The 72089-nt window shown below is 36.4% G+C and overlaps 4 protein-coding genes and 1 non-coding gene across 5 annotated transcripts; 1 reads left to right on the forward strand and 4 right to left on the reverse strand.

Moving 5' to 3' along the window:
* Nucleotides 1–447: 447 nt before the first annotated feature.
* On the reverse strand, nt 448–554 carry LOC145561117 (small nucleolar RNA R71). The gene has a single exon (XR_014093697.1). It is a non-coding gene; the product is annotated as a small nucleolar RNA R71 (small nucleolar RNA).
* Nucleotides 555–28854: 28300 nt separating this feature from the next.
* LOC145557437 (uncharacterized) lies at nt 28855–32431 on the reverse strand. Its single transcript, XM_081618621.1, has 3 exons — nt 30194–32431; nt 29756–30107; nt 28855–29678 (listed from the first exon to the last, which is right to left on the reverse strand). Exons 1-3 carry the CDS (start codon nt 32429–32431, stop codon nt 28876–28878), a joined length of 3393 nt encoding a protein of 1130 aa, XP_081474747.1. The 3' UTR covers nt 28855–28875.
* Nucleotides 32432–33998: 1567 nt separating this feature from the next.
* On the forward strand, nt 33999–39125 carry LOC145559551 (uncharacterized). The gene is made up of 4 exons (XM_081620964.1): nt 33999–34677; nt 37104–37188; nt 38518–38559; nt 38720–39125. Exons 1-4 carry the CDS (start codon nt 34165–34167, stop codon nt 38791–38793), a joined length of 714 nt encoding a protein of 237 aa, XP_081477090.1. The 5' UTR covers nt 33999–34164; the 3' UTR covers nt 38794–39125.
* A 6160-nt stretch (nt 39126–45285) lies between these two features.
* Nucleotides 45286–56237, reverse strand: LOC145558393 (putative catabolite repression protein creC). Its single transcript, XM_081619619.1, has 11 exons — nt 55994–56237; nt 51964–52275; nt 51710–51818; nt 51531–51624; nt 49325–49412; nt 49144–49227; nt 48069–48165; nt 47910–47997; nt 47642–47747; nt 47272–47364; nt 45286–45995 (listed from the first exon to the last, which is right to left on the reverse strand). The coding sequence occupies exons 1-11, from the start codon at nt 56168–56170 to the stop codon at nt 45612–45614; spliced, it is 1632 nt and encodes a 543-aa protein (XP_081475745.1). The 5' UTR covers nt 56171–56237; the 3' UTR covers nt 45286–45611.
* A 3183-nt stretch (nt 56238–59420) lies between these two features.
* Nucleotides 59421–69717, reverse strand: LOC145558394 (putative catabolite repression protein creC). The gene is made up of 11 exons (XM_081619620.1): nt 69317–69717; nt 66493–66804; nt 66265–66373; nt 66085–66178; nt 64011–64098; nt 63836–63919; nt 62748–62844; nt 62589–62676; nt 62325–62430; nt 61965–62057; nt 59421–60066 (listed from the first exon to the last, which is right to left on the reverse strand). Exons 1-11 carry the CDS (start codon nt 69491–69493, stop codon nt 59710–59712), a joined length of 1605 nt encoding a protein of 534 aa, XP_081475746.1. The 5' UTR covers nt 69494–69717; the 3' UTR covers nt 59421–59709.
* Nucleotides 69718–72089: the final 2372 nt, after the last annotated feature.

Raw genomic sequence — 72089 nt, forward strand, 5'->3', positions numbered from 1 at the left:
TTCTATAGACAAAAGAATCTTTATTGACAAATCCTGGCGGGTTCTAAGGAAGACAATAATCGAAGAGACCCTCTAACTGATTATAGTGACTCAGAAATTCCTTCAGATCCAGAATCAGAGATGGCGGTACCAAAGAAGCTTAGTGATTACTCGCAGCCAAAGCTCACAGATTTTCCTCACCTTACTTCCACTCTGGCCCTAGATGGAGTGCAATTCGAAATCAAACCCCAATTTATCACCATGATAGAGAGGAAGCAATTCAGTGTAGCTAAGGGTGAAGATCCTAATCTTCAAATTGCAGATTTCTGCCAGTATTGCAACACCATTATGTGGAAAAGATCAATTATGGTTTAATGGTTTGAATAGAACTGAACTTGGTATTACTGACTGGAAAACTCTTGCCTTGAATTTTTATAATAAATATTACCTTGCAGAGAGAGAGCAGTTGTACTAAGCAGTGCTTTTCAGAACTTCGCCCAAGAGGCCGATGAAACTCTATATGAGGCTTGGGAGAGGTTCAAGGATCTACAGAGAGAATGCCCCCACCATAATCTGGCACAATGGCAATTAATCCAAGCCTTTTACAATGAACTTGGAAATTCACCTAGATTAATTCTAGATTCTGCAGCTAGTGGGAGATTCATGAATCTAAATGTGGAAGATGCAGGACAGATTATCGAAGATATGGAAATACACAATTCCCAATATGGGAATCCGAGAAGGTTTGCTAACAAAGGAAAACATAATGTTGATTCCGTATCCTTTTTGCAAGCTCAGTTAACATCCATTTGTCATAAACTAGATAGTCTTACTGTTGCTCCTAACTCTGTTGCTAATGTTTCTGCTGTTGCTAAAAATGAAGCTTTTTGTGAAATTTTGGAATTGTAGGGCATTGGGAGAAAGATTGTAGGAGTTCCATGGAGCAAGTTAATTCCTTTAAAACCTATAGGCAAAATAACCCATACTCCAACTCTTATAATCCTGGTCTCCGGAACCATCCATATCTTTCTTACCGGAGCACCAATGTTCAAAACCCTCCACCTTCACAACAACCACAACAGCAACCTCCACCACAGCAGAAATATTACCATCCTAATTCTGGCCAGAAAAACTAAGCACAACCCTCCTCATCTTCTGACCCTGCTATGACATAAATTAGAGCAATGCTCACAAACATGCAAAAGCATATGGAGAGTAAGGATCCACAAATTGATTCAGTTATAGCTCTTAATAAAATCATGGATAATCAAATTGCGCATCTTTCATCTACCCTACAAACCCGTCAGCAGGGAGCTCTACCATCGCAACCAATCCATCCCACAGATCATGCCAATGAAATCACTTTAAGAAGTGGTTCACATTATGATTGACCTCCTATGCCAAAGGAAGATGGACCTGTTCCTGATCCTGGTTCCTCTATACCAAACGCTAATCCTGCTAACCATGCAGAGCTACAAAAAGATACTAACTGTAGACACCCATTTGTGTCTCCCCAAAACCAAACCCAGTGATGAGTACCTTTTACGTCGAATCATAATCGAATGAAGTGAAAGTGTGGAAAGTCTAGTGTTGCGGCTAGTTTTATTTCTTTTCTTTCTCTATGCTTTTCAAAACCTATTTTAAGAAAACAGCCAATCAAGTTTGGTTATTTCCATTTCAAGGGTCCAATAATAGTGTAGTTGGGCCGGGTTCGAAAAGAGCTTTCCAACGATATATTATAAGCCCAATTCCGATGAATAATGAGGAAGTTATGGCCAAATTACTAAATTGGGCCCGGTTTGATCTTTATATGCGGCCCAATGATCTAGAGGAGGGCCTAATATTGATTTGTCATTCCTAATGCAATTAGAATTGATTTTAGTTTTCTAGATTCTTCTAGAAGGTTCTTTTCATTCCTAATTTAATTAGCATTGATAAATTGACTTTGGTTAACTTTTTAAAGTTTTAATCAGAATAAAAAAAGTGTTTTTAAGGAAAATACGATTTTTCCCTTCTGTACGGCTAAATTTTATCAAAATTAAGAAAACGCGTGAAATTATTTTCTAGCGCCTGACGACAGAATTAGCGCCTAACGCTAAGGCTTGGCACCTTTCGCTAACCTTCAGCGTCTGGCGCTAATGTCCAGCGTCTGGCACTAATCTGTTTTATTCTTTTTAAAACTCTGATTCGTTTTTCTATCCATCCGGCTGATTTTATCTATAAATAGCCTCCTAAAACCTCTGTTTTCAATCATCAAAAATTATCATCAATTCTTTTCATCAACTCTAATCAATAATTTTTTTATTCTCTCCCTCTTTCTAAACCAACCCTTTTACAAACACAATTCCTCATACATTAGCACTAGACACACTGTAGACACCCATTTGTGTCTCCCCAAAACCAAACCCGGTGATGAGTACCTTTCACGTCGAATCATAATCGAATAAAGTGAAAGTGTGGAAAGTCTAGTGTTGCGGATAGTTTTAATTTCTTTTCTCTTCTCTCTGTTTTTGAAAACCTATTTTAAGAAAATAGCCAATCCTGTTTGGTTGGTCCATGATATGGGTCCATTAATAGTGTAGTTGGATAGGGCTTGAAAAGACCTTTCCAACGATATATTATAAGCCCAATTCCGATGAATATTAAGGAAGTTATGGCCGAATTACTAAACTGGGCCCGGTTTGAGCCTTATATGCGGCCCAATGATCTAGAGGAGGGCCTAATATGGATTTATCATTCCTAATGCAACTAGGAATGGTTTTAGTCTTCTAGATTCTTCTAGAAGGTTCTTTTCATTCCTAATTCAATTAGCATTTATAAATTGACTTTTGTTGACTTTTTAGAGTTTTAATCAGAATAAAAGAGTGTTTTGAGGAAAATACGATTTTATCCTCCTGTACGGTTAAATTTTATCTGATTTTAGAAAACGCGTCAAAAACTTGATTAGCGCCTAACGCCATCATTAGCGCCTGGCGCTAGCATTAGCGTCTGGCGCTAATATCAGCGTCTGGCGCTAATTCCGGTTTTTCACGTCAGAACTCTGGTTCGATTTTCTATCATTTTGGCTTATTTTCTCTATAAATAGCCTCTTAAAATTCTGTTTCCAATCATCAATTATCCATCAAATTATCATCAATTCTAATCACCAATTCTCATCTACAATCATCAATTTCTTAGTATTCTAACTCTTCTCTCTTAAAGCTAGAAGCTTTTCTCTCTCTCTCTTCTAAACCACCCTTCATACAAAATTCCGCATTCACAAGACCTAGACACACCTAGCCAAGTTCGAAGTTGCCTTCGCCCTAGACGTGAAAGGTTTTAATTTCTGAGGGTTTGGTACCAAATCTCTATTTTAATTATTTAATTTAATTCTTTGGTTTTATTATTTTCCTTGAAGTTACTTACGTGTGTATTTTGTTATTAGAAAGAGGTACGAGGCATCTAAGTAAGTGCTTTAATTGATTTTATTGATGTTATGATATAGAAATCATGCTTAGATTGTTAGGATGTTTCTAGTATCATGTTAGGATGCTTCCTTTAGTATGATATTTAGGGTGATTTGCTTATATCAATTATGATTTCTATGATGCTTCCTATTTTCTTTCCTAATAACATGTTAGTATCATGTTAGGGTTAAAGCTTTGATTTTTAATGTTTAGTGACATGCTAGGGTTTGTTATTAATCTTGTTAGTATCATGCCTAGGATCTTACTATTATTATTATGCTTTAACATGATTATGATTTATGATTATGATTTTATGATGATAATTATGTTGCTTGATATTAATTGTTATTGCTTGATAACGCCTTTTATGCATGTTTAAAGGGAATTTGTACTTGTAATCACGCTTAATAAGATAATAAATAATCTTGTTTAAGGTTAATTTGATTATAATTCAAGTGATCGCTAATAATAATTTATTTGTGCTTTAATATTCAACCAACATAGATAAATAGGTTTAGGGGTAATCCTATTGATTGCATGTTAGTCAGAAAGCGCACATTAATACGATCAGAATAAAGTAGAGGCCTATTATTAGGGCAGGTTCAATCTCTTTTAGGTTAGATTTGTACCTTCATCCCCGAACTACCAGTCATGGTTCCAGATCTATTGGAGTTAACGATCTCTTGGGTCGTTAAGGGGTGTAACCTTCACCATGTGAACGGTTTACAAGTTCCTAAAATTTGTTGGCGACTCTTTTGCTCTAGCTTTCCTTCCCTTTGGACGCCACCATGCTTAAGTGTATGATCATAGTGGGGTTCAAGTTTGGGGTAATGCTTGAAATATTCCCTACAGTTTTTTGGCGACTTCACTGGGGAGGATTTCTATTTTATTTCCTGAAATTTATTTCGGCAATGATTTAGAATGAGTGGATGAGACTCGAAAATTTCTAAGTATTTCATGTGCGTAATTTTGATTAATATTATTGTCATGTGCATAAAAAAGATCTCATTGGAAAGACCATCCGTAATGAGTTAAAACATAGGATTTTTACACGTAGGAAATTTGAGGAATATCTTTCACAACTAGTACCGAAATAATGCTGCACGAAACAGGAAAATTTTATCGAGCATAGAAAGTTGCTGAGGCATGTAGGAACTAGCGTCAGGAAACAAAGTCTAGCGCCACTTATTTGACTTTAGCGCCAGGCGACAGCTTCTGTCGCCAGGCGCTAAATCCAAATTGTGGCGCTGGCCTCTGTTTGCTGGCGCCAAGTTCTTCCAATACCGAGCCAGAAATATGAGTTCTAATTTTGGCTAGTTTTTAGCACTGTTTGCTCGATCCTACTTCATGATTGAGTTTTCTCACTTTTCTGAAACCCATATGTGTTCTTCATATGGACATAACCCTCTAGGAATTCATGCTCCATCTACCTGATTGAACGCTCTGAGCAACAAAGAGTACATCCGAGAATGTTGAATTCACCAAACCACGAAAGCGAGTTTTTCTAAATTCACGGTGTCCCATCCACTCGCGCCAACCCTTCACGGTTAGGCTTCCGCGCAATGCATCCGGACAATTAACCATGGACCCTCTATTGACTAACCCATATCCCGAACTTTAGAGAACTAGAGTCATGGTTAGGTTGCAAACTCATTGCATCATATTGTGCCTACTTGACTAATTGTGCATTATTTGTTGTGCATACTCTATGTGATTTTTCCTAACTGTTTGTTTGACTTCTGCTAAGATTAAATAAATTTATTTATGACTAAAAGAAATTTTCCTAATTAATTACTTAATTAATTTGAGTAAATAAAGTCTAATATTTAATCAGAGTTGACTTAGTACGACTTTAGGTATACCCCTGTAGAGTAATAATACCGAAAATAGTTTCAGATCGACACTCCAAAATAGTTTCAATGGCTTCAAAAGTTGAACTGTAGCGCCACTCTGTGGAGCGTAGCGCCTGGCGACAATCCTGTCGTCTGGCGCTACACTGCAAAGAGAGGCGCCAGTCCTGTCGTTTTGACGACAGTTCAGGATATTGCTCGAGTCATCACTTTGTGTCTAATTGAACAGTTTGCTAGTCAATTCGATTATTTTTATTAATAATAATGCCTCGTTAAGTCCTTAATTGAATCTAGTCCCATGGTCTAGCCACGTGGTCATGACTTGAGTCTTAACATGTCACCTACACTCACTAGTCTTAGTACACACTTTGCACATACTCTTTTCACATCATGACCATGTCTTAGGTTCATGCATGAGTCGGTTTTTTCCGTCATTTGAGCTGGGGGTACATTCCATTCCTAATTCTTCATATCCCTCCATCTACATCGTATTTCTTCATTTTATCCATCAATTGCATGTTGAATAGAGTTTGAGTCAAATAATTAACAATGAATATCCCAAATTCCTTTTCCACAGTACTTGGTCGAGGAGAGAAGGGCGATTAATCAAGGACAACCTCTTTATTCAAGTCTCACTTTTTGATAACCCGATTCGTCAAAAGAGGAAGGCTAAGAAGATAATGGAAAGTCAAGAAGAAGTTGATGAACTTAGGAACCAATTGACTAATGTCACTGAGGCGTTGAAGGCTTTAACCCTCAGAATCAATGACCTTATGAAGCAACAACAAATGGAGCTCATGCAAGAAAGCTTGAGCAAGCTATCTAGTGACTATAAATTTCAGGGCATTAGTTCACAAGGGGTCTCGCTGGACAAGGAACTTCTTCCGCATAAGTTCAATGCCAACGACATCCCAAGATTCAAAGCGACAGATAACCCTTACCTTCATCTAAGAGCTTTTGAAACTATAATGAACATTAAAGGGATTGATAAGAAAGTCTTTCGTTCTTTGTTTTCTTTATCTCTTGAGACCGTTTGTCAACAATGGTTCTTTTCCCTTGACAAAGAGAAAATCTCCTCTTGGGAGTCGATAACAAACGCTTTCATAGATAGATATAAGTGCAACATTCAAGACGAAACAGACCATAGACAACTTGAGATGTTAAAACAAAAAGAAAATGAAGGGTTCACTTCTTTCTTCAACAAATGGAAGGAAACTTCTGCTAATATGGTCAAGGTTCCTACCGAAAAAGAATCTGTGAGGATGTTTATCAAGAATCTCCAAGAGAAGTATTCAAAGCACTTAAAATACCAACACAACTTGAATACTTTCAAGGCTGTGTATAATATAGGCATTGACATTGAAGATGACCTTCTGAAAGATAATAGTGCGAGAGGAAAGAAGAACGACCATCCTTCTTCTTCCTCTCCCATTAATGAAGTATATGCTACGAACGCCTCTAAATCACGAATCCGAAAGTCGAAAAGAGTGTTCACTCCACAACAGCTTTTGAAAAGCTACACCATAAAGGACTAGTCATGCCCATAGGGCCCATCAAAGATCCAGTTCCAGAAGCCAGGCCACCCAAGTGGGACCCTAATAAGCACTGAAAATATCACCAAGGAAAGGGTCACGACACTGAGGAATGTTGGAAACTCAAAGAAGCTATTCAAGATCTGATTGATGACAATAAAACTTCCGAAATTCTAGCCATCGCAGAAGATCAAACATCCTTCGATCCTTCACTCCTTATCACACCTGTAGGTGAGCCCATGATCGAGACAGCTTATATAACCTCTCGTGATGAAGTGGCCATGATTGAGGAGGATGAAAGTATTTTCATTGATAATACCAGGGAAGACTCGTCAAGTCTAAAAGAGGACGTTCGAAAACTGCAAGATGTCGTTGCCATGCTGTAGAAGGACTAGCAAATCGGGTGATGGTTATCGAACAAAATTTTTGCCAAGGATTTAATGAAGAACTCAATGCTCCTAAGCCACGGGCAAAACGGACCATTGAAGAATACACACCAATAGGAATGACTTACAATGAAGCTTTTGACTGTCTTCACGATCAAGGTCTCATTCACCCCATTAGTCCCAGTCAAGACCCTCCGCCTGAAAAACGGTATCCTAATTGGGACCCAAGTTCTTATTGTCAATACCATAGAGGTCGTGGTCACACCACCGAAGCATGTCTCGCCCTCAAAGATCGTGTTCAAGACCTCATTGATTCAAATCTCCTTCATGTTCCCCAGCGCGACAAAAAGGCCAAGATCAGTAACAATAACAACAGTGGCTGTAAAGGAAAGACGAACGACTATCCTTCTTCTTATGAAAACACCTACTCTAGTAACAATATTGGTACTTTCGACCTTAATGAAATCTTAGCCATGGATAATCGAAGATTTAGAAAGCAACTAAGAAAGGATTTCACCCCTATTGGAATTAGCTACGATGATGCTTTCGATCGACTCCATGCAAAGGGACTCATTACTCCTATTGGACCCATTCAAGATCCCCCACTTGAGAAGAGATTGCCTAGTTGGAACCCAAATGTACGCTGCAAGTACCATCAAGGTAGGGGTCATACTACTGAGAGCTGTTGGAAGCTAAAGGAAGCAATCCAATATTTGATCGACAATAATGGGCTTCTAATACCTCCAGTCGGCAAGAACGCCAAGTGATGATAAACACAAGGCAAGAGGCGAGTTGCAACGACAAGATTTCATGACCTATTTTTTCTATTTCTTTTTCATTTTTTCCTCTCCCCAATAAGTCTAGCATAGGCACCTTTCTTTCCCCTTAGATTAATTTTGTAGATTCTTTCTTTTTCCCTTTTAATAACATGAGCATTTATTTTATTTCATATGATCATTTCATTAATAAAAAAAAAAAAAATCCATGTCAAACTAAGCACAAGGTATACCAATGATTTGAGGCACCCCTTGTAGCCACATCATATCACCTTTCACCCTTCAAATATGTTATCCTTTGTTGGCAAACCACTTTGAGCCTCGTCTAACGATAGACCCGTCATTTTTCAACCTATATCTACCTAACCTTGGGATGGGATAGTGTGCAACTTATGCAAGTTTTCAACATCGTAAAAAGCTTGAGTGACTTCAAAAGATTAAAATAGCAAAAATAGAAAAATAAATAAATAAAAGTGTACAAAAGGGTAAGTGATCCAATGTCTGATATGAAAATATCTTTGATAAGAACACGTCTCAGATTGCGTCTCTTATTGAGTGCTCGGTACCGTGCCTGAGAAATATGAATGCCAAGTGAGTGATAGACCGCATGATCGGGATTGCCCACACTTATCAAAATGAAATAAATTCTAAAGCAAAAGAAAGAGCTAAAAAAGAGTAGAAAACCTCAAGCATGAAAATACAAATATTCAATAGCAAAGTTGCACACCTTGGGGGCTTATCAAGGGTCTTGAGCCTTTATCCCCTTCTTCTTCAACCTTTAGCCTAACCACGTTACAACCCTTAAAAAGACCTTTTTGAGGTATACACATACTTGTGCAAGGTTTGGCTAGATCCTAACGGATACGTAGGCAACCTCACATTGAGGTGCGGCCATAATAAACATGCATTCATATTCACATTCACACACCATGATCATATCAAGGGATCTCCGATGCTCATCCCTATTCATGTAGAGCTAGACTTGGGGGCTTGATCCCTACATCATTAGTTTACCTAGCCTAAGAGTCACCACCATCTGACTCTTTTAAAAAATAATATCTTTCTACACACTTAGCCCTTGCAGCCTAACCTTAGTGTCACTTTCACACACTGCACAGACACATTACCAAATAGTCTTCCCCTTAGGAACCCTTTGTCATGAAATCTTAACACAACGTTGAAGCATGTATTGTCATATCAAAATCACTCATCAATCATAATCATCATTGCATCACGAAGTATGAAGTGCTTAGCCTCCGCGCCTAAGTTACCTAAATACTTTCATTATCGAGTCAACTAGGATAGTCTAAGATATTATAATCCTTGTACTGTGAGAAATAACATTTGACTAAGCTCATTCAAAATGCACCTTCAAAAACTTCACTTCGATTCTTTTTCGTGTCTTTCTTTTTCGGGTGAAAGTCAGTACCCTCCACAAAAATGACAGAAAATTTTTGCTTTTTTGCATTTTCGAGTCGCACAATCATAATGCAATGCCCACACTGGTCATGAGTCACACATGTCATTTTACTTCGAGTCGAATCAACCTCGAGTCAATCACAGCGAGTTAGGTTTATACCTTGAGTCCTGTCAAGTCAATGAGTCAAGCGACATTAAATCTTAGGTCAACCCTAAAATAATTAAAGAGATTAGCAAGGTCCTATACTCAAAGATAAATACAGGTGCATCCCAGCGGCAGTAAGAGCAGAATAGGGAAGACCCTACTCCAGCGCCAGACAACAACATCTAGCGTCTGGAAACAAATTTCAGCGCCTGGCGCTAGATCCCAGCGTCTGGCGATAGAGCCAAATCGTGGTGCCAGCAACTTTTCAGCGGCGAAAGAACGCTCAACCACTCAGAGCAGTTATTTCAACCTCTTTCAGCAATTTCGGGTTCCTTGGTACGCCAGCTAGCCCCTATAAGCAATTTGACATGATTAAGTAGTTGGCTTGATTACAATCGCATAAAGTGATCGACTTGATGAATGATCGTCTCACTCAGTTTAAATCGCCTAAGCATTGGCTCATCAAAAAGCACCGACATACTGGTTCACAAACAGCAGAGACACCGACATACTAGTTCATAAACAGCAGAGGCACTGACATAATGGTTCACAAGCATCAAAAGCGCCGACGTACTGGCATAGCGGAAGCAAAGTTCAAGCGAGCTTTAAAGATCGACAAGCGTTGGTCTTCGAAAGTTTTTCTTCGGAATATTATCGCAACAAACATTCAAGCATCAAAGCTCTTTTGTTCAGAGACACGTGGACATTTCTCAGAAGCTCTTTTGTTTAGAGACGCGTGGACATTTCTTTGAAGCTCTTTTGTTCAGAGACGCGTGGACATTTCTTTCAAGATCTTTTGTTCAGAGACGTGTGGACATTTCTTTCAAGCTCTTTTGTTCAGAGACGCATGGGCATATTATTCAAAAGCTCTTTGTTCATAGACGCGTGGACATATCATCAAAGCCCATTGTTCAGAGACGCGTGGACATATCATTCAAAAGCTCTTTGTTCAGAGACGCGTGGACATATTAAAATCAAGCTCTTTTGTTCAGAGACGCGTGAACATATCCAAAGAAGCTCCATTGTTCAGAGAAGAGTGAACATCAAAACAGCAAGATGGCGTTCCATAGATTGTGGAAGGTTGTCACAAACAACAGCAAACAACAACAAATCGGTTACTTCAAAGACGTGTGCTTGACGGTGCAAGATACGCGTTTCTTAAATCTCTTATCTATTTAACTAACGCTAGTTTGCAGGTATCGGAGTTACAAGAATGATTTAGGATCGCAGAACGTTCTGAATCATTCTCCGTCCCTATCGCTACTTTGACTTTTGTTTTCGAAACTTGCGTTTCTCCAAACTCAGTCAAAGTGGGGGCTTCTGTAGACACCCATTTGTGTCTCCCCAAAACCAAACCCGGTGATGAGTACCTTTCACGTCGAATCATAATCAAATGAAGTGATAGTGTGGAAAATCTCTGAACGTGAATGGTTTTAATTTTTACGGGTTTGGTCCCAAATCTCTCTTTCAATTATTTAATTTAATTGTTTGATTATTATTTTCCTTGAAGTTACTAACGTGTGTATTATGTTATTAGAAAGAGCTACGAGGTATCCAAGTAAGTGCTTTAATTTATTTATTGATATTATGTAGAAATCATGTCTAGGTTGTTATTATGATTCCTAGTGTCATGTTAGGGTGTTTTGATCTTCCTAATATCATGTTTAGGGTAACAACTATAATTTCTAATATCAAATATGATAATTGTGTTTCCTGTGATGCTTCCTATTTTTTCTTGCTAATATTCATGTTAGTATCATGTTAGGATAAAAGCTTTGATTTTTAATGTTTAGTGACATGCTAGGGCTTGCTATTAATCTTGTTAGTATCATGCCTAAGATCTTATATATATATATTGTTATTGCTTGATCACGCCTTTTATGCATGTTTAAAAGGAATTTGTACTTGTAATCACGCTTAATAAGATAATTAATAATCTTGTTAGGGTTAATTTGATTGTAATTCAAGTGATCGCCAATAATAGATTTATTTGTGCATTATATTCAACCAACATAGATAAACAGGTTTAGGGTAAACCTATTGATTGCATGTTAGTTAGAACGCGCACATGAATACGATCAGAATAAAGTAGAGGCCTATTATTAGGGCAGGTTCAATCTCTTTTAGGTTGGATTTGTACCTTCATCCTCGAACTACCCGTCATGGTTCTAGACCTATTGGAGTTGACGATCTCTTGGATTGTTAAGGGGTGTAACCTTCACCTCGTGAATGGTTTACAAGTTCCTAAAACTTGTTGGCGTTTCTTTTGCTCTATCTTCTCTCCTTTTGGACGCCACCGTACTTTAGTGTATGATCACAGTGGGGTTCAAGCTAGGGATAATGCTTGGAATATTTCCTACAGTTTTTGGCGACTCTACTGGGGAGGATTTCTATTTTAATTCTTGAAATTTATTTCGGCAATGATTTAGAATGAGTGGATGAGACTCGAAAAGTTCTAAGTATTTCATGTGCGTAATTTTGATTAACATTAATGTCATATGCATAAAAAAAGATCTCATTGGAAAGACCATCCGTAATGAGTTAAAACATAGGATTTTTACACGTAGGAAATTTGAGGAATATCTTTCACAACTAGGATCGAAATAATGTTGCGCGAAACTGGAAAATTTTATCGAGCACAGAAAGCTGCTAAGGCATGTAGGAACTAGCGTCAGAAAACAGAGTCTAGCGCCGATGATTTGACTCTGGCGCTGGCGACAGCTTTTGTCGCCAGGCGCCAAAGCCAAATCACGGCGCCAACCTCTGTTTGCTGGTGCCAAGTTCTTCCAATACCGAGCTAGAAATATGCGTTCTAATTTTGACCAGTTTTTAGCACTGTTTGCTCGATCCTACTTCCTGATTGAGTTTTTCTCACTTTTTTGAAACTCATATGTGTTCTACATATGGACATAACCCTCTGGGAATTCATGCTCCATCTACCTGATTGAACGCTCTGTGCAACAAAGGGTACATCCGAGAATGTTGAATTCACCAAACCATGGAAGCGAGTTTTTAACTCGCGGTGTCCTATCCACTCGCGCCAACCCTTCACGGTTAGCCTTCCGCGCGGTGCATCCGGACAATTAACCATGGACCCTTTTTTACTAACCCATATCCCGAACTTTAGAGAACTAGAGCTATGATTATGTTGCAAACTCATTGCATCATATTGTGCCTACTTGACTAATTGTGCATTATTTGTTGTGCATACTCTATGTGATTTTTCCTAACCGTTTGTTTGACTTGTGTTAAGATTAAATAAACTGCTTAATGGCTAAAAGGACTTTGCTTAATTAATTAATTTTGTGTAATTAAAGCCTAATAATTTAATCAGAATTGACCCAGTACGACTTTAGGCATACCCTGTAGAGTAATAATACCGAAAGCAGTCCCAGATCAACGTTCCAGCAATGGTGCCGAGATTTGGACTGCAGCGCCACTTTGTGGAGTGTAGCGCCTGGCGACAGTTCTGTCGTCTGGCGCTAAACAGCAAAGAGAGGCGCTAGTCCTGTCGTTTTGACGATAGTTCAGGATATTGCTCGAGTCATCACTTTGTGTCTAATTAGACAGTCTGCTAATCAATTCAATTATTTTTATTAATAATAATACCTTGTTAAGCCCTTAAACGAGTCTAGGAACTAAGTCCCATGGTCTTACACAAGAGTCAAAGTATGTCACTTGCACTCACCATATAAAGCACACACTAATATGAATGCACACTTTGACCATGTCTTAGGTTCATGCATGAGTCGGTTTTTTCCGTCATTTGAGTTGGGGGTACATTCTATTCCTAATTTTTCATATCTCTTCACCTACATCACCTTTCCACTTTCTACATGATCCCTTCATATCACAACCTTCATTCTTCTTGCCCTCTTCTATGCATTGCATGTTGAATAGAGTTTGACTCAAATAATTAACAGTGAATATCCCTAATTTCCCTTTCCGCAGTACTTGGTCAAGGAAAGAAGGGCTATTAATCAAGGACAACCTCTTTATTCAAGTCTTACTTTTTGATAAACCGATTCGTCAAAAGAGGAAAGCTAAAAAGATAATGGCAACTCAAGAAGAAGTCAACGAGCTTAGGAATCAATTGACTGAAGTGACTGAGGCTTTGAAGGCTTTAGCCCTCAAAATCAATGACCCTGTGAAGCAACAACAAATGGACCTTATGCAAGAAAGCTTGAGCAAGCTATCTAGTGATTACAAGTTTCAAGCCATTAGTTCACAAGGGGTCTTGGTGGACAAGGAACTTCTTCCGCATAAGTTCAATGCCAACGACATCCCAAAATTCAAGGCAACTAATAATCCTTACCTTCACTTAAGGGCCTTTGAAACTATAATGAACATTAAGGGGATTGATAAGAAAGTCTTTCATTTTTCTTTATCTCTTGAAACCGTTTGCCAACAATGGTTCTTCTCCCTTGACAAAGAGAAAACCTCTACTTGGGATGCTATAGTAAACGCTTTCACTGATAGGTACAAATGCAATATTCAAGTCGAAACCGATTATAGACAACTTGAGATGTTAAGAAAAAAAGAGAATGAAGGCTTTACCTCTTTCTTTAATAAGTGGAGGGAAACTTCTGCTAAAATGATTGAGGTGTCCTTCGAAAAAGAATCTGTGAGGATGTTTATCAAGAATCTCCAAGAAACGTATTCAAATCACTTAAAATATCAATACAACTTGAATACTTTCAAAGCCATCTATGACATAGGTATCGAGATCGAAGATTACCTCGCAAAGCAAAAAGCTACTAACAATAGTAACCACGGTGGCTGGAAAGGAAAGAAGAACGACAATCCTTCTTCTTCCGAAAACGCCCACTCTAGTAACAATGTTAGTACCTTCGATCTCAGTGAAGTTTTTGTCATGGATAACCATGGATTTAAGAAGCAACTAAGGAAAGACTTAACCCCCATTGGGATGAGCTATAATACTGCGTTCGATCGACTCCATGCCAAGGGAATCATTACTCCCATTGGACCTATTCAAGATCCCGCACCTGAAAAGAGATTGCTTAATTGGAATCCAGATGAACACTGCAAGCACCATCAAGGTAGGGGTCATGCTACTGAGATCTGTTGGAAGCTAAAGGAGGTTAACCAACATTTGATCGATAATAACAAGCTTCCCATGCCTCCAGCTAGCAAGAAGAGCGGGTAATGATAAAGCAAACGACACAAGAAAAGAGGCGAGCTTCAGCGACAAGATTTCGTGACCTCTTTTTCTATTCTTTATTGACCCTTTCCCTAATAAGTCTAGCATAGGCACCTTTCTTTTCCCTTAGATTAATTTTGTAGATTCTTTCTTTTTCCCCTTTTAATAAAATGAGCATTTATTTCCTTGCATATGATCATTGCTTTGCATTAAAAAAAAAAAAAAAAAAAAAATTCATGTCGAATTAATCACAAGGTATACCAATAATTTGAGGCACCCCTTTTAGCCACATCATATCACCTTTCACCCTTCAAATATGCAATCTTTTTTTGGGTAAACCACTTTGAGCCTCGTCTAACGATAGACCCTTCATTTTTCAACCCATATCTACCTAACTTTGGGATGGGATTGTGTGTAACTTATGCAATTTTCTAAAAAGGCTTGAGTGACTTCAAAAGATTAAAATAGCAATAAATAAAAAAAATCAATAAAAAAATAAATAAAAGTGTACAAAAGGGCAATTGTTCCAATGTCTTTGACATGAACATGTCTTCGATATGAACACGTCTCAGATTGCGTCTCTTATCGAGTGTTCGGTACCGTGCCTGAGAAACATGAATGCCAAGTGAGTGATAGACCGCATGATCGGGATTACCCACACTTATAAAAATAAGATAAATGCTAAAGCAAAGGAAAAAGCTAAAAAAGAGTAGAAAGTCTCAAGCATAAAAATACAAAGATTCAAAAGCAAGGTTGCACACCTTGGGGGCTTATCTAGGGTCTTGAGCCTTTGTCCCTTTCTTCTTCAACCTTTAGCCTAACCACGTTACAACCCTTAAGAAAAACCTTTTTGAGGTATACACACACTTGTGCGAGGTTCGGCTAGAGCTACGTTCGTCCTGATTCCTAACGTATACGTAGGCAACCTCACAATGAGGTGCGGCCGTAATAAACATGCATTCATATTCACATTCACACACTCACACCATGATCATATCCAGGGATCCCCTGTTCTTATCCCTATTCATTTAGAGCTAGACTTAGGGGCTTGATCCCTACATCATTAGCCTATCTAGCCTAAGAGTCACCGTTATTTGACTCTTCTAAACATAATATCTTTTTCCACACACTTAGCCCTTGCGGCCTAACTTTAGTGTCACTTTCGCACACTACACAGATACATGACCAAATAGTCTTTCCCTTAGGAACCCTTTGTCATGGAATCTTAACACAACGTTGAAGCATGCCTTGTCAACATCACTCATAATCATCATTGCATCACAAAGTATGAAGTGCTTAGCCTCCGTGCCTAAGTTACCCAAATACTTTCATCATGGAGTAAACAATAGAGATAGCCTAAGATGAATTAATCCTTACACCTTGAGAGATATTATCAAATACAAACATTTAACTGACTAAGCTCATTCAACATGCACCTTCAAAAACTTCGATTCTTTTTTCGCGTCTTTCTTTTTCGGGAGAAAGTCGGTACCCTCCACAAAAAATGACAGAAATTTTTTTCTTTTTTTCATTTTCGAGTCGCACGATCACATTACAATGCACACACGAGTCATGTACACATTGAGTCTTGTCGTGTTATCACATTGATTCAACACTATGCACACACGAGTCACATGAGGTGAGTCGTCTTACCTTGAGTCACGACAAGTCAATGAGTCAAGCGACACTAAATCTTAGGTTAACCCTAAAGAGATATTAGCAAATTCCTATAGTCAAAGATATAAATGCAGGTGCATCCCAGCGAGTAAGAACATTCCCGGATCATTTTTTCAAAAAAAAAAATCGCGAATATGACACATGAGATTCTTCCAAGATAAGAGGAGCCACATGGATCGGTAAATTAGAGATGAAGAGCTTTAACTTACAAAAGATTTGAGCGGGTTTAGTTGAAAGGAAACGACCAAGTTCAAAGTTCGAAGCGAAACCGAGCAATGAATAGCGGCAGCAAGAGCAGAATAGGGAAGACCCGACTCCAGCACAAGACAACAACATTTGGCGTCTGGCAATAGATTTCAGCGCCTGGCGCTAGATCCCAGCGTCTGGCGAAAAAGCCAATTATTGGCGCTAAAGATATGTCAGCAGCGACAGAGCTCGAGGCCTCTCAGAATTTCAGGATCCTTGGTACGCCAGTTAGCCCCTATAAGCAATTTGACATGATTAAGTAGTCGATTTGATTACAACCGTAAATAAGTGATCGACCTGACGAAAGACCGTCTCACTTAGCTTAAAGCGCCTAAACGTTAGCTCATCACAAAGGCACCGACATACTGGTTCAGAAGCACCGACGTAATGGTTCACAGCACCGACTTACTGTTTTACAAGCAGCAGAAGTGCCGATGCACTGGCTAAAGAAAAGTTCAAGCGAGCTTTAAAGATCGACAAGCGTTGGTCTTCGGTAGTTTTCTTCGAAATATTATCACAACAACTGAGAATAACTTCAAGAGAGGTAATCTTCGACGACATTTGCTAAGATTGTGGAAGTTGTCACCAAAAGATTTGATAAGATAGCACAAGATGGGCGTTCTTCGACGACATTCGCTGAGATTGTGGACATTGTCATCCAAGATCTGAGAAGATAGCACGAGATGGGCGGTCTTCGACGGCATTCGCTAAGATTGTGATGGTTGTCATCCAATATTTGAGAAGATAGCACGAGATGGGCGGTCTTCGACGGCATTCGCTAAGATTGTGGAGGTTGTCACCAAGATGTGAGAAGAGCGGTTCGTGATGATCTTCGACCACTTTTGCTATGATTAGGAAGGTTGTCACAATAATTCAAGAAAAAGGCTCAAGATGTAGCAGCATTGATCGACGACGTTTCCTAGCTTGCGGGGGGTTGTCACAAACAACTAGAGGTGATTTCAAGAGAAGTTATCTTCGATAGAGTTCCCTAGATTGTGGAAGGTTGTAACCCACGGCAAATACAACAACGGCAACAAATCGGTTACCCTCAGAGACGTGTGCTCGACGGTGCAAGATACGCGTTTCTTAACTCTTTTATCTGTTTAACTAATGCTAGTTTGCAGGTATCGGAGTTACAAGAATGAATTAGGATTGCAGAACGTTTTGAATCATTCTCCGTCCCTATTGATACTCTGACTATCGTTTTCGAAACTTGCGTTTCTCCAAACTCAATCAAAGTGGGGGCTACTGTAGACACCTATTTGTGTCTCCCCAAAACCAAACTCGGTGATGAGTACTTTTCACGTCGAATCATAATCGAATGAAGTGAAAGTGTGGAAAGTCTAATGTTGCATGTAAGTTTTTTATTTCTTTTCTTTCTCTCTGTTTTTGAAAACCTATTTTTAAGAAAACAGCCAATCTAATTTTGTTTGGTCCATGTCAAGGGTCCAATAATAGTGTAGTTGGGTCGGGTTCGAAAAGAGCTTTCCAACGATATATTATAAGCCCAATTCCGATGAATAATGAGGAAATTATGGCCAAATTACCAAACTAGGCCCGATTTTATCCTTATATGCATCCCAATGATCTAGAGGAGGGCCTAATATTGATCTATCATTCCTAATGCAATTAGAATTGATTTTAGTCTTCTAGATTCTTTTACAAGGTTCTTTTCATTCCTAATTTAATTAGCATTGATAAATTAACTTTGGTTGACTTTTTAGAGTTTTAATCAGAATAAAAGAAGTGTTTTTAAGGAAAATACGATTTTTCCCTTCTATACGGCTAAATTTTATCAAAATTAAGAAAACGCGTGAAATTATTTTCTAGCGCCTGACGACAGAATTAGCGCCTAGCGCTAAGGCTTGGCGCCTGGCGCTAATGTCCAGCGTCTGGCGCTAATCTGTTTTATTCTTTTCGAAACTCTGATTCGTTTTTCTATCCATACGGCTGATTTTCTGTATTAATAGCCTCCTAAAACCTCCGTTTTCAATCATCAAAATTTATCATTAATTCTTCTCATCAACTCTCATCAAGAATTTCTTGATTCTCTCCCTCTTTCTAAACCAACCCTTTTACAAACACAATTCCTCATACATTAGCACTAGACATACCTAGCCAAGTTCGAAGTTGCCTTCACCCTAGACGTGAAAGGTTTTAATTTCTGAGGGTTTGGTCCCAAATCTCTCTTTCAATTATTTAATTTAATTGTTTGATTATTATTTTCCTTGAATTTACTAACGTGTGTAATTTGTTATTAGAAAGAGGTACGAGGCATCCAAGTAAGTGCTTTAATTGATTTATTGATATTATGTAGAAATCATGTCTAGGTTGTTATTATGATTCCTAGTGTCATGTTAGGGTGTTTTGATCTTCCTAGTATCATGTTTAGGGTAACAACTATAATTTCTAATATCAAATATGACAATTGTGATTCCTGCGATGCTTCCTATTTTCTCTTCCTAATATTCATGTGGGTATCATGTTAAGATTAAAGCTTTGATTTTTAATGTTTAGTGACATGCTAGGGTTTGTTATTAATCTTGTTAGTATCATGCCTAGGATCTTGCTATTATTATCCTTTAACATAATAATTATAATTATAATTATAATTATGATTGTGATTATTATTGTTATGATTATTATTATGTTGCTTGATATATATATATTGTTATTTCTTGATCACGCCTTTTATGCATGTTTAAAGGGAATATGTACTTGTAATCACGCTTAATAAGATAATTAATAATCTTTGTTAGGGTTAATTTGATTACAATTCAAGTGATCGCCAATAATAGATTTATTTGTGCATAATATTCAACCAACATAGATAAACAGGTTTAGGGTAAACCTATTTATTGCATGTTAGTTAGAAAGCGCACATGAATGCGATCAGAATAAAGTAGAGGCCTATTATTAGGGCAGGTTCAATCTCTTTTAGGTTGGATTTGTACCTTCATCCCCGAACTACCAGTCATGGTTCAAGACCTATTGGAGTTGACGATCTCTTGGATTGTTAAGGGGTGTAACCTTCACCTTGTGAACGGTTTACAAGTTCCTAAAACTTGTTGGCGACTCTTTTGCTCTATCTTCTTTCCCTTTGGACGCCACCGTACTTTAGTGTATGATCGCAGTGGGGTTCAAGCTAGGGATAATGCTTGAAATATTCCCTACAATGTCAAACTAAGCACAATGTATACCAATGATTTGAGGAACCCCTTGTAGCCACATCATATCACCTTTCACACTTTCAAATATACAATCCTTTCTTGATACACAACTTTGAGTCTTCTTTAACGATAGACCTTTCTTTTTTCAACCCATATCTACCTAACCTTGGGATGGGATGGTGTGTAACTTATGGAATTTCAAAATCTTGAGTGATTTCAAAAAATAAATAAAATCGTAAAAAAATAATAAAAGTGTACAAGAGGGCAAGTGTTCCAATGTCTTTGATATGAACATGTCTTTGATACGAACACGTCTCAGATTGCGTCTCTTATCGAGTGTTCGGTACCGTGCCTGAGAAACATGAATGCCAAGTGAGTGATAGACCGCATGATCGGGATTGCCCACACTTATAAAAATAAGATAAATGCTAAAGCAAAGGAAAAAGCAAAAAAAGAGTAGAAAGTCTCAAGCATAAAAATACAAAGATTCAAAAGCAAGGTTGCACACCTTGGGGCTTATCGAGGGTCTTGAGCCTTTTATCCCTTCTTCTATAACCTTTATCCTAACCACTTTACAACCCTTAAAAAGACCTTTTTGAGTTATACACACACTTGTGCGAGGTTCGGCTAGAGCTACGTTCGGCCTGATTCCTAACGGATACGTAGGCAACCTCACATCGAGGTGCGGCCGTAGTAAAATTGCATTCATATTCACATTCACACACTCACACCATGATCATATCAAGGGATCTCCTATGCTCATCCCTATTCATTTAGAGCTAGACTTGGGGGCTTGATCCCTACATCATTAGCCTACCTAACCTAAGAGTCGCCACCATTTGACTCTTTTCATAATGTCTTTCTACACACTTAGCCTTTGCGGCCTAACTTTAGTATCACTATCACACACATCACAGATACATGATCAAATATACTTCCCTTAGGAACCCTTTGTCATGAAATCTTAACACAATGTTGAAGCATGCCTTGTCATATTAACATCACTCATCAATCATAATCATCATTGCATCACAAAGTATGAAGTGCTTAGCCTCTGTGCCTAAGATTACCCAAATACTTTCATTATCATGGAGTCAACAATTGAGATAGTCTAGGATGAATTAATCCTTGCACCTTGAGAGATAGTATCAAACAACATTTGACTAAGTTCATTCAACATGCATCTTCAAAAAAAACTTCACTTTAATTCTTTTTCGCGTCTTTCTTTTTTGGGAGAAAGTCGGTACCCTCCACAAAACTGACGGAAAATTTTTGCTTTTTTGCATTTTCGAGTCGCACGATCACATTACAATACACACAAGAGTCATATACACATTGAGTCATGTCGTGTTATCACATTGAGTCAACACTATGCACACACGAGTCACATGAGGTGAGTCGTCTTACCTTAAATCATGACAAGTCAATGATTCAAGCAACACTAAGTCTTAGGTCAACCCTAAAGAAAGATAAGCAAAGTCCTATAGTCAAAGATATAAATGCAGGTACATCCCAGCGAGTAAGAACAATCCCGGATCTTTTTTTCAAAAAACCGCAAATATGACCGCAGGAGATTCCTCCAAGATAAGAGGAGTTACATTGATTCGTAAATTAGAGATGAAGAGCTTTAATTTACAAAAGATATAATTATGATTGTGATTATTATTGTTATGATTATTATTATGTTGCTTAATATATATTTATTCTTATTGCTTGATCACACCTTTTATGAATGTTTAAAGGGAATTTGTACTTGTAATCACGTTTAATAAGATAATTAATAATCTTGTTTAGGGTTGATTTGATTATAATTCAAGTGATCGCCAATAATAGTTTATTTGTGCATTAATATTCAACCAACATAATAAATAGGTTTAGGGATAATCCTATTGATTGCATGTTAGTCAGAAAGCGCACATGAGTACGATCAGAATAAAGTAGAGGCCTATTATTATGGCAGGTTTAATCTCTTTTAGGTTGGATTTGTACCTTCATCTCTGAACTACCAGTCATGGTTCTAGATCTATTGAAATTAACGATCTCCTGGATCGTTAAGGGGTGTAACCTTCTAATGTTTGATCACAGTGGGGTTCAAGCTAGGGGTAATGCTTGAAATATTCCCTACACTAACCCTTCTAATGTTTCTTTGCAAGGTAAATCTCAGGATAAAGGAGGAGATGTGTAGAGCCCAGTTATCAAACTACCATTCTCCAATAGACAATTGAAGAGTAAGTTTGATAAAAAAAAAAAATCGGTAAGTTTTTGGAGGTTGTGAAAAACTTGCAGGTAACACTTCCTTTCACTGATTTAATCACTCATGTTCCTGCATATGCTAAGTTTATGAAAGATATTCTGATTAGGAAAAGGGCCTTTAATGAGGTAGAAACTGTAGCTTTTACAGAGGAATGTAGTGCTCATAATAATAATTTGGTTCCAATGTGAGATAAGAAGAAAAAAAAGAGCAAAAGAAAAAAAATTGTTTCAAATATTCAAATGTTCTATGTGAAGATTGCTCAAGAAAAAAAAAAGAGAAAATAATTCAAAAAGAAAAAAAAAATAGAAGTTCAAGTTTGAAAAAAAAAAGAAAGGAAAAAAAAAAAAGAATGAGTTCAAAGTTTGTTTTATTTCACTCTAATTCTTTATTATCATATTTTTGTGAGTGAATGTGTAAGTGTTGGGATTGTTGTTATGTATGGGATTGTTTGGTGAACTTTTGTGGAGTTAAGTTATGATTGGAGATGATTTAGTCATTGTTTGTTTTTTACCCTGGGTTTTGTTAGGATATGGCTCCTTTAAGCATGGCTTTTCACCCACATTTTCCTAAATGTTTCCTACCCTTTACCCTATCCTTACATTACAAGCTTTAAAGACCTTCCGACCGTTGTGCATAGAGTTGTATGGATGTGAAAGTGTTATTTATCAATGCAAGTTATGATTTGACATATTTCGAGTCGACTAGTAGGTTGAGTGTATATCTTTTTAAACACACGAGAGTGTGAGTTGGGAGGGCATTGTTCACATAAAAGGGGTTGGGATGGAGAGCGATCAAGTACATCTTTTTCTCGCCACATAAATAAGAGTTCAGTATGTGAGCACTAGTCTTAAATTCTATATGCTCATGTGGTTTGCTCTACTTGACAATTGTTGGGGAGGAAGAGTGATAAGATGAATGAGATTGATTGACATTGAAGCATGTTTATTAGATTTGCCTTGAATTGTTGGTTCTTGATTTTGATTATTTGGGGTGAAGCATGTCTTATGTATTCATTGATGAGCTCTTTGCTTAGGGACAAGCAAAGGTTTGGCGTGGGGGAGTTTGATGTGTCTAATTTATATAATATTTTACCCCCGTCCCTTGATCATAATTAGTAGTGTTTTTGGCTCTTTAGAGCCACTTTTATTACTAATTGGTGTTTTCTAGTGTTTTCGTAGTTTTGGTTGAGTTTTGTAGGGAATAACACTTTTAGAGCATTTTCCCGGGTCTTCATGGAGCAACTACGGACATTGGAGGAGCATGACCGTTTTTGAAGCCCAAGGCCGGTTAGAGTCATTAAGCCGGTGGTTAAGGGCTCGACTTGTGGAATACGAGCGTTGGACCGAGTATTCGAGACCCTAGGTGGATATCCTGATTGGGCTAAAAAGTAAGCCCAATCGAAGTTCCAAGCTTCAAGGAGAAGCCGGTCCCGATCGGGTGAGCATTGGCCCGATCGGGCACTGCTGCTCAGAAGGATGTGTGAAGAAAAAAAGGCGGGCCCGATCGGGCGACCCTTCGCCTTATCGGGCGCGTGTTTCTGGGGAGGCATCTTCAGCGATTTCTTAGTTTCTAATTAGGAATAATTTTAGATTATTGTTTAAGTACGATTTTAATGTTTTTGCTTAGTACCTCTCTTCTTAGACTTTCTCTCTCTACTTAGATTATTTATCTCTCTAGTTTTCTCTCTCTTATAACTCAATCTTGTTCTTGACTCAACTCCTTAATTCCGATTACTTTGGTAACGATTTCTTTTTATTAATTTCAGCAATTTTATTACTTTGTTTCTTCATGACTTGTTTAATTGCTTTGATTAGTTTAGTTTTAATTATGTCCAAGTAGTTTAATTCTAGGGTTTATGGGGATCCATAATTAATATGAAGGGATAATTTGTTATTGTTGATTATTAATATTGCATGATAATTTCTTATTGAATTGTTTTAATTCTTTACAATTGTATTATGAATCGAGCAGATGTGATCTGATTGTAAAGTATAGAAATATTGAATTGATGAATTGAGCATATGTTAATTTGATATTAAAGGCTATTTTCAATAGGAACTTAGATCTAATAAATTGTGAGAGCCTGATAGATCCATGTTGGTTAATAAATTGCGAGAGCCTGTTAAGCATTTTATTTGTGTAATGTTAATTATCGATTGTTATGCTTTAATCCCAGAATATTAATTATTGGTGAACCTGTGACCCTAAGCCTTCTTATTATTGATTTTCTCCCTAAACTTGATCTTCGTAGTTAGTTCCCTTTTTATAACAACAAATTGGTTACTTGATAATCTAGATTATATTAATTAATTGGGAATAGAAAGACTTGTTTCCCTGTGGATTCGATCCTACTTCCCTATCTGCATTAGTTAGAGGACTTAGGTAATACTTTTGATTAGTTGATACGACTTTAGCATGTCACATTCTTTTAACCATACTTGATATTAGGAATTTTTAGTTGTTACCCTAAACATGATTCTAGGAATAAAACATCCTAACATGATACTAGGAATCAAAATAACAATCTAAGCTTGATTTCTATATCATAACATCAATTAAACAATTAAAGCACTTACTTGGATGCCTCGTACCTCTTTCTACTAACAAAATACACAAGGAAAATAATAAAATCAAACAAATAAATTAAATAATTGAAAGAGAGATTAGGGACCAAACCCTCAAAAATATCAAACCTTTCACGTCTAGGGCGAAGGCAACTTCGAATTATGCTAGGTTTGTCTAGATCTTGTGAATGCAGAATTTTGTTTGTGAAAAGTTGGTTTAGAAAGAGAGAGAGAGAGAATATCAAGAATTCCTTGATGAGTTGGTGAGAATTGATTAAAGAATTGATGAAAATTGATGATTAAAGACGGAGGTCTAAGGACACTATTAATAATGAAAACAGTCTGGATTAGATAAAAAAGAATCGGAGTTTGCAAAGGAATAAAACACGTTGTTGTCGTCGAAATAGCCTTTGTCGCTGCGCGACAGGGCTTGTCACTAGGCGACAGCCTGGCGTTCGGCGCTGCAGGCGATTTTCCACACGTTTTCTATTTTTTGATAAAATCAAGCGTAAAAGCCCGTATGAGGGGTAAAATCGTAATTTCATTTAAAACACTTCTTTTATTCCAAATAAAACTCATAAAACTTAATTATCAATCCTAATCACATTAGGATTCAAAAGAACCTTCTAGAAGATTCTAGAAGACTATAATCAATCCTAATTGCATTAGGAATGATAATTCATAATAGGCCCTCTTCTAGATCATTGGGCCGCATATAAAGATCAAACCGAGCCCAGTTTAGTAATTTGGCCATAACTTCCTCATTAATCATCGGAATTGGGCTTATAATATATCGTTGGAAAGCTCTTTTCGAGCCTAATCTAAATACACTATTATTGAACCCATATCATGGACCAAAATAAACTGGATTAGCTATTTTCATAAAATAGGTTTTCGAAAACAGAAAGAAAGAATTTAATAAAAACTAATCGCAACACTAGACTTTCAACACTTTCACTTCATTCGATTATGATTTGACGTGAAAGGTATTCATCACCGGGTTTGGTTTTGGGGAGACACAAATGGGTGTCTACAGAACTCATTGTTTCTAGAAGAGAAGAAGTAATTGAACTTAGGGTTTGACAGAGAAAATGAGAAGGAGAAGAAAGTACGAAGAAGAGAGAGAAAAGGGAAAACGGAAGAAGACCTAGGGTATATGTCGAATTTCTAGAGAATTCCCCAGAACTTATTCAAACTGGGCAGCATATTCAAGGGAAAATGAATGCAATTCATTGAATGAGGTAGTTAAGTAGATGAGTGATTGTTGATGAAATAAGGATGGAGGGGGTTAATTTTTGGTGGGAATGGTTAAAGTTATTGAATTAATTAAGTGTTAAGTAAGTGTAATTATAACATGCTAAACAAACTTTTAAAAAAATAAAGTAAGGGTAAGATCATCATTTCACTCTTTAAAATTTACTAAAAAAAGGAAAGAAAAAACTTTATTGTGAGTATTGTGTACTGGTCATTTAAAGTAATTGTTGGGAGTAATATGTAATGGAGGGAGTAGATAAAATAGCATATGTGTTAATAATTCTAGTATCTTTGTTGAACATTATGAACAAGAAAATTATAACAAACACGAACATTTAAATTGTAGATGATAATCTATTAGTTATCCACTTAATAAATGGCACGTGGGCAGTCCCTTAGCAAATCGAACATATCATTGAAGATTTACATTCCTTCTTTACTTAGCTTCATAGTTGGAGTGTTCACTATATTATTCCATAAACAATTGAAGCAACAAATTAGATCATCTATTAATTGATAGTATGCATAATATAGACTTTTAATTTGTAATAACTCTAGCTTGTTCTCGATTCTTTTCATGACATATTATGAATTCCCTTGGTGTATTTTTAGTGTCACAAATAAATTAGGGTCCTAAATGGCTCTTCTAATCTAATCTTGCTTGAACAAGAAGCTTATAGACATCGATAATGGTTTGTATGAAAACATATAAAATATTGCGGATAATAGAAGTACTTCCATTCTTCCTAATATAATGTAGAAGGCATTTTAGGCTAGAAATGGCAGAAGACGACAAATTAAGATGCTAAATTGTTATTAAAACGCCAATATTTAAGATGATCTTCGGTAGATACTATGATTATGAATTTTCCTTGTGAAGAGGGATTTCTAAAAATGTTTCCTTCTTGCCTTACAAATAAAAATTACCGATACTCCGTACTTCATATCGTATAGATTTAATTATAGGTATATTGATAAAATAAAAAAATAAAAAAAAAAAAAATAAAAATAAAAAACCCTAGCCTCTTTTATATCTTCGAAACTCTAGTCTCCTTTGTTAATTTTGAAGGGGCTTCCATTAGATTTCACTGGTAGAAAGCCTCAATTGTTTTAAGCCTTTTTGTTTCTTAGGTTATGATAATGTCTCTCTCGAAAATTTATCTCCTTCGAAAAAATGTTTTTTCGATCTCTTTCGAAAGACAAGGTTTTTCGAACTCTTTTGAAAGACAAGGTTCTATTTGTGTTTAATTTGTTATCTAGTTGTGCTTGGTTGTTGCTCGTATTCAGGTTACGAAATCAACACAAGAATTTTCTTTCTCACAAAATTACGAAGAGACAATTGATCCACTAGCTTAAAAAGTTGTACTTCTTTCGTTCTTTTATAAGTTAGAGTTTGATTTACACATTTACCGAGACACTTTTGACCATCAATATCTTTATTTACATATTAGTAAAAATTACTCCCTATGAAAAATTACTCCCTCCGTCCCATAATATTTGGGACGTTAGGTGAACACGTACTTTAAGGAAACTATAAGTGGGTTCATTAAAACATTTGTTTATTGTATAAAAAATTATCTTTTGTATTTTTATATTGCAAGATTACAAAAAGTGAGGTGGAAGTGGAGTAGGTGGGAAGAGAGAAATGTGGGAAAATACTATTTTATTAGCGGTCCTATTCTATACTTGGTAACATGTTAAATATTATGGGACAGACGAAAATGAGAACTGTGTCAAGTATTATGGGACGGAGGGAGTAATTCATAAAAGTTGCACTATTACAAATCCAAGAACATATTATATGATCATATTTACTATACTAGCTCCGTTTCATATTAATTGACAATTGTAAATGTCGTATGACTTTAATAATGAAACTAGTTTTGTGTCCCGGCGATGCCCGGGTAGTTTATGGACTTTAAAGATAAAAGGGAAATTCTCTTTGGTAGACTTGTATTATCAAAAATTCTCAGTGGTAAAAAGCCAAAAAACTTATTATCTTTGGTAAACTATGTTTTAAAAAGATTAATCTATGGTAACACTAAGCAAGGTTATTAGGTATATTGGGTGTAACTATGGTTAACTAAAGATGTGATTACTAATTTGACCCTAATGACAGAATTTCCCTCCTAATCGATTTCCCTCCAAATCGATTTCCCTTTCCCCTATTTATGAAATCGATTATTTCCCCAAATCGATTTCATTTCCCCAAATCTTATGAACCCTAAGTTTCACGATTTCCCCAAATCGATTTCCCCAAATCTTATGAACCTTAAGTTTCACGATTTCCCAAAATTTTCGATCTTTAGGCAATGAAGAATAGTCGTTCATCTTCTTCAGTGAAGCCAATAACCATGGATGATAGGATTGCTTGGGTTAAGCATATGCGTTGCGGCTGTGTTCCCCCTCAAGTGGCTACGGTGAAGATTTCAGATACCATGAAGAACCCTAGAAGACTATTTTTCAAGTGCAGACAATGCGATTTTTTTGCTTGGTTGAAGGAGGAGGATATAATAAGGGTTGGTGATGAATTGGAAGTTGAACAGGGTGGTATTGCTGCTGTTACTTCAAGGCTGGATGATTTGGTGAATTTCATCAAAGTAATTGTGAAGATGGCTTTAATTATGTATTTTATTTTACTGTTTGTTGTTTCTAAGTGATGAATTAGATTGATTAGATTGATGAATAATTGCAATGTAGATGTTAGAGATGCCTTAGTTTAATGAATGAAAATTAATGTACTTTAGTTTGTTTAATGACTTATGAATGAATAAAATTGGTACTTCTTTTGTTTGGCAGATCATATAAGTGTTTGCAATTTTTTTTTACTTACTAATAATGTTGATATTTCATTGATTTGCCAAAAGAAAAACATTACATCAACCCATAAGCTCAATGATTTGTCCAAAAAAAAACAGCATTTAACAATTTAAACACATACTATTGAAGTTTGACACATACAGTCAACTAAGAAGCAAAAAATCATGCACTATTCTGAACAACTACTCCTAAGACACTATGATGCAGGCTGTGATGCTGAGATCCCTCCCTTAGATCTCTTTGACCTTGGTGAGACTCTTAGTGGCTGTGATGCTGAGATAGGTCCCTTAGCTCTGTTGTTCCTTGGTGACACTCTTAGTGTCTGTGATGCCACTGTTGCTGGTTCTGGTTGGCTCATAGATGCCCCTTTACCCTTCTTGCTTGGTGGGTTTTTGTTGGTCTGACCTGCAGAGCTTTCACCTAGGGCCATATTTTGTTTATCAGTCAAGCCACCTTGGCAGGTTTGTGCATTGTGCCCCAATTGTTGGCATTTGCTGCACTTGACAGTCCTGGACCTCTTCCCTTTGGCTTGCTCACCCTCTTCCCTCCTCCTATTCCTTGCAGGTCTGCCTATTCCTCTTTTCATAGCTGGTGGGGCAATATCTGGATAAGGACTGTCAGGCCATTGCTCCACATCTGGTATGGACTTGATTGAGTTGCCATAAGCCAGTTTATACCTTGTCACAGAAAACCACTCACTGATGTACAACCTAGGGTCTTCATTTGAGTGCAAAATGGCCCTCATAGCATGTTTGCAAGGCAATCCAGTAAGTTGCCAAGCATTACATACACATGTCTTCTCTCTTAGGTTGACTGGAAGCACAGATCTTCCATCAAGTATTTCAAATTCTCCATCTCCAGACTTCAAAATTTTGCATGTCCTAGATTCTTGGCTAATAACTTGCATCCTTTTCATGATATTAGGACACACATCATCTCTCCAGTTCTCACATGCCTCTCTTCTGGTGGCCATTCTAACCATGGTGACTCTCCTAATACCTGCATTGTCAGCAATGGTAAATAGATAAGTACTCACAGTTAACAACTTAACACTAATGAATAAGTAAAGGGAATACCTTCAAGCAGAGTAAGGACTGGTCTGCATCTATCAATGCCTAAGGTAGAATTAAAGCTTTCTACAAAATTTGATTTGTTTGTGTCACACTTCACATCTGGATTGAAAGCATGCTTTGACCATCTTGATTGTGGTCCAAGTTTTGACAGCCAAACAAGAGCTAGGGGATTGGCTTTCTTCAATGCTTCCATTGCTTTTTTAAAAGTGAAGGGATTGAATGCTCCAGCAGCCTTCCAGAATAATTGGAACATCATTAGACCAGGAAATTCCACTTTGTAGTTTTTCACCAAGTGCTTGCAACAGTATCTTCTGCCTACTTTTGGCCATAATTCACTAATGGCAGGATCAATACCCTTCAGAAATCAACAAATGTATTAGTGCCTAAGTTAAACAAACATACAAAAGCAATAACAAGCATATTAGGGGCATATGAATATACCTTTTGCCTGTCACTTATTATGCACCAATTATCACCCCTGCCACTTGGTTGTAAAGCATTCTTCAAGTGATACAGAAAGAACTTCCAGCTGTTAGCATCTTCAGCTCCTACTATTGCCCATGCTATAGGAAATATCTCATTATTTCCATCAAGAGCTACTGCAGACAATAAGACCCCACCATAGTTGCCCTTGAGATGAGCTCCATCCACTCCAATTAAGCTTCTGCATCCAGCACTCAACCCATCTATGGAAGCCTTAAATGCAATGAATATGCTACTGAACACCATGGGCCTGTCAGGTCCTACATTCTTCCATGCACAGTGTGCTAATGAATTAGGATTCAGCTGCTTGATTACATCACAGTACATAGGTAAATTCTTGTAAGAGACATCATGGCCACCATGAATCTCAACTAATGCCTTAGTCCTGACCCTGTACAATGTGCTTTGTGCCATATTGACACCATACCTTTTCCAAAGTAACTCATTCAATGCCTTGGCAGGAACATCATTGTTTGCCCTTATATCTTCAAGTAAGACTCTCTTAGCCCACTTCACATTAACCATACTATTTCTTGTCTCCAGTCCTGCACATGTATGCTCTGGGCTTTGTATACTTTTTATTGCCCAAGTGCACTGATCTGGAAGAACAGATGCATGTAATCTCCAGCCACAGTTCATATCAGAGCATCTACAACAATACCTCTTGTTGCTAGCCCACTCAACAACTACTGCAAATCCACACTGGATGCAGTAATCCCTCACAACATCCCTGAGATGTTGCTTGTCCATGAACAGTTGCCATGGCTTGAGAACTATTTTCCCAAAGCCCTCATCCTTATACACCTCTCCATTGTTATATAACTTTGTTAAGTAGTTGTCCTGTTCATTGTCACACTCAAAAATTTCATCCTCAAAGGGATCATAACTGTCTTCAATAATTGGCCCATACTCATCCCTAGCCAAGTCATCTTCAGCATCTAAACTCACATTTTCTGACTCATCACTCACATTTTCTGACTCATCACTAGGACTATAGCCATCATCTTCACTTTCCCCCTCATCACCAACTAAAGGCAGAACATCAGTATCATTGTCTTCACTTAAGCTAACAGCAACCTCCCTTCTCCTATTCTGACCCCCATTTTGTTGCTCACTATCCCCCCCACTTGTACTTGTGCTAATCACAATCCCTTTTCTCTTAGCAGTAGTTCTAGGCACTCTCTTTTGAAAAAAGGCAGACACTCTTGATGAATTAGATGACTGCTTCTCACCTGAGTTATCCCTAGGTCCAAACTCACCAATATTTTGCAAAGGAGGTATCAATGACTGTGTAGATGGTTGGGCTTGGGTGTTTTGTGTGATGATATCATGGGGAACTTGGAATTGAGTTTCATTTGGGTCAGCAGTTTGATCCTCTTCATGAGGTTGATTTTGATGGTCAGTTTCCCATGGTGTTGGTGAAATGTTGAACCAATTCTCCAAGGTATTCCCTCTTCCCCTCCCTGAAGATCTACCTCTCCCTCTACTCCTACCCCTGCCTCTCCCTCTCTCAGATGTTCTCCCTCTCCCTCTTTGATTCCCTCTCCCCCTCCCACTACCCTTAGTTTGAGGGTTTGCTTCCCTCTCTGCATCTAACTCAGCTTCTAACTCAACCCATGTTTGATCTGGATCATAATTTAAATGCACAGGACCAGTAACCTTGTTTGACTGTCCTATAGCCTTCACATGTCTATCAAAGTCAGCCTTGCTAACTACTAAAGCTTCCACATTCTTAGGTTGTTTATTCTTCCTAGGTGTGACTTTTTTAGTATTTTTATTTGATGGTTCAACCACTACCTTAGCTACTGGTTCAAGTACTGGGTTAGCTACTGGTTCCACTTCTAACTCACCTACTGGTTCAGCTACTTGTTGCTTTCCCTTTGCACTCATTAATGATCTTGCAGTTGCAACAACCTTAGTGTCTTTTAGACCATCCCCAACCCAAATGTATATCTCAGTTTTTTCAGGCAAATTACCAAACATCTTCATCAAGTCAGCATCACTTAGAAGAGCTACATGTTTCATTTTATACACATACTGAAAAGTGGGGTTTTTTGGTGTTTCAATATTATTCTCCTTAGCTTTTTCCCAGTACTCTACAATCAAATCTATCAAATTAACCTTATCAACATCATCAACCACAACAGTCACATCAACACCCCTATACTGAAATTGTAGCACAACTTTATCAACCATTCTGCATCAATCAAACCAAACAACATCCAACAAATAATTGTATAAGAATGTGCCCTAAATTGCATACCAATCCAACAATAAACAAATTACCACATAATCAGAACCCTAAACAAATTAAAAATTGAACTTTAGCAATTAACATAATCAATTGAAACAAATATAACCAATACCATCAATCACATTTCACTTTCAATCCCATTAACCATAAAACAGAGCATAGCTAAACCATATATGAAAAAAAAACACATACCTGCCTTCAATGTAGTCTAAATCGTGGAATTCCCCCAAAAAGTTCGAACTTTTGATGCAGATCGTCTTACCCAGAATCGATTTCCACAACCCGCGAACTTTCTCGAACACAAAAACCCTCACACCTTCTTCAATTATCACTCAGAATATGTTAATCACCACTACTAACTACAACTAAAAACCCAGATTAATTGTTTACAAGAGCCCTAGTTTTTTTAAAAGAAAAAATCAAATTGCAAATTGAAGAGGAGTTGAGCAATCATCAATGTCGAGTGCAGAACAAAGAAGATGAAGAAGCCTCAACGTTTACAGTCAATGAATGATTTGACATTTGTGGTTGGGTAAAATTAAATGGGGGTATTTTAGGCATGACAGGTTTTTTTTAACTTACAATGCTTAACCATGGTTAAAATATACCTAATAACCTTGCTTAGTGTTACCATAGATTAATCTTTTTAAAACATAGTTTACCAAAGATAATAAGTTTTTTGGCTTTTTACCACTGAGAATTTTTGATAATACAAGTCTACCAAAGAGAATTTCCCAAGATAAAATTATATTACTTCCTCCGTTAACTATTATTTGCAACATATACTATAAATGGATGCTAAGTATTATGTGCAAGAAATGTTTTCTTTCTTTTTTAGGTTATCATCTCTCTCTATCTCTCTCCTCATCACATGCACCAACTTTTCCTCTCTCTATTTTACACTCACAAACAAATTTTGCTTAGGAGTCCGCAAACATCCCCTTTGTTGCAAATAATAGTTAACGGAGGTAGTATTATAATTCAATTTGATTGAAAATAGAATTCTAAATTAACTATTTTTGCTACAAAGTCAATCTATATATATCCAACGTGATACGATACTTGGTGAAAAATTAAAACACTAAATGATGTTGTCTTGTGGCCTAATTATAAATTTATTATTTGATATTTTATAATCGAAGAAATAACTCTAAACTAATAATCTTATTCTAAAATTCTATATAGATTTGATTGAAAATAGAATTCTTACCTAATTTTTTTATCTTATGAAATCTATCCAAGGTGGCGCGAAACTTGACGGTTTTTTATCATATGAAGTCTATTTAAATCTATCCAAAGTGGCGCGACACTTGGCGAAAAGTTGGAACACCAAGTGTCGCTGTCTCGAGGCCTGGCTAAAAGTTTAGCTTTATATATTAGTTATATGATATGATATGATTTAGTTTTTGAAATTTTATTTTATTTTTTTTAATTTTATTTTATTTTTTATTTTTTTTTTTTGAAATTTTGTTTATTATAGCTTCTTTCAACCCAAAAAACAAAGGTGTTCCTGAAAAAAAAAAAAAAAAGAAAAAGAAAATTAAGTTCAATAAACCTATGCGTGGTTTTTAAACCTCATAACATAACTTTGGTAGCTGAGCCTTCCTCCTGATTTGGGGTTCCTTCTGCAATTACAATTTGCACTCCTTTCTTTCTTCACTGCACGAAGACAGAGATGAGCAGCGGAAAGAGATTTGAGAAGACATTCTCAAGGAAGAAGAAGGAAACCAACAACAACAACAATGGTGGAAAGACAGAGGATGAAGAAGAATTGCTAATTTCACAACTCAAATCATCATCTCAGCAACAAAATGGAAAACCCAAAAACAGTAATGGCACCAAATCCGCCATTGTTGTCAACAAGAAGAAAACTTTTCCCACAACAACCCAGAATAATAATAAGAAGAAGAAAGAAGAGAAGAAGGTGAAGATTGAGAATGATGGGAAGGATCAAACCCAGAAGCAGAAAAGGAATGCGGAGAATGGTGTGGAGGATGTGAAGAAGGAGAAGAAGCCGAAGACGGCGACAATGGCGAAAAATCAGAGAAAGGGAAAGGAGGAGGAGAAGGAAGAGAATTCTGAGTGTGTGTTTCCGATGAATCGAATTGTTCGGATTGTTAAGAGTGAGGGTGTTTCCTCTGATTCCAAGATTAGTGGTGAAGCTGTTTTTCTCATCAACAAAGCTGCTGTACTTTCTCTCTCCTCTTTTTGCTATATTCTATTGATTTCTGAATTGAATTTTTGGTTGAATTTGATTGATTTTGAAGTGGGTTTTGCTTAAGTTGTTTTAATTTTTCTGGGTTTTTGTTAATTGAAATTATTATGATTTTTGTGTATGTCTGCTTGCAAATGCTGTAATTTGTTTACTCAATATTCTTAGGGTTTACTCTTTGTTGGACTAATTGATTGATTATTGATTATTTAGTGATATTGTATTAATTGGATTAGGGAAAGTTTTGGGATCATGGTAGGTAATTGGAGAATTGTAGTTTTCACTAAGATTTTGGGGGGTTGGAGAGATTACAGAAAATTCATACTTTTAGGAAGTGGCCTTTGGCATCGGTGAATAAGCGAATGTTATGCATAATGTCGCTGTGTGAGGGAGTGGATGAAGTTATTGGTTTAGATGGAGAAGAAAAGGCAATTGTTGGGCACCAATTTGTGAGTGTATATGCAAGGATTTTAAGTAAAATCATACAGTATGTAATTGGTTGGTTATACTTCAACAATAATGGTTTGTGGAGCCTCAAAATTGCTGTCAAGTGGAGTCTAATTAAAGCTGTAAAGGTTGGTTGAAACTTGGAAGATGTATAATTGTAGCCTTCTCGTATTTTTGGTGATGGTGTATTGGGGCTTTAGGATGCTCAACATGCAGTTGTGGAGGTCTGAAGTTGCATTTACCGTACTGTTGGATAATGAGGTAGACAGAGATAGAGAGGGAAGGAGACAGAAAGGTGAATATTTGTTGGCTGAGAACATCATGCTGCAGTTAAGAAGGGTAGTAGAGCTGATTTGTAAATGTGATAGGTTAGGTTGACTATGATGGGTACATATTGAGGAATGATGATAATTAATTAGTATGGTATCGAACTATCAAATAAGCAGGTTACATGAGTAAACATGAGTATACAAGATTGGATTTCTGAATTTGGGAAAACTCCTTGTGATGCATGATATCATATTAGCTGGATATGTTGTTTCTCTGAGTATTAAAGATTTTAAGTAAAATCATACAGTATGTAATTGGTTGGTTATACTTCAACAATAATGGTTTGTGGAGCCTCAAAATTGCTGTCAAGTGGAGTCTAATTAAAGTTGTAAAGGTTGGTTGAAACTTGGAAGATGTATAATTGTAGCCTTCTCGTATTTTTGGTGATGGTGTATTGGGGCTTTAGGATGCTCAACATGCAGTTGTGGAGGTCTGAAGTTGCATTTACCGTACTGTTAGATAATGAGGTAGACAGAGATGGGGGGGGGGGGCGGGGGGGGAAGGAGACAGAAAGGTGAATATTTGTTGGCTGAGAACATCAGGCTGCAGTTAAGAAGGGTAGTAGAGCTGATTTGTAGATGTGATAGGTTAGGTTTGCTATGATGGGTACATATTGAGGAATGATGATAATTAATTAGTATGGTATCGAACTATCAAATAAGCTGGTTACATGAGTAAACATGAGTATACAAAATTGGATTTCTGAATTTGGGAAAACTCCTTGTGATGCTTGATATCATATTAGCTGGATATGTTGTTTCTCTGAGTATTAAGATTTGAATTTTTTGAAATTTGGATTGTATACCTATCAGTCCTATCTATACAGGGAAAGTGAACTGTCACATTTCAAGTTCAAATATATCGTAATGACTAGTGGGTGGTATGCATCGATTCTATACCTTCTATGTATACAGGGAAAGTGAACTGTCACTTCTAAAGTTCAAATATATCGTTATGACTAGTGGGTGCTGGGTGGTATGCATGTCATAGATGCTGTTTTAGGATGCTTCAGTGTACACTTTCTGTTTTCCTCCTAACACGATTTTCTGTAATTAGAATGAGAGAAATAGAAGGGTGATGACTGATGACTAACTTGAAATTTAATAGCGTTGGCTGATGTTAGACATTTTAACAATAATATACTGATAATTGCCATCCCTTTCATAAACTTTCAGCAATAACTCTTAATTCATGGAACACTCGATTCTACCTTCTAAGATCTCTAACTTCTAAGTCCTCACTTTTATAATCTTTAGTCATATTTTTGTCTAGAAACAGTTCTATTATACCAGTTGCCTTTTCTTGCAAAACAAAGAAGAGAATTCAACAACTTTGGACTGTAGAGTATTGTTCTCTAAAAGGATTTGGAAATGAAGAAATATATTAGTACCAAACAGAAAAAGGAAAAACTGTAAACTGAAATTCTGTAGGATGTGCTAACGCTTTTGATTTATATAAGAATAACATTTTATAATTTTTTGTTCCCAGATGCATGGTTTGGCTAGACAGAATCTGAGAAGTTATCACAAGTATTATTGTTTGGAACAAGCATTTAACAGTTTCATGCGTAAGATTGTTATATTTCTGTTTATAATGCTTATTTTTGTTTCCAATGTTGGTTGCAGGAAAAGTTTATTGAACTATTCTCAAAAGATGCATATGACTTTGCTGTGGAAGATCATAAGAGCTTTGTTGGCTACAAGCACCTTGGTAAGATCTCTTTGCTACAATCAGTTATCACCTTTGTTGATTACTCAATTTTAGCTATTATTAAGAAGCTACATTATAGGTAGTGTAGCAAGATACAAAGTATCTTTTTTCCACTAGCGGTGGAACATAGAAGGTGCTATCGAGATAAGGTTTATTGAAATTCATAAAAGCCTGGACTAAGAAGCAATATCGTTGTTAGTACAGTGTACGCAGAAATTGCGTCACTAGCTGATAATTATGTTATATATGTAGAAAGTTTCTACAATGATGCCTACTGATCCATGAGAGCCAGCAATGATTCAAATCTTTTGAATGCTGAACTAAGGCTGGGTGTGAGCAGCTTTCAGATGTTGATTAATCTTAGGCTTAGGGATGGCAATTTAATCCGAGTTCGATTCGAATCCGATCCGATCCGAAGGAAAAAATCCGATTCGAATCCGTTTAATATTAGTCCGAATCCGAATCCGATAAAATAGATCCGAATCCGAATAGGAGGTGGATCGGACTTGGACCCTACGCAAAGTCCGACGGAGTCCGATCCGAGTCCGAATCCAAAAGTATAAGCATATGCTCTATAACTTAGGATAATTATTTGCTTGTTTTGTAGCAAAATTTTGTTATGTAACTTAGTTTATAATTTAAATATGTTATGTTTATATTTTAGTTGGTATGACAATACAAGCAATTATAGGTATATGACATTACAAAAAAATTTTAAAAAAAATATTCGGATCATTTCGGAGGTCCGAATAAACGGACCGGATTTGGATCCGAAAATTACGAGTCGGATCGGATTCGGACTCGGATTCGGATCCGAGTCCAGGGTCCGTTTACTAAACGGATCGGATTCGGATTTAGCCACATCCGACCCGAATCCGATCCGTTGCCATTCGCTAGATGTCAACAGCAAAAGCTGATCATTGTGTTGTAATTCAGATTTTATTTATTTATTTTCCTAAACAATGTAGGCCCTAAGGTCATACTCAAACTTAGACAATCTTCTTGCAAACTGATTATTGTTAGTATTTAACATCTGCACTAGTCCTCATAAAAGTCACCGCTGTGATTTCACTACATAAATGGACCAGGCATACTAGAAAACAAAAGGAGATAAGAAAGATCATTGAACATGTAAGTAGTCCTAAGCATTTTGCATGACTATGGAAGCATCACTAGTCATTATATTGCTGGCTTTCTGTTTTGGTAGTGGACTCTGGCTTAACGTTTGGATATTGTAGTGACTTGCCTAGCACCTGCCTGTTCCTTTGTGTTAATTTGAGTTTCTCTATTGCATGGAGAAAATCTTATAGTTGTTTCTGTCTTTTTCAGCCTCTGTTGTCTGTAAAGAGAAGAGGCTCGACTTCCTTTCAGGTACTCCTAACCCTTATTCTTCGATTTTGTCAACCTTGATCCTTGAATACAAATATTAGATTGTTCATCTAGCCTTTTGATGATTTTTTTTTTTTTTTTTTTTTGACCACTTGATACATTCTGTGGTACTTAAAAATGTTGCTTTATTGTTATCAACCAGATTTTGTTCCTGAGAAAATAACGGCTGAGAAGGCCCAGGCTGAAAGAAAGCCTGCTGAGACCCTACCTGGCTAGCAAAGATGTATTGCAATTTTTCTTTTTTATTCTACGTTTGTCTATAGTACCTAACCAGGCAGGAGGGAGGGGACGGAATAGGATTCTATGTGTCACATCATCCTGAAGAAATGGATTCAGGTTTGCATCCTGCTCAGCCAAATTTTGAAAGACGTCCATGCTGTAGTTTTTGTGCGGGGAGACTTGCATCTTTGCAGAGGGATGTATTTAGGTTAATATGTGTCAATCTGGAAAGATCGGCCTTCTGTGATGGTATTTTTTACTTCGTATCATCTGCGCGTTGTAGAACTTCAGTTACATTGGACTTGGGAAATGATTACTTTCATGTAGTAGCTCAGGTGCATGTGTTTTTTCATAGAAGTCTTACAATATCATCATTAAACTAGAAATCTGAAGAAACACTGTAAATAAGATACTAATTCCAGCTGACATGGATAACTTGGTACTTAAATTGAGTCAACAAGCTTTGTTGCTTGTAGAAGATCTGTACCGTGAACGGCCTGAGGCTTGCCCAGTAGCATTATTTGCTAATGTATTGCAGTCGATATTAAGAAAGCAGAGTGTCTATAGGCTATATAATAACCTATAACCTCTTTAAAAAAAATTAGTTAGAGCGTGTCTATTTTGTAGCCTAACCCATTTGATAAAGAGCCCGTGTCTGATTAATCATCTTACTTAATTGGAGTAGAACACTTGAACCAAAAGTAGTGGTGTATAGACTGTATACTATATATGGTCAATAAAACCCAAACAAACCTTTTTTTTTGGCGACTGGTTTGTAAAATATGGTAGAGTATTTGAGTTTATGTTTTTAGCAAATTATAGTTCATGCCTGTAAAAAAAAAATGAATAAATTATGGTTTATGTTTGACTTCCTTAAATGAGGCGTGTGAATTTTTTTTGTTTCTAATTTGATATAGATGTTAAAGATGGTAATGGGGAAGTATATATATGGGTTTCAATGTTTGAAGATGGTAATGGGAAAGTATATAGGGAAATTCTCTTTAGTAACCACAAATTTTTATTTTTTTCTCAATATTACGAATTAATATTACTAATTTAATGGTAAATTAAGTTAATAATGTGTTAATTCCTTAACTATGGTTAAGCTATTGGATTGCAAAAAGACACAAGTACCCCTAACCAATTATTTCTTCTTCCTTTCTCTTTCCTCCCTGCTGTAACTCCATTTCCAGCCACCTCCTCCCCTTGTCAATGCCCAGCCTCCCCCACCTCCGGACGGCGACACCTAGCAAACCGATTCCGGCCAACAAAGCAAATCTATTGCTACATTGCTTCCATTCGAACTGCAAAACCCAGAAATTCAACAGCAAACCCCCGAAAAATTCAACCCAAAATCAACAAATTCGACTAGCGACCCCAAATTCAATAATTTTGACAAATTCGACCACTAGTTTGACAAATTACACCCCAAATATCAACAAATTTGACCCCCAAATCAACAAATTCAATCATTAATTCGGCATATTCAACTACTAATTCGACCCAAAGAATCAACACATCCGACCCCAAAATCACCATATTCGACAAATTCGACTCCAAAATCACCAAAAAAAAAACCTAGAAATTTCAACCAAAAATTGGGGAAGGAGATTAGAGGGAATCAGGGAAGGGAGGGGGGTGGCTGATTCCGACAAGGGAGGGTGGCTGATTCTGGCGTCCCCGATAGAGGCTGTTGTAGGACCCTACTATTCTTCAGCATCAAAACCCATCATTACAAACTGTTTTTTTGGTGACGAAGGAGAGAGAAGAAGAAGAAGAGATCAGAGAAGGAGGAGGGAATTTGTGGTTTATGGTCAGGGTCGTCGCTGGGGCGGGGCAACCGCCCAGGGCCCAGTTTTGTAAAGCCCAAAATTGGTTTTAAAGAGAGCCTCAAATTACCAAAAAAAAAAAAAAAAAGGAAAACTAAAATTGCTTAATTGCTTTATATATATGAGTACTAAAATTCGCCATTCATCAATGAATGAAGTTTGTCGGTTATTGTTCCCAAAGCAAATTAAATGTTCCAACTTCCAATTCCCTTAATTTTTGCTTCTAATATTCAGATTTCCCGGGATGAATTCCCCTTTTGATATTTTTAAAAAGTTAATTACTCCTTTCAATCTTTCCAAAGTGTACTACCCATATTTAATTTATCCAAAAAATCCCTGGTATAATCATTTGAAGATGAAAATTATTTAAAACGTTGATATAGCTTTACATTTTCAACTCTTGGCATATTATTATTATTATTACGGAGTATTATATAGTCCCTAGTACATTAGTAGTTTTAATTTAGTTACTCGTATTTTTTTTTAATTATTATTAGTATAATTAAAATAGGGATTTCAATTTTTTTTTTTTCATACTTCGTATATCTTGTACAACTAAATATTTTATCGTAATTCTTCTAAAAAATATTTTTCCATAATTAAAAGATTGAAAATCTAGGAGAATTTTTTAAGATTTGTAACTAATACATTTGAATATTTGATATGTGAATTTGAAGTTAGAGTTGAGAAAGCTAATCTTTCATTTTGCATACCCTTAAAATGCAAAAAATAAAAAATAAAATAATGCTCATTCACTAGGGCCTCAATCTATAAGTTCGCCCTAGACCACCAAAATCTCATAAACGGGCCTGTTTATGATCATCGGCGTGTGTGGGGGAGGCTAGGCACCGCTGTCCGAGAATAGGGGAGGCAGACTGAACGCTGGCAAGGGAAGGGGTTGGCGTAGTGGCTGGTTGAGTGGGGATGGATTTTGGGTTTATTCATTTATTTTTTTTTATTAAAGGGGACTAATGTAAATTCATTGTTTTTTGACCAATATTAACCTTGGTTAATTGTCTAATGATGTTTTGTTTTTACTAGTTTTGTGCCCCGTGCGATGCCCAGGTTAAGGAATAAATGTGTTTTTCTGACGACTTGCTATCTAGTAGGCGTGTAATGACTAATACTACGTAATAATGTTGGTGAAAATGTTCACTTTAATATATTAAAAAAAAATTAAAAAAAAATTAGCAAAAAAATAAACTAAATAAAATAAATGTTCAAAGCACATTGGAATGACCCGAATTCAAAACTTTGGGCAAGGGTTGAACATTTCTTGATTCGTAATCTGAATTGACCCAATCCGAGATGTTTCATGACCTAACCCTAATTGGCAGGTATCCATTTTATTATATTGTGAAGTACATAATTTTAACCGATTAGTATATATTATAAATGGGTGTTTTACGCTTTGAATTACTTCCTTCGCTCCAAAAATATCATGATATAAAAAATAAATTTATATGATAATTTTTTAGAATTATAATCTTATAATTTTTTTTTGAATAAAATTATAATTCAATTTGTACATCTGAAATATTGTTATTTTATCGATAATAAAACTGTAAACTAACAATTTTATCCTAAAGTTCTATCTAAATCCCTAACTTTTTTTGTATCTTATGAATTCTATTTAAATCTATCCAACATAGCAAAAAGTTGGAACGCCAAGTGTCGCGATGTCGTGACCTGACTCTAAAAGTTTAGCTTTATATATTAGTTATTATATGATTATTATATTGTGAAGTACTCATATTATTTTAGCCGATTAGTATATATTATTTATGGATGTTTTACGCTTTAAACTATATTAAAACTCTAAACTAACAATTTTATCCTAAAATTCTGTCCAAATAAAATTCTAAACTAACTTTTTTTATCTTGTAAAGTCTATTTAAGTCTATCCTACGTGGCGCGACATTTGGCGGAAAATTAGAACGCCAAGTGTCGCTACCTTGTGATCTGGCTATAAGTTTAGCTTTATATATTAGTTATATGATTAATGTTACCACTTGCTTACTTAATAATATAAATTATTGATTACCATTGATAATAAAAAAATTCAGACCTTACCATTGAGAAAAAAAAAAATGTTTGTGGTTACCAAAGAGAATTTAAGCAACTAATTTTTTTGAAGAAACAAATCACCAAACATTAGTACCATCTATCTGTTATTATGTCAGCATTTTTATTTTCCTTTTTTTTATTAGGTTAATTTTGGGTTGAGTACTCTAAGTGCAACTTTGAAACTTGAATACCTTCCCTACAACTTTCTCCAAGCTTCAGTACCTTCCAATGGTATTTACTCCCCATATATATGTACACAATTACACACTACATATTAGATAATGCTGGTGCGATGTCTGGTGTTTTAACTTAATACATTTATTTTTTTTTTCTTAAAAAAAATGTATTATAGAAACAAATTGTAGGCGTTTATTTTTATTTGATGAATTTAATTGGCTTGGAGATATTATGTCATGATATTTATATGCGAAGTACATTAGAAAATGAAGATCAAAGGAAATATAAATGGTAGATAGTAAAAAAAACAATAATTTATTTACCTAAGTCTTTATATTGCAATTCCTCGGCCCAATATTAAATATCCCACACGACCATTAATTGCTCAATGGACAAATACATCACCGGAATCGTCTTTATAATACTTTGTATATGAAGTAATTAATAAGATTTTAGAATTATTTTAACCTGTGTCAAAAAAAAAAAAAAAAAAAAAAAAAAAGAATTATTTTAACCATCATAATGCCTTTGTATCACTTTTCAAGGGTGATAAGAGTTATAATGCATAATTTTAAGCATGAGGGAGGAGATATTTACAAGAAAAAAACGAAATATTTAGAGAGAGAAAGTGGAGAGAAACTGGAGCTAATAAATGCTCCTTTTAATGTTATGTCACAATCCATCCATCCCATTATAAATGTTTGAGGTATTTATAGGGGTGGGAAGTTGTGCCCCTTTAGGGTTATCCTAGGATGGCGTGCTCACATGGGGCGCCGCTTTTGCGGTTTTCTCGGATTTGGGCCTCCTGATGTAAGGAGGCCTTCTCTCATTTAGGTGTTTTTTTGTGTTTGGCACGTGTCATCTACCTATAGGGACGTGTGACCCTTTAACTAGACCATGTGTCACTATGGGAATGGACCACGTATTGGGGGTATTTTTACCCTAAACATAAGCTATCTTTGGTGAAAAGGGGTACGAAGGAAAAGTGAGAGAAGCGAGAAGGGGCTATAGTAAGGTGGTAACTGACTAGGGCAGAAAATAGCGTCATAAGGGGTGGAGGTGAGGGACAATCGTGCTTGTGGCGCTTAGGAGAGAGAAAGGGTTGGAGTTTTGGGATATATTAATTAGGCTCAATTGCTGAAATTTTTATAGGTAAGTTTGCAATTAAATTGGAATGAAAATGTATTGAATTGTTGGTCTATTTATAAGTGAATTTGGTGATTAAAATAGATTGATATTTTCTCTTTTTTTTGACAAAAGATTTTATTATCAAAAAATAGATTTACAACCTAAAGTCAAAATAATACAAGAACACAAACCAACCAAAAAGACACACACTAAGTAACATGAGAACCAAATAAACAGAACGCTACATCAAAGAACATTTTCTTTTGCATGAGATCGTACAAGTCGTTTGTGGTGAATGAAGCTCGCCTACGTTTGCAACCTACCTTAACCCTGCAAAGTAATAAACGATTAAGAGCATGCATTCTGCTACTTGATTTTCAAAAGCCTAGAGATGAACGACGACATATAGTGGCCGTAAGATAGGGACCGCGTTGAAAATTGAACGCCCAAGAGGAGTTAACATCCAAATGCGGCACGACAAACACTATGGGCAAACGAAGAGGGGAACCCAACATCCATGAAAGGAACCTGCTCGAGAGGAGTTGGATCTTCTGTCATCAAGATATACGGGGAAACATCCTGATGGCTCAATGAAGACGATTCCTTGCACGAAATTGGCCATGGGGGTCACTGCTTCCCAAGATTCGTGACCTTGGAGGGCCTCCGCCAAGATAGGTTTAAACGCTCGAACAACTCGGATAGTGACAAACGAAAAACTGGTAAGATTATATAATGAAGCTCTTGAAGCTATTTTCCCCAAAGTTTCCATCGGAACCAACATACAAGACTTGCAATTCCGAGAGTCAACAAACTTAAGATGTCGCTTCTCATTCGTATCCAAGCCGTTTAAATCATTAGTCTATGACACCAACAGAGAGGACCTAGCAGATGCACAAGTTGGGAATTCACCTACAGACCCCACATTTTGTGTCGGTTGCGCCATGTCCTGTGAAGGGTCAATCTCCATGGGAACCGAAAAAGAGTCGTACACCGAAACACAAAAAAAAAATTCCTTATTTTTCTTTGAGGAAGCAACATCAGCAAAATCCAAACTCCTATTCCCTGTAACCCCCAAGTGAAGCTGATTGGTTTTGCTTTGGTTAGAGACCATCGGTGAGACCAAATGAGAAGCCTCTTCATCATAATTGGGCTCTGTACCCGGGAGTGAACTCACACTAATAACATCATTACAGCAAATTATTGAAACTTAGTAATTGCTATACAGCAAATTATTTGTTTGCTTCAACGGTTAGAGTAACTGATGACCTACAAGGCTACAACCAAATCATACTAAACATCAGCATTTCTAATTACAATATCAAGAAGTAACTGCGGCAACTCTATTATTTGGAATTTTGGACCTATACAGTTAATAACCCTGGTGAAGCTAAATAACTAGTGATTATGCACTTAAGCTCCTTCGACATCTGAGGACAAACTAGAAAACTCTCACAGCATTCAACATTTGTAATAAATACAGAAAATTGAGGGGATTAACCCTGTGGCACCAGCTTAGACGGTGTATTACACCAATTATATCCTAATAAATATGGCTACCATCAAATCTGCGAATTAAGACTCAAAAAAGCAATTGGAAAATACCCACTCTTACAATCATTTGCAGTCAGACCCACTGGTACTTGGTATTGGGTGCTTTTCTATCGACCTTGCAGTTTCTGAATCACCTAATATGGTTTCAGAAGACACAGGTCTCTTCCATACTTTTACATGCCCCTCTCTGCATGCTGTAAGGATGGAGTGCTTTGTGAAGACCAAGTCTGACAAAGGATCAGTATACACACGATGAGCAACAAGTGGAGAAAGCTTTGGGACATCTCGCATACTTGGAGCAGGCTGTAAAGAGCCCAATGGAACCACACTATCCCATTGTGCTGATTGACTTCCAGCGCTGTAAGTAGGTGAACCACCTGGTGGACAACGACGAAGAGGCACTACAATTTCATCCATCGAAAAATCCCATAAGAGTAATTGAGTGTCCTGAAAATGGAAAGTTTTTCACTTGATCATGAAGGTGTTCAAAAAAAAAAAAACAAAAAAAAAAAAAAAATGACAAGCAACCCTATAAGAAGAATTGAGGAAATATGTAAATAAAAATGTCCTCGTCTAGCATGGCATGGTAATGCTCCTCCAACTTTGCTTCCATTAATGTTAAAATATGACATTCTCTCTCTCTCTCTAGGGAAAAGAGATGGGAAAAAACTTATAGGTCATATCGAGGTAGTCCCCATCTGGTAGGATTTTGTGATATGTTATTAAATTAACAATAAACAGCACCCACTAACTTATAATATTACTTATACTAAAAAAAAAAATGCCATCACCAATATTCCCTTAAAAGTTAAAATTATGTGCCCAAGAGAAATGAAAAGTTTTATGTGGGATGGAAGGAGTATTAAACTATTTACTAAGAAGAGAATCTTTTGATACCAGGAGAAAATGAAGCAACCTATCAATGTAAACGAAGGAACAGTGAAATGTTCTCCCTTCCGGGAATCTAAACTCAATCTGAGAAGCCGAACAATGGACAATGGTACATATAAATTTTTTTAGGTTGTAGATCAAAATACTTCTTAATAAAACGAGGTGAAAACGGACAGAGAGTCGATAAATGTCCTTGGCATACTCTTATGGCAACAAGGGGGCATGCTGAAGATGAGATTGACCACACTGATGAGAGAACAATTTGTAGAGGTGAAATTATTACCAGGGTGAAACCATAAACATAATGAGGAAAAAGGGCATATGGAATATGTTCTCTTATGTCCTTTTGCATAGGCATTGCCTACCACCTGAGACTCATTCATTCCTCAAATTCAATGTGCACCCTTTTTAAAATGAGTGTCTTTGAAAAGCATATCGCATAAGTTTGTCATGTATATCACATCAGTAGATTATGTGTTTTAAACTAAACATAGTGACTTAATGTAATGTGTCAAGTTTGTCCGGAGGGGCATAGGTTGTGCACTATGATAGTATCTTGAAGAGAAAGATGAGTTTGTTAAAGGAATATTATTAATAGAGCACATCTGAGATATGATGAATATCGGTGAGAAGTTTTGTTTTTTTTAAGAAATTTTGTTAGCTCCTTAGTGATGACTTGATTGCATTGCTAATACAACACCCAAATTCTCTTGTTTCTCAATTCTACTAATCTGATTCATTCAATAACAGTTTGTAGAGAATTCCCTGACCTCCATCAAATAGATTCAATTCTACAATATGATTGTACAACAATATTCAATGAACCACATACCTGACCAACAGAGCCAAACCGATACATCACATTTTCTCCAGTCCTATCTGAAGATGGGGGTGACCAATATGGATCAAAAGCAACTCCACTCACCTGCAAAAATCCAGTTCAAACAGGAAGAGGCATATAAAGATCACCAAAAAAAAAAGGAATATATAAGAACAAAGGGGGGCTTGGGCAGTTGGACAGGAAGCATAGTAGTATATTAGCTAATCAAATTCCAGAGAAATAGGTAGGAATAATCCATCCCAATCTAAGAACACCTTTCCCATAGGGCCCTTTCCATCAGCTCAAATGAAGTTAACCAGATCAATTTGTATTCTGGTCTCCACCTCCCTAAATAATAAGAAATGGCCAGAAAGAGGCTCACCCATGAATTGTGCCCCTCACCCCACGCTATAACCTTGCGATCCTCCATGCTCCAAACTTGAACTAGATCATCCTCACCACCAGTCAAAATATATTTACCATCCATGCTATGTGAGTAAGAAAATTTCAAGTCAATTGCAATTCTTGAGAAAATAGTAAAAGAAAATATCATATGTTGTAATGAATAATAAACACAGCATTGGCAAGGCATATATCATATCAAAACATATAAAGCTTTAATAAGTCATAGCACAAATTGTTGACATTACCTCCATGCACAACAGAGAATAGCACCATAATAACTTTTTCCTCCAAATACTAGCAGTTCTTTCTGGTAGTCAAAAACTCTTAAAAAGCCTACGAAACATAATTACGTCATTGATGAATAAGCATTATATGGGATCAAACTCATGTGTGTATAAAAATACCATCTCTCCCAACAACAGCCAAATGAGTGCCATCAACAGAGAACGTCATTCTATTGATTGAACCTTGACATATATGCCATCTAGAAATTGGATTGCTCTGCAATTATAATCATTCAAGAGAAATCATACAGGCAGTAACATATGGCTAACGAACTAACCCTATAATTGCCAGTGTCATTAAAACCAGTCAATTCACCAACAAAATATTATATACAAAGACCAGCATTCTGGACCCAAATTTCACACACAAGTATTTGCAATTACATTAATCAAACATTATGGAGAATAACTACACCATTCAACGCGTGATCTAATCAGGAATTCCTAAACTAATAATCCCTCTGTTTAGTGTTACGACTGCCTTGTCAGCTTTTTTTTTTTTCATAAATATTATTACTATTTCTCTCCTTTCACATCCTTTGCTGTTCAATAAACAATTTACTCCATAATTTTTTCGTACAATTTCTTAGTACTCCATCTACCCCACTTACCTCTTATTATAATTTATAAATTACAATAAAGTCAAGTAAACCTCCTAGAACTATGTGTTGGTCAAAATGAAATACTTAATAAAATTGAAGGGAGTGCCAATTTTAGGATGAATATCTAATGCTTAAAGCTAGTCCCTAGGGTTGCACATATCACTACCGAATTTGACAAGATTCCCATATCACAGATTAGGTCCTCACGGTCAAATGATCTTATATTTTTAAGGGTGGATAGAATTATGACAGACCCTGTGAAATTAATGGCAAGATAGCACAAACTGGAACATCCAATCTTGATCTCATAATTACTGGTACATCAATGTGACACAATGCACAAATCCAATGTGAATACATTAGTTTAAAGCCTTGACAGAAGTCCTCAAGTTAACAAAATGTAAAACTATGTGATTCAACCCATTAGCAATTAAAAAGGGGAAAATTACAGTACAAAGGCTGTGTACCAAGCATTCCTGGTTTCTACATTTTGTTTCCTTTAGAATACATATATTGAAGGCACTATAAAGAAGCATGAGCAGAATTCATCAGTAGAAGAGGTCAAGCTTCTCAGATGATAAGTAGTACCTCACCTTGCTAGATTTTGCATGTGCAATAGAAAATTGAGTCGGATCCTTTATGAGTGGGAAAGATGGATCAACAGTAGCATCCTTTCCCTAAAAAATAATAAGAATACAATTCTCTTGATCAATAATGTAAAAGATAAATAGAAAAGTGGACAGAGAACTTAAAAACCACTTATATGAAGCTTGCCTTCTCATACACATACACATTTCCATCAGCATGAGCAACAACAAAGAAACCATTGACTTGAGGAACCCATGCTACACTGGTACACCGGCTGTTTTAAAATTTAAAGTGTCACATGATTTGATCAAATAGAGTTGCAAGAACAACAGAGCACATATGTAAGGATACACAAGAACTTTAATGTTCACATGAGCAGTCGCAATATACAAGCAAGATAAAAACATTATCCATTCTACTACATGTGGCATATTATGGTAGTGTTCTCTTCACCTGAATTTCACTGATCTAAAATTATCTTATTTTATTAGTTATGAACTCATCTTATCTAATTTGAACTTTTCAACACTTATGGGTCTCATCTTATCTTATTATATTGGAGCTTATTAGACCTTATTGAGCCTTATATAAGGTCTTATTAGACCTTATTGGAACTTGTTTTTTATCTAATCTAGAGCTTATCAACCCTTATCACATACTTCTATTATTTGAAAGATAGAATACTTCCTCCATTTTTTTTAGTTGCATCACTTGTAAAAAACTCGGATTCTTAGGTAGTTTTTGGAGATGAAAGAAAGGAAAAGGAGGGCCCATGTGATATGAGAGAGATAGAGAAAATTTATTAACTAAAAAAAAGTGATGCATCTAATTTGAAACTTCCTTATTTAGAAAGTGATGGATCTAAAAAGAAATGGAGGAACTATTATAAGTTACTACATAACTTATACTCTAACAATGAGCAAAACTAACATACCAGATTAGAACATCAAGTAGAGCACACATTAAAAGTAGCTATACCAAATATGAAATATAATAGACAGCAAGAAACTTCTAAAACTAAGATGGAGTTTCATGCACTTCATGAAAAAAGGGAAAATACAGAGTAGAAAGTATGTGTAATATAAAAAGTGCTTGTAATAATGTATTATGAGTTCGAGATTATTTGGTACCACAGCCACAGAAACCGCTACATCTTAGCATATGATATCTTGCATGACTAAAGACCAGTGGTAATAGCTAGAAGGGCTTCAGAACAAGTCAATGCATAATAACAGAATTCAGCCTGTTGAAATTTAATCCCTTTAAGAAACACTGTTTCCTTGAGAAAATAAATTCAAAATGAAGACCAATATACATCTTTGTCTATGCTAAAATTTAGCTAGTATTCCAGTTTGAACAAAATTGAACTATCTATTAATTTAGAGCACTTGAATGTTTGCAAACAACAGACATGTACAGCCAACCAAAGGAAGAATATGTCAATTACATGAAAGTTGCAAAGCTTTACAGTAGACTATCAAGAAATTATACTTGGTCTTGGAATACATTTGTAATTCTTAGTTCCACACCTCAAACAATAAATTGACGATAAGGAGGGAAAGAGCTTTTTCATCAAAGCTGAAAATATAACACATCCAAAAAATATATACCCTCAGTGAACTTGACCAATAAGTAATTATGCCTTTCTCTCATACTGCAAGCATAGAAACAACTTCAAATCATAAAGACAGCTTCAACCAGAGGTTTCCATGCAGATTGAAATAGGTTGGCTAATACAGTAGCTTCTAAAATCTTAATGATGTATGGGATTTAATACATTACTAAACTAATGAGCCACAAAGAGCTATAAAAACATAAATGAACGGGAGACAACTAAGAGTCCACCACCCTGTGTAACTACATTATGGATTCCAATAAGTGTATTTGACGTCTAGGGATTGCTTTCAAGTTATACAAGACAGATTGCAAGATAAGTGAAATGAGCTAGCAATTAAAGATCCCCCCCCCCCCCACCCCTGAACAGTGTTTAAAAAGAGGAAGTTGCAAAAGGTTATGATGTAAAGCTGCATTTGCATTATTAATGATATATATTGGACCAAACACCATAGTAACATTTAACTAACAACATAGATAAGTCCTTTAATCTCATCAAATGAGGTTTCAAAAAAAAAAAAAATAAATAAATAAATAAAATTAGAGGGGTGGAGAAGCGAAAGCCAAAAAAAGTCAGGAATAGTACAGAATATTCTTAATCCACTCAAATACGCTAAAACTCAATAATCGTAAAACTTGACAGAATCTATGAGCCGAAGAACAACATATGAACCCATATTGAGATGACAGCATTACGCAAATCAACTAAAGATACAAAACCCTGAAAATGAAATTACCACAAACTCAAGTAATACTTAATGCAGAATGTAGGTCTTGCCTGTTATTAATGGAGCCATCTTTGTTATAGTGATGTGCTCCAACAAGCTTCTTTCCAATATCTTGCAACTGCTGTCTCAAGGAAACTGTGTACACTGCAAAGATAAAGGTAGATACAAATATTTTGCCATTTCAGGGAAAAAAAAGGAAATAAACATCAGCCAAGCAGCAGAGAAATACCATCTCCAGAGTTTAACCCTATCAGTAAGTCATGGCCATCCTTAGCTTCAGGATTAAAGGTATGACAAACAGGATTCGAGCTTGCAAAGTGTATGGATTTAATGGGATCCTACATAAGCAAATGTATCTCTTAAGTCACAAGATGTTTATTCCCAAATTAACTTAACAACATCAGAATGGGGGTAAGGATTAGATTAGTAATAATAATTAAAAAAAAAAAATAGAGAAATAAATAAATAAATAATAAGTCACACCTTCTCCTGTGAATTTAGGTCGCTAATGTACAAAGTGTCTCCCACATTGTATATTATGTACATTCCTTTACCATCAAAATTGGTGATTGGCAAGCTGCTACCGTTACTAGAGCTTCCAAGTGTAGCAGTTTTCATAGCTGCAGCAACAGCTTTATTAGCTCCATTAACTCCTACAAAACTAAGAGCTCGCCCTCCATTATTCGAACCTAACAACTTTGCAGCAGCTGACCTTACGCTACTACTTGCACTATAACCTGAGCTTGATGTGGGTGTGGATGAAGCTGTTTTTTCCTTGAGATTAGCTAATGTCACCTGAAAATAATTTTCCAGCAAATAACAATGAAAAACTAGGATTAGTTAATCAGAAAACAAATCAAAAAGATGAATTGTTGAATACTATTCAGTCTAGTCATCATAACTTATGAAAATAGTGTCCAAGATCGTTGTAAAAAGAGGTTGATCGCATTTAAGAGATGTTATTTTTTCCAACCACAATAAGGGGGCATTTGGTATAGAGAGAAAAGAAAAGGGAAATGAACACGGCTTATTCCCTTTGTTGTTTGTTACTTTGTCAGGACATTTTAATCATTCCCTTTACCCTCTCCATACCCCCAAACTCTTCTACTTTGATTCCCTGCCCACACCCCCCCCCCCTCCCCACCCCAATGGTATTTCCATTCCCTTTCTTTATGTCACCAATGTACCACCACACCATCAATGGACCACCACCGCTCCACCACTACTACTCACTGGAACCATAGCCCCACCACCGCCACTTTCACCATCACCGCCCACCACTGCTACCCTCACCGGAACACAACACACCACCACTTCAACCCACCCCAAAACCACCCTTACCTACCCACCCTTCCCAACCACCCCCATCCAATCAAAAACTACTTCACCCACCCTCACCCACCCATAAACCACCCCCATTCCTAAACCATACCCACCCACCCACTCGAAAATCACCCTACCACCTTAAAAACCCACCCATACCATGGTTCGAAAATGCGGTTTCGGTTACGATCACGGGAACGGTTGTGGTGTCGCGGGAACGTTTATGATGCGTTGATCGCGGACCATGTCACGATTGTCTCGATGCGAATTTGATTTCAAGATAGTAGAGGATTAGAGCCATTAGTGAGCTGATATGGGGGCATAATAAAAGATTTGAGTCATTAGTGGGGAGATATGGGGGAATCTTTCACTATATATTTGAATAGAAAGTGACTTTTGTGTGAAATAATAGATGTAACTTTCAATGCGGGGAGATTTAGGGTGGGGTTTTTTAATACCCCTTGTTGATGCGGAAATCTTGGTTCGGTCAATTAAATTTCCTTTATAAAACGGCTCAACCAAGACGTCACGGCCTTGCTTTTATACCCCATACCCACTCATAACCAACAAAGTTCACATTGGTGACATAAACCATACCCACCCACTTCACTTTTCACCCTACCACTTATGGGATTAAGGCATAGATTGATTGACTGACTTGAAAAAGGCTTATGGAGACTTGAATCGAAATTCATAAGAGAATGCCTTAACATATTTGATTTTTTTTTTTTTTTTGCTAACTTTGTAAATGTTACAACACTGCTAACTTTGTAAATGTTACAACACATTGTGCCACTTTTGTTTCTCTTCAATTCTAATAAATTCTACCCTTCTAAAGGAATTATGCAAGAGTAACCTATTCCCCCTTACCTTCGTATACTTTGCACAAATCTCCTCTCAACACTAATCCATGAGGCTTACACTTCAAAATCTTTGTCCCTCTCAAACAAATGAATGGGCATAAAAGTAACTCTTCTTCTCTCACAAGTCACAATTCTAATCTCATCGACTTGATATTTATAAGCAAACTCTTAGCATTCGGTCTGTGATGGACCTTGGTTCATACCTGGTTCCTCTAACCCAAGGAATGCCTTGAAATAGCTTTGCTAATCCAATCAATCAGTCAATCAAAGCCTAAATCTCATAAGTGGGGTCGGCTAGATTTGCTAATCCAATTAATCCTTAAAATATTATAAAGATACTTCATGCAAGGAATAGATTTTTCCAATTACATTCTCAAAACAGATTTTTCCAATTACATTCTCAAAACCTTAATTCAATAGTAGGAAACTTCTTTTAAAGGTGAAAAAAAATGAATTGGATTGCTTGGGAGAAGATTTGTAAACCAAACAAGGGAGGGGGAGGTAGTTTTTTTTATTTATACAATGTCCTTAGCAGAACCAGCCTAAGAAATGTTAGAAGTCTTATGACATAATAGGGTATTTGTTTTCCTTTAGGATAACAAATCTATAAAAAAAAAAGTCCAAGTTGGAAAATTGGGAATGGAATAAACCTTTGGTTAGACAAATGATTGGGAAATAAAAGCCTTATATGTCCATGTCCAGGGCCTCTAAAAGTTGGTAAGAAAAGAAGTTTGCAGCCCCTTTGGAGGTGGTGACAAATAAGGGTACATATGTAAATTTGAAAAGAACATTAAACGTCAACGCCCATGACAATGCAAAATTACCCATACACTTCCATCTTTCTTACAAGGATTTCATTAACATTTCCACTTTTGGTAATGGGTGGTAAAAAAGTTGATAAAAAAAGGTTAAGTTTAGGGATGGGATTTCAATACCATGGACGTAAAGATAATACTTTGCCTTGCAAAATTACATTTTGTATGTTTTTGGCTGGTGACATTACATTGATGGAAGAGACTAAGTTGGGGTAAATAATTACCTAGAACAATGGAGACACGTGTTGGAATTGAGTTAAACTAAATCAAAGTACATGGAATGCTTATGTAGCAATCGAGGGAGACAAGCAGAGATATAGTGCTAGTGGGTAGGAAGAAGTTGTTAAAGAACACGTCTTATAAAGTTATGAGTACCTTAGATCGATTTTACAGATATCGAACAAGATGTGAACCAAATAGAGAGCTGCAATTGGGGAATTGAGTGATAAGGGCATAGCCTTGGCTTTGAAGAAAAAAAGTTTCATGGCGACTATAAGACCAACACTATTATATGGTTCTAAATGTTGGGCTTCAAGGACTATGTTAGAAAGATGGGAATAGTATAGGTGCTGTTGTTGAGAAGAATGTGTGGGAACACTTGAATGAATAACATCAGGAATGAAAATTTTCAAAGGAAAGCTGGAGTTCCAGATATTGAAGATAAGCTAAGGGAGAATCAATTACATTAGTTTGGACATATGAAACGAAAACGGAAAAAAGCAATGGTAACGAAAGTAAAAAGGTAAAGGTAAGGGACCCAAAATGAATTGGATGGAAGGAGTTATCATGTAAATGAAGAATTTGGGTTTAGAGGAATACATAACACTTGAGAGAAGGGAATGGAGGGAGAGCATAATGGTTAACAATGGAATCTTGCTGCTGCTAAATTACACTTAAATTCATTCTCTTTACTATCATTTGTAACTACCCCTCAAACAGGCCATTAGCTCAACTAAGGATATGAAAGCTGAATTAGGAAGAAAATTAGATTTCCTAATCTAGAAAGTAGAAAACTAATGAAAGAATCAATACTACCGCCTTCAATGAGGATTAAGCAGGATTAATTGAGGATGATTCTAATCTAATATTTCGCATGTCCAAAGTAATACGGAAATCAATCTGTGATGGCGAACTGGAAGCAGCAATCCCTGGAATACTCCAAGCACTGGAATATGCATATGAACAAGCACTACCAACATTGCATCATCGCCTTTGACATAAAAAGGCAATTGATAAAATTGATCAAATTAATCCAACAATATCTCATCAAGGTCAACCCAAATTCCATAATTTAGGAACCAATTCAATCACAAAACTAATAGTAATATAAACATCTAATAATTGACATACCTACAAAAGTAAATGCAGTAACATCACATTAAATTCAACATTAAACAAAATAAATCAAACACACAATCACAAAATAAACAATCAAAAACAACAACCTAAAATTCGATATAATATCATCAAACAATCCAAATCAAAAACGAATGAAATTGAAGAGAGAGAAACCTGAGAGACGGTTTTGCCGTGAGAATAATGGAGAAGAGTGGAAGGATGAGACTTCTCGGAATGAAGAGTGTAACGGCCTTCGGGAGTTTTGAAGTAGGCTTTGAGTCCGGCGCCGGCGGGAGATGATACGCCGCCATTGACGGTGGCGCTGTTGGTGGTTGCGCTGCTATTACTCATGCTTTCGGCGACGACAATTGGAGATGAATCTAATTGTGTAACATTTGTTCATGGCATATTTGTCTTTGGAAATATAAAAACGGAAATTTCACCAAAAGCAATTGAGCAATTTAAAAATCCACCAAAAACCATCGGATTTTTCAGAATTCACCAAATGTCACCCAGTTTTTAAAAAATTCACCCAGTGTCATTAATGACCAACGGCCATTAACTCCGTTAGTAATTAGGGGTTAATCATGACACGTGTCATGACATAATTGGACCATTTATCTTAATTCATAAAAATTAAAAAAAAAAGTTAAAAAAAATACAAAAAATTAAAAAAAAAAACCCCAAAATTTTCCCAGCCACCCCGACCACCGCCAAACCCTAACCCCTCCCCTCATCTCGCCGGAAAACGGCAGGTCACCACCGAAACCACCAACAATCGACCGGCCGCACATGTAGCTCCCCACCTGACCCACCGCCGACCCCCAAAACCACCCACGCTGCTCGTCCCGACCCCAAAAACCCTGCTCCCTCACTGCCACCACAGCAACTCCACCTCCAAGCACCACACTGCCCCCTTTGCTACACCCACACGCACCACCACATCAGCCACGATTAGCACCACCCAGCTCCCTTCGCTGCTCCCACGCGCACCAATTGGTCCAAATCCTCAACCCCAATGCACCGCCACTTCACCGCCACCACTACAGAACCCATTTGGGTTTCAGGTTCAACCTAGAAATCCCATTTTCTAGGGTTTCGGGTTTTCTGGGTTAAGTCGATTTTTGGTGGTTTAAGGTGAGGGAATGGGGTTTATAGGAGCCGGAAAACATGGGAGGGGGTGGTTTTGAGGCTGCGGTGGTCGGGAAGGGGTTGAATCAGAACCGTTGCTCGTGAAGGTGGGGTTGGTTGTGGTTTTCGCGGGTTAAGGTTAGATTGGATGGGTGGCGCGTCAGGTAGGGGAGGTCAGAGTAACAATGGGTTGGGGTCGGCGACAGCGGGTGATCCCGACTCCGGCAAGTCGGTTTCTGGGCTGGGGAGAGGTGAGTTGCGTGAAGGGAGGGGGAGAGGGATAGGGAATGGTAGTGAAGGTGGTTCCGGTGGTGACTGACCGTTTTCCGGCGAGATGAGGGGAGGGGCTAGGGTTTGGCGGTGGTGGGGTGGTTGGGAAAAGTTTGGGTTTTTTTTTTTTTTTTTTTTTTTTTTTTTTTAAATTTTTTGTATTTTTTTTAAACTTTTTTTGTTTTTTTTTTATTTTTATGAATTAAGATAAATGGTCCAATTATATCATGACACGTGTCATGATAACCCCTAATTACTAACGGAGTTAACGACCATTGGTCATTAATGGCACTGGGTGAATTTTTTAAAAACTGGGTGACATTTGGTGAATTCTGAAAAGTCCGATGGCATTTGGTGAATTTTTAAATTGCTCAGTGGCATTTGGTGAAATAGCCGATATAAAAATACTACGGAGGGTACTTCACTACTTCTGTTTCTTATTACTCGTATAGTCGTATGTGCAACAAAAGAGTAATACTTACGGGTACGAGATATAAAATATTTATTTGTTGTATATAATAAGAAACAAATGTATAATGACAAAATTATGTATTGATAATTTGATATGTGTATTTTCACTTTTAACTCTCTTATCTAACGTCCTAGGAAGCTCGTTAGCTTTTGAATTTTCAAAATACTCTTGCCCCCGAAAAATAAACATGGTTCAATTACAAGCTTTGACTTTAATTTTTAAATTATTAAAACAAATATTATAGTTTAAAATATTGATGTTTATGTATTAATGTAAAGTTTTATAATATTACTCCCTCCGTTTTTAAATACTTGCTCAACTTTCCTTTTTTGGCCGTTTTTAAATACTTGCTCTATTTCCTTTTTTGGAAGCCTTTTACAATATTTAATTCATTTCTCACACTTGGTGGACCCAACATAATACTCTCTCTCCTCCTATTCTTCCACTACTTTTGCTTTATACGATTTTTTATTTTCTCAACTACCCCATTACCTCCATATTTTATTACTTTCTCCAATTTCTCCTAAAACTCCGCGCATGGAGAAATGGAGCAAATATTAAAAAACGAAGGGAGTAATATTTAAATAACTTTTACTATTCTAATTAATTATACTCTCTCCGCCCCTTTTTTAATAAGACTTTACGAGATTAGGTACAAGAAATGGACCAACCTAATTTATCATTATGGAGGATAAAGTAAAGAAAGTCATTACTACAGATAAACCAAAAAAATTCTTTAATCTCCCTAAATTGTGATGAATTGAGCAAGTTCCAATTTGAAGAAGATCTTGCTTTTCATCAATAAGACAATTATTATGTTATTAATAAACCAAGAAATTTTACATTGTCTTTTTATAAAGTTAGAGATCCACAGATTATCTGTTTCAATTTTAAGACGTATAATGCCATGAAGAATTGCGCTTTTAATTCACGTGTAGGCCATGACTTCCACATGAAATAATCTAGATTGGGAAGAAATCCTAAAGAATCACTTATAACAAAACCATTATGCTAAGCTCTCACTTGAAAGCTAAGAAAATACATAAAAGTGTGGAATGATGTGTCTTTAAGAAGGAAATCAAGAAATTTCCTTACAATAAAGAAATATTTTAAACCAGTGTTTGCATTGGTGGAGGAGGTTCCATGGTATAAAGCAAAAGCTTTGTGTATGATTAAATTATCCTTTAAAAAATTTGTATATAATGGAGAGGCCTTGAATCCGAGTAACTTTCATAAAGATAGTACTCCATTATTAGGACGTATTAGGATGAGGTGAATAGGTGATGAACCATACAATTCACCAAACAAAGGCCAACCAATATACTTATAGATACCACAAGAAAAAGAAGCATTTCCTATATCCAACTAGCATTACAATTGGTAAATTACAAAGGCCACTACCTTTTAGCCTAAAAAAAAGGTATAACTTTTTGAAGTTTCATTGGCTTATACAGTTGCATACAACATTATATATAAATGGCACCGTGTAATGCATAGATATGGTCATGTTGTTATTGTTATATATATAATAAATGGCACCGTGTAATGCATAGATATGGTCATGTTGTTATTGTTATATATATAATACTAGTAGAGTTGAGTTTATAGAATAATATGTATACAGCAAATTATTTGTTTGCTGCAAAGGTTAGAGTACTCCGATGACCTACAAAAGTACAAGGCTACAACCAAATCATACAAAACATCGGGATTTCTAACTACAATATCAAGAAGTAACTGCAGCAACTCTATTATTTGGACCTATACAGTTAATAACCCTGGTGAAGCTGAATTACTAGCAATTATGCACTTAAGCTCCTTCGACATATGAGGACAGACTAGAAAACCTTTGCAACATTCAACATTTGTACTAAATATAGAAAATTGAGTGGATTAACTCTGTGGCACCAGCTTAGACTGTGTATAACGCTAATTAGGCATATGATAATGAATACGGCTACCGTCAAATCTGCAATTTGAGACTCAAAAATGCAGTTGGAAATGCCCACTCTTACGTTCATTTGCAATCAGATCCACTGGCACTTGCAGTTTCTGAATCATCTAATATGGTTTCAGAAGACACAGGTCTCTTCCAAACTTTTACATGCCCCTCTCTGCATGCTGTAAGGATGGAGTGCTTTGTGAAGACCAAGTCTGACAAAGGATCAGTATACACACGATGAGCAACAAGTGGAGAAAGCTTTGGGACATCTCGCATACTTGGAGCAGGCTGTAAAGAGCCCAACAGAACCACACTATCCCATTGTGCTGATTGACTTCCAGCGCTGTAAGTAGGTGAACCACCTGGTGGACAACGACGAAGAGGCACTACAATTTCATCCATCGAAAAATCCCATAAGAGTAATTGAGTGTCCTGAAAATGGAAAGTTTTTCACTTGATCATGAAGATGTTCAAAAAAAAAAAAAGAAGAAAAAAAATCACAAACATAACATGCAACCCTACAAGAATTCAGGAAATATCAAGTATGTACATAAAAAATGATCATCTAGCAAGGCATGGTCATGCTCTCCAATTTTGCTTCCATTAATGTTAAAATAAGACACTGTCTCTAACTTTCTCTCTCTCTTCTTTCAAACTAGGGAAAACTGGAAAAGAGATGGGAAAAAACTTATGGGTCTCATCGAGGTAGTCCCGTCCCCTCTGGTAGGATTTTGTGACATTCAGGGTGACATGTTTAGATTTAAGTTGTGCATACTTGAAACAATTGTTAAAGAAAACTCATTTGCCCCAGCTAATCCATTTGCAGTGGTAAAAGGTGCAAGTTCAAACAAATTTAAATTGAAATTAACCATCTATAAGGAGATTGAAATTATATCCCATGCAGATTTTGTGACTAAAAAAGCCATGCACTTTATGTAGTCACTGAAATAATATTCATCCAAGACAAAAATATATTTTTCAAACTGGCAAGATATATAGTTTTTAAACTTATAGGCATCCTTCAGAATCAAGGCACTCTTATTCTTTTCATCTCTACTCCCTTGAATCATAATAATCCCCACTTTCTCAGACCTCAACTGAAAAAACAATAAACAGAAGCCACTACCTTATTAAATTACTTAGCACTCAACAAAACCCCATCACCACTACTCCCTTAAAACTATGAGCCCAAGAGATACGAAAAGTATTATGTGGGATGGAGGGAGTATTAACTAAGAAGAGAATCTATTGATATCAGGAGAAAATGAAGCAACCTATCAATGTTAACTTTATTCTCCTTCAATAAGAGTACAAAATATAACCCAACTTGACTGATTTAGCAATAGGAGATAAGGTAGCTGATGCCCACAGTTTTGAATTTCACAAGGTGTGTATGGTAGATGACACACAGATAAATCAAGGGAGCAACAAATATATCATTATCTCAGCGGATTTCAATGTGAGATGAGACTTCCAAGAGCAAATTTCTTTTACTAGTATAATGATGATGCTGGATAATGTTAGGAGGAACAGTGGAATGTTCTCCCTTCCAGGAATCCAAACTCAATCAGAGAAGCTGAACAATGGACAATGGTATAAAAAAAATGTTTTTGGTTGTAGATCAAAAGACTTCCTATGAAACGTGGTGAAAACGGACTGAGACGATAAATGTCCTTGGCATAATCTTATGGCAACAATGGGGCATGCTGAAGATAGTTTGTAGAGGTAAAATTATTACCAATTATACCAAGGATGAAACCATGAACATAATGAGGAAAAAGGGTGCATGGAATATGTTCTCTTATGTCTTTTTGCATAGCCATTGCCTACATCTAAGACTCATTCATTCCATCAAATTGAAATGTGCGCGAATGGTGGACTGTGTGCCTTTTGAAATTAGTGTCTTTGAAAAGCATATGTTTGTCATATATATCACCTTAGTACATTATGAGTTCTAAATTAAACTTAGTGACTTCTATGTAATGCATCAAGTTTATCGGGAGGGGCATAGGTCGTGCACTACGATAGTATCTTGAAGATAAAGATGAGTTTGTTAGAGGAATATTATTAATAGAGCACATTTGGGAGATACTATGATGAATATCGATGAGAAGTTTTTTTTTTTTAGAAAATTTGTTAACTTCCTATGGGGCTGTAATCTCCTCAGTGATGACTTGATTGCATTGTTAATGCAATACCAAAATTCTCTTATCTCTCGGTTCTACAAATCTGATTCATTCAAATAGTTTGAAGAGAATTCCCTGACCTTGATCAGATAGATATGTGGGCACAATATGATTTTATACAACAATATTCAATGAACCACATACCTGACCAACAGAGCCAAACCGATACATCACATTTTCTCCAGTGTTATCTGAAGATGGGGGTGACCAATATGGATCAAAAGCAACTCCACTCACCTGCAAAAATCCAGTTTAAACAGGAAGGGGCACATCAAGAAAACCCCAAAAAAGGAAAATATAAGAGCAAAAGGAAATTGGGAAGTTGGACAGGAAGTATAGTAGCATGGTAACTAATTAGAGAAACAGCTAGGAATCAACCATCCCAATCTAAGAACACCTTTCCCATTGGGCCCTGCCATCAGCTCAAATGAAGATGACCAGATCAATTTTGTTTTCTTGTCTCCACCCCCTTAAATAATAAGAAATGACCAGAAGGAGGCTTACCCATGAATTGTGCCCCTCACCCCAGGCTATAACCTTGCGATCTTCCATGCTCCAAACTTGAACTAGATCATCCTCACCACCAGTCAGAATATATTTACCGTCCATGCTATGTGAAGAAGAAAATTTCAAGTCAATTGCAATTCTTGAGAGAATAGTAGAAGAAAGAAAATGATATGTCGTAATGAATAATAAACACAGAATTGGTAAGGCATATATCAAATCTACAGATATAAAGCTCTCATGAGTCATAACTGTTGACATTACCTCCATGCACAACAGAGAATAGCACCATAATAACTTTTTCCTCCACATACTAGCTGTTCTTTCTGGTAGTCAAAAACTCTTAAAAAGCCTACAAAACATAACTACGTCATTGATGAATAAGCATTATATGGGATCAAACTCAAGTGTGTATAAAAATACCATCTCTCCCAACAACAGCCAAATGAGTGCCATCAACGGAGAATGTCACTCTATTGATTGAACCTTGACATATATGCCATCTAGAAATAGGATTGCTCTGCAATTATAATTATTCATGAGAAACCAGAGAAGTAGTATCATATAGCCAACAAAATATTATACCCAAAGACCAGCTTTCTGGATCCCAAATTTCACACACAAGTTAGAAACACAATTACTTGCAATTACATTAATCAAACGTTACTAAGAATAATAACACCGTACAATGTATGATTTAATCATGAATTTCTAAACTAATAATCCCTCTGTTTAGTGTTACAATTGCATTGTTAGGCCTTTTTCTTAAAAATAAAACAATATTATTACTATTTCTATCCTTCACATCCCTTTTCAATAAACTATTTACTCCATTAACTTCTCTTACAATTCCTTAGTACTTCATCTACCCCACTTACCTCTTATTATAAATTATAATAAAGTCAAGTAAGCCTACTAGAATTATGTGTCGGTCAAAATGTAACACTTAAATAATTAAAGGGAGTGCCATTTTTAGGATAAATATCTAATACTTAAAGCTAGTCCCTATGATAGCACATATCACTACCAAATTTAACAAGATTCCCATAGCACAGATTAGGTCCTCACGGTCTAATGATCTTAACCAACTATATTAATACAAGACATTTTTAAGGGTGGATACTGGATAGAATTATGACAGAACCCATGAAGGAAATGTCAACAATGCAGCAATAACAGCAAAATGACACATACTGGAACATCCAATCTTGATCTCAGGATTACATGTACATCAATGTGACACAATGCACAAGTCCAATGTTAATACATTAGTCCAAAACCTTGACAGAAGTTCCCAAGTTATAACAAGGTAAAATTAAATGATTTACCAATTCTAAACAATTAAAAAGGGGAAATTTCAGTGCATAGGCTGTGTTCCAAGCATTCCTGGTTTCTACATTTCTACATTTTGTTTCCATTAGGACACATACATTGAAGGCACTATGAAGGAGCAAGGGCAGAATTCATTAGTAGAAGAGATCAAGCTTCTCAGATGATAAGTAGTACCTCACCTTGCTAGATTTTGCATGTGCAATAGAAAATTGAGTCAGATCCTTTATGAGTGGGAAAGACGAATCAACAGTAGCATCCTTCCCCTAAAAGACAGTAATTGTTCTCTTGAGCAAAAATGTAAAAGATAAATAGAAGAGAGGATAGAGAACTAAACAATATTTATATGAAGCTTGCCTTCTCATACACATACACGTTTCCATCAGCATGAGCAACAACAAAGAAACCATTGACTTGAGGAACCCATGCTACACTGGTACACCGGCTGCATTAAAATTTAAATTGTGACATGATTTGGTCAAATAGAGTTGCAAGAACAAGGGAGCACATAAGATTCGTGTAATAGGATAGGCAACAACTATAATGTTCACATGAGCAGTTGCAACATACAAGCAAGATAATTACATAGTCCATTCTACAACATGTGGCATTTTATGGTAGTGTTCTCACCTGAACTTCATTGATCTTCAATTATCTTATTTTATTAGTTATGAACTCATCTTATCTAATTGAGCTTTTAAACCCTTATGAGTCTTATGACTCTTATCTTATCTTATCTTATTATATTGGAGTTTATTAGAACCTTATAGAGCTTTATATAAGGTCTTATTAGACCTTATGCGAACTTGTTTTATCTAAACTAAAAATTATTAGCCCTTATATTATCTTATCAAAACATTATTAGCCCTTAATTCAACTTATTAGATCTGAATTAAATGAAAAACAGGAGAGGAGAGCAGAGCCTGAAAGATAGAATATTATAAGTTACTTCACAACTTATACTTTAACAATGAACAAAACCGATATACTTTATCACATCAAGTAGAGCACACATTAAACGTGGCTATATCAAACATGAAAATTAATAGACAACAAGATACTTCTAAAACTAAAATGGATTTTTATGCATCTTCATGGAAAAAAGGGACAAACAGAGTAGAAAAATGCATAAAATAATAAGTGCTTATAATAATGTATTATGAGTTCGAGATTATTTGGTACCGGAGCCACAGTAACAGCTACATCTTAGAATACGATATCTTGCGACTAAAGACCAGTGGTAATAGCTAGAAGGGCTTCAAATTTCAGAACAAGTCAGTGCCTAGTAACAGAATTCAGCTTGTTGATATATAATCCTTGTACGAAACACTGTTTCCTTGGGGAAACAAATTCAAACTGAAGCACAATATACATCTTTGTCTAGGCTAAAATTTGGCTTGTATTCCAGTTTGAGAAAAACTGTCTATTAATTTAGAGTACAGTTTGTAAACATCAGGCATGTACAGCCATCCAAAGGAAGAATATGTCAATGGTATGTAAGTTGCAAAGCTTAACAGAAGACTATCAAGAAATTATACTAGGTCTTGGGATACATTTGTAATTCTTAGTTCCACACCTCAAACAATAACCTGATGATAAGAAGTGAAAGAGTTTACCCATCAAAGATAGTATAACACATCCAAATAATAAAGTAACTATACCCTTAGTGAACTAGACCAATAAGTAGTTATGACATTCTCTCATACTGCATGCATAGAAAAAAATTTAAACCATAGAGACAGCTTCAATCAGAGGTTGCCATGCAGATTGGAATAGGTTGGCTAAGACAGTGGCTTCTACTTTCTTAATGAGGTTTGAGTTTTAATAAATTACTAAACTAATGAGCCACAAAGAACCATAAATAACATAACTGAATAGGAGACAAATTAAAAGTTATTACCCTGTGTAACTTCAATAATGGAATCCAATAAGTATATTTGACATCTGGCAATCACTTTCAAGTTATACAAGACAGATTGCAAGATAAGAGAAATGAGCTAGCAAGATCCCCCACCTCTGAAGAGTGTTTACAAAGAGGAATTTACTAAAGGTTATGGTGTAAAGCTGCATTTGCATTATAATTGATAATATTGGACCAAAACCCATAATACTATTATACCAACAGGCAACAGCATAGATAAGTCTTTCAATCTAATCAAATGAGGTTCAAACAAAAAAAAAAAAATTAGAAAGGTGGTAGAGGCAGAAGCCAAAAAAACAAAAGTCAGGAAAAGTAAAAAAATGTTCTTAATCCACTTAAATACGCTAAAACTCAATAATCATAAAATTTGACAGAATCTATGAGCCGAAGAAACAACATATGAGCCCATATTGAGATGACAGCATTATGAATATCAACTAAAGATACAAAACCCTGAAAATGAAATAACCAGGTGCTCAAGTAATATTTAATGCAGGATGTAGGTCTTGCCTGTTATTAATGGAGCCATCTTTGTTATAGTGATGTGCTCCAACAAGCTTCTTTCCAATATCTTGCAACTGCTGTCTTAAGGATACTGTGTACACTGCAAAGATAAAGGTAGATACAAATATTTAGTAATTTCAGGGCAACAAAAAGGAAACAAACATCAACCATGCAGCAGAAAAATACCATCTCCAGAGTTTAACCCTATCAGTAAGTCATGGCCATCCTTAGCTTCAGGATTAAAGGTATGACAAACAGGATTTGAACTGGCAAAGTGTATGGATTTAATGGGATCCTACATAAGCACATGCATCTCTTAAGTCACAAAATGTTTATTCCCAGATTTACTTAACAACATCAAATGGGGTAAGGATTAGATTAAAAAAAAATAGATAAATGAATAATAAGCATCACCTTCTCCTTCGAATTTAAGTCACTAATATACAAAGTGTCTCCCACATTATATATCATGTACATTCCTTTACCATCAAAATTGGTGATTGGCGAACTACTTCCATTACTGGAGCTTCCAAATGTAGCATTTTTCGTAGCTGCAGCAACACCTTTATTAGCTCCATTAACTCCTACAAAACTAAGAGCTCGCCCTCCATTATTCGAGCCTAACAACTTTGCAGCAGCTGACCTTACGCTACTACTTGCACTATAACCTGAGCTTGATGTTGGTGTTGATGAAGCAATTTTTTCCTTGAGATTAGCTAATGTTACCTGAAAACAATTTTCCACCGAATAACAATAGAAAATTAAGATGGATTTGATAGAAATCAAATCAAAAAGATGAATTGTTGAATACTATTCATAGTCTAGTTATCATAACTTATAAATAGTGTCCAAGATCATTGTACAAAGAGGTTGATTGCATTTAAGAGATGTTAATTGCAATGACCACAATAAGGGGGCATATGGAATAAGGTAGAGAGAAAAGGAAAATGAAATGAACAAGACTTATTCCCTTTATTGTTTGTTACTTTGTTAGGACATTTTAATCATTCCCTTTACCCTCTCCTTACCACCAAACTCTTCTACTTTGATTACCCCCTCCCCCCACATGGTATTTCCATTCACTTTCTTTATGTCATCAATGTACCACCATACCATCAATGCACCACCACCACTCCACCACTACCAGTGTTCCACTTTCCTGTCACTGCCACCACTGTTACCCTCACCGGAACACAACACACCACTCGCTCAACCCACCCAAAAACCACCCTTACCTATCCCAAAATCACTCCTCCCAACCACCATTGCCTATCCCAAAACCACCCCTCCCAACCACCCTTTACCTATCCCGAAACCACCCCTCCTAACCACCCAAAACCACCCCCACTTACTCAAAAAATACTCCACCCACCCAAAAGGCCAAAAACCACCCTCACCCACCCATAAACCACCTCCACTCCTGAACACACCCACCTACCCACTCAAAAATCACCCTACCAGCTTGAAAACCCACACATACCCACCCATAACCACTCATAACCAACACCAAAATTCCACAAAATAAATTTCGTAAAGAAAAAAAAAAATCAAAAGTAAAAATGAAACATAACTTATCATCAATTAAGGTTTTAGATGGTCAAATTTGATCAAATATAACAATGGTGGTGGCAAAATAGTTAGCAAATGAAGGAGCATGGCGAAGGTGCAGTGGTTGGAAGTGGGGCGGGGAGACGACGGCGGCGACAGCCGCGACACTCCTGAAGCAGAGGGGCTGAGGTAACTAAGGGCGATGGTGTGAGTGGTGGTGACACCACAAAGAGAGTGTGAAATATAGTTTAGCAATGGTGGGAGATAAATATATGTTAAGTCACCAAAAAACACTACATATCAAAGGGAGTTACTTTCCATTCTCCTCCTTTCCCTCTTTCCTTTTGATGAACCAAACACCCCTAATTTTGTTCAAGGGAGGGGATATAATTCTAATTTCACGATTTCTTCTGTAATTTTGCACTCGATGAAGAAAATAATAAGAATAAATTTGGACCGTCAAATTTGTGTAGATCTAGGAGTTAAGAAGGATATGAAGTATATGGATTGCATGAGGATGAGGCATTGGAACTAAGTGATGGAGGATTTTTTTTTTTTTTTTTATGACTACACGAAATAATCACTTTTGGTTCATGCAGCCGACCCACTTATGGGATTAAGGCTTTGATTAATTAACTGACTTGTAACAGGCATATGGAGACATGAATTGAAATTCATGAAAGAATGCTTTAACATATTAGATTTTTTTGCTAGCTTTGCAAATGTTACAACACATTGTGCCACTTTTGTTTCTCTTCAACTCTAATAAAATCCACCCTTCTAAAGGAATTATGCAAGAGTATCCTATTCCCCCTTACCTTCGTATACTTTGCACAAAAATCCTTTCAACACTAATCCATGAGGCTTACACTTCAAAATCTTTGTCCCTCTTAAAGGCAGGCCAAACAAATGAATGGGCATAAAAGTAATCCTTCTTCTCTCACAAGTCACAATACCAATCTCATTGAATTAATGTTTATAAGCAAACTCTTAACAGTCGGTCTGTTATAGACCTTGGTTTATACCTGGTTCCCCTAACGGCCTAACCCAAAGAATGCCTTCAAATAGCATTGCAATACAAAACCCTTAAAATATTGTAAATATACTTCATGCAAGGGTGATTACATCCTCAAAAAGCTTGACTCAATTTTAGAAAACTTCTTTTAAGGGTGAGAAATATGAACTGGATTGCTTGGAGAAGATTTGTAAACCAAACTAAGTTCACATAAATGCAGGAAATTCACAAGCAAACTACCAGGATTCAAAATTGAGTACTATGGCACTCGAATAAATGTACCAACAAATGCATTAGCTACGAGTCTACGACTACATTTGAGTCCATTAGATTGTTTTAATCTACTTGAACTTCACAAGGAAAACAATACGAGATTAAATCCATCGCCAGGAATTCGAAACAGTTCAAACAATATATCATCAAGGTCAACCCAAATTCGACAATTTAGGAGTTAATTCAATCACAAAACTAATAATCGAAAACAACATCTTTTAATTAAGACACCTAAAAAAAAGTAAATGCAGCAATATATTCAACATCAAACAAATTCAATCAAAGACATAATCAACACAACACAATCACAAAATAATCAATCAAAAATAACAATTTATAATTCGATATCGAATTTCATTAAACAATCAAATAAAAAACGAATGAAATTGAAGAGAGAGAAACCTGAGAGACAGTTTTTCCATGAGAATAATGAAGAAGAGTAGAAGGATGAGACTTCTCGGAATGAAGAGTGTAACGACCTTCGGGAGTTTTGAAGTAGGCTTTGAGTCCGGCGGCGGCTGGAGAAGATACGCCGCCGTTGACGGTGGCGCTGTTGGTGGTTGCGCTGCTATTACTCATGATTCCGGCGACGAAGATGACGACAATGGGAGATGAATCTAATTGTGTAACATTTGTTCATGGCATAGTTTTGTTGAGGGTTTCACCGGATCGTAGATTACTGAGCTTGACTTTGACAGTTTCTGATCAATTTTTGATGTACTACTTTTTAGAGCTGATCAGAAAGGTAGTTTGGCCTGCTGACCCGGCTTGAATTTGGGCAGGTTTGGGTGGAATTTTATGGGTTAACCCTTGGGGCATAACTACTACTTCTTCTAGGAGTAAGTATTACCCACTACCATGGTATGGGTAATACTACCCAATACCACAATTTTTTTTTTCTTTTTCCTTTTTTTTTTCCCCTTTCCTCTTCATCTTCTTCCTTCCTTAAACCCTTTTCCCCACCTCCATGGATAGCTCCCATTGCCGGCCAAACCTCCGCCCACCGCACCTTCACCTCCGACAACAAGAAGCCCACCCCACCGGCTATTACCTTGGTCGAAATCCAAAAACATGCAACTACCTCCATTAAAAATCACCGGAAACCACCCAAAAAAACATAACCCAAAAACAAGAGACACAAACTTATGGCTCTAGCCATTAAAAACGGTGAGTTCTATGCTGGAAATCGCTGAGTTCGGTCGAAATTGACGCCGGTAGTTTTTTGTCGGTGCTCAGTTATTATTAATTTCTATACTGTTATTATTGGTTTGTATACTGTTATTATTGGTTTTTATACTGTTATTCATAATTTATATACTGTTATTGAGAGGAGAGAGACTGCATTTTTACAACATGGGTAAGTTTTACGTGAAATTACATTTTTGCCCCTGGTATGGGCCCAACGAGCCCATACCTGGTAGTGGTCTATCACTATAGAGTTGTGATAACTAGTACCGTTAAAATTCATTTAAAGTAATTATCAGATCGAATTATAGTAAAAAACAGTGTATTATTAAAAACTGTTATTTTAAATTAAGGTACTGTTATTAATTTATCAAATATTGTTATTAAGTTATTAAGTACTGTTATTTATCCTAAATAAAATATACAAAAAAAAAAAAATCTGACGTCACTTGGTATTGGGCGGGGTAGCCTATACCGGGTAGCGGTCCATCATCACCCACTACTTATACATCAAAATAAATTATTTTAATAGTTTAAAAGCCCACCATGGTTCGCAATAATAGTTATTTAACTAGAGAGTTTTGACCAATACCTGAACTTAGTCGACAATGGAACCTCCGGCGTTCTGAGCTTCCGGCTTTATCAAGGCAGCTAACCCCAACCCTGTCTTCCTTAGATCAGGCTCAGCACAGATCTAATTCGTTTCCTACCTTAGACCGTAATCTCTAATTAGACAATCCTTATTGTGTTTATGATGGAACTAAACTGAAAGATAACTCATTTGATATATAAGGTTCAAGGGGAGAATGTTCCCTTCTTGAACGAAACTCTTATTTAATTTGAAAAGATTACAACACTCATATATTACAACAAACACACAAACTGAAAGCTTAAACAGACATAAACTGAACTAGAGTTTTCTCTACTTTAAGAGAGATGGAGAACCAATCTGTCTCTTAAGGTGAGTATTTTTCTCTAGAGGACTCTCTAATGCTTTCAGAGCAATTCTCTAGCTAACTCTTCCAACTCTGTCTTCACTTCTTGGCCTAAGTCCCTTTATATAGGGAAGCAAACTTACATAGGATTCTTATCAAGAAATTTCTACACCATTGCTTTTTACAAAGATACTTTAAGACAGAAACAATTAATAAAACGTGGCTACAGTAAAGATGCCTTGAATTATTACTGGTGTGGGCTCATGCATTCATAATTTCACCCATCATCATTTCTTGTAGGCCTCCCTCACTATCTTTACTGTCTTCGTAAATAGGATTCTCTTTGCAAAGGTCTGCGACACATTTGGCTGCATACTCTTCATCCCAACTCATGAATGCTTCAAACAGATACTCATAGCCTTCAAATGACAGAAACTTTCCTCTTTCGATATGTTCTAAATATTTGTAGATTGACTCGGTGTTGTTTATGCCATCTACTAAATATTCTTTCATCTCGTTAGGCGCCACAATTGTTGTGTTACCAACATGAAACATGACAAGAGGAATTTCTTTCCTTTTTATAAAATCGTTAAGATATTGTGAAATGTAGAAAAATCCCAATGATCTTGCTTCAGTTGGATTTCTAACAGTCTTCTGACGAATTAGTATGGGATCTTTGCAATACCTCACTCCCCCAAATACTATTAAGTAATGCGGGGGACTAACTTTTCCTTCTTTAACTTCGATATTAGCACATTGTACCTTTATTCTTAACCGAAATTTGTCTTTTTTGTCATCACAATATTTTCTTACCTTGTTGAATGCGTACTGCTGGAACTTTGTAAGTCTTGGAAAGAAAGAGTCATTAGGAGTAGGGAATTCATAGAAATCATGTTCCATTCCATAATCCCAAGCCTTGTAATGTATACTAATGAATGGAGCATTTTTATTAAGAGGATATGGGTAGATTCGCAATGATGCAACTTTAGAGTTTTTGGGAAACTCTACTCTTTCTCCCCATAGATCTCGAAGATCAAAGACTTTACTAGACCTTG

The sequence above is a fragment of the Chenopodium album genome, chromosome 9 (genome assembly GCF_948465745.1).
Source record: "Chenopodium album chromosome 9, dcCheAlbu1.1, whole genome shotgun sequence".
NCBI lineage: Eukaryota > Viridiplantae > Streptophyta > Magnoliopsida > Caryophyllales > Amaranthaceae > Chenopodium > Chenopodium album.

What these genes read in the sequence shown, in the direction of transcription:
- LOC145558394 (XM_081619620.1), bottom strand. Translation starts at nt 69,493, where the DNA reads ATGAGTAATAGCAGCGCAACCACCAACAGCGCCACCGTCAACGGCGGC. An exon ending in GGCTGTTGTTGGGAGAGATG is followed by an intron (nt 62,677 to 62,747) that starts GTATTTTTATAC and finishes TATGTTTTGTAG; the next exon opens with GCTTTTTAAGAGTTTTTGAC. An exon ending in GTGAGGGGCACAATTCATGG is followed by an intron (nt 62,058 to 62,324) that starts GTAAGCCTCCTT and finishes GGATTTTTGCAG; the next exon opens with GTGAGTGGAGTTGCTTTTGA.
- LOC145558393 (XM_081619619.1), bottom strand. Translation starts at nt 56,170, where the DNA reads ATGAGTAATAGCAGCGCAACCACCAACAGCGCCACCGTCAATGGCGGC. An exon ending in ACGGCAAAACCGTCTCTCAG is followed by an intron (nt 52,276 to 55,993) that starts GTTTCTCTCTCT and finishes AATTATTTTCAG; the next exon opens with GTGACATTAGCTAATCTCAA. An exon ending in AGGGTTAAACTCTGGAGATG is followed by an intron (nt 51,625 to 51,709) that starts GTATTTCTCTGC and finishes TTATCTTTGCAG; the next exon opens with TGTACACAGTTTCCTTGAGA.
- LOC145559551 (XM_081620964.1), top strand. Translation starts at nt 34,165, where the DNA reads ATGAGCAGCGGAAAGAGATTTGAGAAGACATTCTCAAGGAAGAAGAAG. An exon ending in TTCTCATCAACAAAGCTGCT is followed by an intron (nt 34,678 to 37,103) that starts GTACTTTCTCTC and finishes TGTTGGTTGCAG; the next exon opens with GAAAAGTTTATTGAACTATT. An exon ending in GAGGCTCGACTTCCTTTCAG is followed by an intron (nt 38,560 to 38,719) that starts GTACTCCTAACC and finishes GTTATCAACCAG; the next exon opens with ATTTTGTTCCTGAGAAAATA.
- LOC145557437 (XM_081618621.1), bottom strand. Translation starts at nt 32,431, where the DNA reads ATGGTTGATAAAGTTGTGCTACAATTTCAGTATAGGGGTGTTGATGTG. An exon ending in TAATAAGTGACAGGCAAAAG is followed by an intron (nt 30,108 to 30,193) that starts GTATATTCATAT and finishes TGATTTCTGAAG; the next exon opens with GGTATTGATCCTGCCATTAG. An exon ending in AGTCCTTACTCTGCTTGAAG is followed by an intron (nt 29,679 to 29,755) that starts GTATTCCCTTTA and finishes CTGACAATGCAG; the next exon opens with GTATTAGGAGAGTCACCATG.